Genomic DNA, 60948 nt, shown 5'->3' with positions numbered 1-60948 from the left:
GGTAATAGAAAATACAAAAAGAGGCCAGAGTAAGCCCCGCACAGGGGGTATCCAAATTTACATACATTAGAACCAGGAGAAAGGAAAAAAAACACAAAATAAGAACATGCACCATGACTCAAAAGGTCAGGTGATTAATAGAGATGAGCGAGCGAGTAGTGCCTTATCCGAGTACCTGCCCGCTTGTCTCAAAAAATTCGGGTGCCGCGGGGGAGAGCGGTGAGTTGCGGGAGTGAGCAGGGAGGATCGGGGGGGAGAGAGAGATCTCTCCCCCCCCCCCCCCCCGTTCCTGCCCGCTCTCCCCGCCGGCACCCGAATCTTTTGAGATGAGCAGGAAGGTACTCGGAAAAGGCAATACTCGCTCGAGTATTTGCCCATAGCGAGTACGCTTGCTCATCTCTAGTGATTAATTAAGAAAAAAGGGCAGCGGAAGATAAAGTTTCCAGCTGGGGCATGACCGCTATCTTACAGATTACATGTGGTGCAGATGAGGAAGCCCCAGTATATCAAGGTATGTGGAACAAGGGGTCCAGGTTTTCAGAGACTCCATCTTATCCTCATAGTGGAGAGTTTCTCATAGACCATCATACTGGAGACCCATGCTGTGACCCCCCGTAACAAGGGAGTTGGAGTAAGCCACTGGGAAGCAACGTGTGTTTTGGCTGCCATACCTATAATTTGTGCTCTTGGTTATTGAGGACAACCCCCTTTTAAGGTATATATTATCACTGGAAATTAAATGTCTCTGATAGGAATAAGAAGTTAAATAATCCAAAAACTTTCCCTCTCTATTATGGAATTAATTCAGGCTAGAGGTGGCCATACACCTTAAGTAGCTGTTGGCCGTACACCTTATCCTTTTGGGTGAGGACTATTCCTCCTGATCCACCCATACACAGGTTCTCTTTAAGGAAAGGTGGATAAACATTGGCAACTTGTCCAATCCCTTTTCTCGAGACGCGGGACACCGCCATATACATTACATTGTCAACTCATCCTGCCAAAATCAGTGGGTTTAGCCAATGTTCATCTAATGTGCTTAATGTCCCGAAACATTATCAAATCAAGAGTCAACAATGGCATTGTTCATGTACAAAAGGCCAGAATTTATCATTATGCATCTCTGTTAAAGGGTACCTCCAATGTTGTCGCATTCTCATCCCCTTCCGGAAGTTTACATCTGGCAGCCAGAGACATAGCCAGCAGATTGGTATGAATACCAAGGTATCTGTAAATGACTTCAAAGTCTCTTATACAGAAGACGTCTTATTGTTGTCTCAGCAATCTACAGGTTGTGACTCCCACTGTCATTTAATCGGACCTTGGTATGAGGTTGGGGTTCCCAACCTGCAGGTTTGGTCCAAAGGCAAGAGGTAGCAGACACCACTTCAGCTTGTGGCAGGGATGCCGGATAAGATGTACTTTTAGGTCTGGCACTAAGATCTGGTACCTTAGCCTGAGACAATTGCACTTCTCCCCCATCCTTCTTTCCTCCAACCCAGGGGGAAGGTAGATAAGCATTGTCACATCCATATATTTGGTTGCAGAAAAGTAACTTTACCTCAACTTGAACGCAGGAAAATTCAACACAAAAATCAAAGGAATTCGTAGCCAATTGTTTGTGGTCAACAGTCTCTAAGTATGTCGCCCATGGATTAGGCGGACCAGAGGTTGCGATGGCTGTCTCTTAGTGGTAAGTAGTGGAGTATCAGCAGACCCTCTATACTTCAACGCACAACTGTGACTGGACCAGAGCAGGCTCACACTTTCTGCTTGTAGGGCTGCTTTACGCTCACTCGGAGAGAGCTGGAGACAGCGCACAAGACTCTCTGTCCTCTTCTTCTGGCGTTGTACAATACACCCAAGATCACTTCTGCTCTCGCAAGATGGTGCAGCGCAACCTCTGACCCATAAAGGAACTTAGACCTAGTTATATGAATAGGGAGGAAAAAGAACAAAACAATAAAACAAAGTCGGGGGATTCCCTTCATAGTCAGACGAGAACACCAGCAAAACTGGAGGGAACCTTATTGTCCAATAAAGGATATGCTAGCTATGATGCGTAAACCCCTTACACAAGAGCCACAATTAGAGCAGAGAACGCACTGCAAGCTACGGTAAATTCTGCATCAAGATCTGCAGGCTGCCTGCAAACTCTGATACAGAATTGAAAATGGCTTAAAACATGCCAGGAAATACGCATCAAAATCTGCAGCTAGGTATGTTGATTTGGACATGGAATGTTATGGACAAGCTAATAAAAGACGGACCTTGCTTCTATAAATGCCCAAGTTTATGAGCTATAATTAGAGATGAGCGAGCATACTCGCTAAGGGCAATTGCTCGAGCGAGCATTGCCCTTAGCGAGTACCTGCCCGCTCGAGAGAAAAGGTTCGGGTGCCGGCGCGGGGGAGTGGTAAGTTGTGGCAGTCAGCAGGGGGGTGCGGGGGGGGGGGGGGAGAGAGGGAGAGAGAGATCTCCCCTCCTTTCCTCCCCGCTCTCCCCCGCAGCTCCCTGCCCGTCGCCGGCACCCGAACCTTTTCTCTTGAGCGGGCAGGTACTCGCTAAGGGCAATGCTCGCTCGAGCAATTGCCCTTAGCGAGTATGCTCGCTCATCACTAGCTATAATACAAATCTAGCATAAATGCCACTTCAAAATGATCAACAAAAATGCCATAGACACAGATTTGCCTGAGATCAGATGATCATGCGTGTAAATGTACCTGCAATTCCATTTTTAACGACGTTTCAGATAAATGTTCTAGTTTTTAGGTATTTCATGTCAGCGCCTTCATAGACACATGTGAGCTTTGTGAGGGTAACTATCATCTGACCCAGTACAAAGCACCAGTCCTTGTTAACTGGAACCCATCAGAATTGGGGATATAGCTTTACATGCGAATGGTGAAGAAAGTATGACGGCTAGTAAAATAGAAATGATCAGAATACTACTTAATGGCTACGGACAACTTTACACTGAAATGTTTTATTGTTCATTTGCTTCCTATATGCAAAAAATAATTAAACTTTCCAAACAGTCTTCATAAAAAAAAATTCCTGTCATTTTGCTCCTGTGAAGTCCATGCCAGGGCGGGTTCACATCTGCGTTGGAATCTCTGGTCAGAGGTTATGTTTCAGATACCAAACAAAATACTGCTTAAAACCCAGGCAGCTTATAGTCCATGAGGTGCTTCAGCGCTGTTTGGTTCCATCCTAAGACAGATCAGAGAGTTCCATAGTCTCTCTGCTTTTACAGTAAAGAACCCCCTTCTATCCGCAAATCAAGCTACCCACAGGGAAGCATTGGGCGTCCGCACTTCATTTAACACCTGTGGATTTATTTTTGATTTGCGGATGCCACGCGCAGATAATAAATCACAGCATACTCCATTTTACCACAGATCATGAGCGTATGTGTTCCATTCATCTCTATAGGAGCTTACGATTCGCAGTGCATCCGCAAATATATTTGCGGATTCACTGCGGACTTGAAGGTTAAAATCAATTAGGGAGGTGGGGACAAGGCTGGGAGGTGGGGTTACAGATGTTTTCTGTGCTGATGATTCGCAGTGCATCCGAACGGGAAAAAACGTAGTCCACGATCTCCCGCAAGCAATAAAAAAATTGATTTAATGATGACTCACAGTGTATCCGCTGCGGAAATCTGCATGAAAAATCCATGCGTGCCGTGGACGTGAGGCCTTACCCAGTGGTTTCCGATTTAGTCTGTAATGGTGATTTGTATTTCATCTGCCCATGTGCAGAACCTTACATTTATCAGTGTTAATTCTGCCTTCTGTGGTACCCCACTAGTAACGGTGACCCCTCCAATACTGCCCCCTGTGGTACCCCACTAGTAATGGTTACCCAATCAGGGTCTGTACCATTAATAACCACCCTCTGCTTTCTATCACTGAGCCAGTTACTTACCCACATTCTCACCCAGACCAATCATTCTCATTTTATATACCAACCTTTTATGCAGCACATTATCAAACACTTTGGAAAAGTCCAGATACACAAGATCCAATGACTCTCTCTGGTCCAGTGTAGAATTTACCTCCTCGTAGAAGCTGATCAGGTTGGTCTGACAGGAGTGACCCCTCATAAACCCATGCTGATATGGAGTTATACAGCCATTTTCCTTTAGGTACTCCAGGATAACATCTCTTAGAAACCCTATAAGCATTTTACCCACAAATGAAGTAAGACTTAACGAACTGTAGTTTCCAGGTTTGCTTTTTGACCGCTTTTTGAATATCTGCACCACATTGGCTATCCACCAATCCAGTGGAACAGATCCCATCACTATAGAGTCCTTAAATATAAGATACAACAGTCTGTTTATCACATTATTTAATTGCCTTAGCATCCAGGGGTGTTTGCCACTAGGACCAGGTGATTTGTCTATTTTATTCTTTATAAGGCGGCTACGCACTTTTTTGTTGTTTATTGCCCCCTTTACATCTTTATTGAGTCACATTCATTTTCTCCTATTACTAACCATTTTATTCCTGTAAGGTATGACCTGCTCATAGTGTCTATTTAAGATGGTTTTAAAAATGTCTCCGACCTGCACCTATTATTCTGTCAAGTCTATTAGTTAATATTAAGTCCAAATGGTCGTTCCCAAGGGCAAATGTTGTCTCTATCTTCAAAAAAGGTAAAAAGGTGGATCCAGGAAACTACAGGCCTGTGAGCCTGACTTCTATACTGGGAAAGATCTTTGAATACATTATTAACCAGTATGTATGCAAGTACTTGGATAAAAATGAAGTAATGAACCAGAGCCAGCATGGGTTTGTAAGAAACAAGTCATACCAGGCTAATCTAATTTCCATCTATGACAGAATAACCAACTGGGTTAATCAGGAAAATGTGGTGGATATAGTATATCTTGACCTTAGTAAAGCATTTGACAAAGTATCTCATACCATCCTTATTGAAAAAAAACGACCAAATATGGGATTGACAAGGCAACTGTTAGGTGGATTCACAACTGGCTGAGTGATCGTACTCAAAGAGTGGCCATAAATGGCTGCACATCTAAGTGAAAGAATGTATCAAGTGGGGTACCACAAGGCTCTGTCCTAGGCCCAGTGTTGTTCAACATTTTTATAAATGATTTGAAGGGAACTGATGGGAAACTGATCAAATTGTCAATGACACAAAGCTAGGAGCGATGGCAAACAGTGGAGAAGAGAGAGGGAAGATTCAAAAAGATCGAGAAAAGCTTGAACAGTTGGCAGCGACTAACAGAATGGTATTTAACAAGGAGAAATGCAAAGTCCTACATCTGGGCAAGAACAATGAAAAAAGCACATACAGAATGGGGCTATTGGGCTAAGCACATGTGAAAAAGACTTGGGTATAATAATAGATCATAGACTGAACATGAGTCAATAATGTGATGCAGCAGGCAAAAAGCAAAACACAATTCTGGGATGTATTAAGAGAAGCATAGAGTCTAGATCACGTGAGGTAATTATCCCCCTCTACTCTTCCTTAGTCAGAGCTAATCTGGCATAGTGTGTCCAGTTCTGGGCACCCCACTTTAAAAAAGATATGGACAAACTGGAGCAAGTTCAGAGAAGAGTTACGAAGATGGTGAGCGGTCTGCAAATCATGTCCTATGAGGAACAGTTAAAGGATCTGGGAATGTTTAGCTTGCAAAACAGAAGGCTGAGAGGAGACTTAAAGGGGTTGTCCTGCGCTGAAACAGGTTTTTTTTTAATTCAATAGGCCCCCCGTTCGGTGCGAGACAAACCCAATGCATGTGTTAAAAAAAAAAAACGTTTAGTACTTACCCGAATCCCCGCGCTGCGGCGACTTCTTCCTTACCTTAGTAAGATGGCCGCCGGGATCTTCACCCACGATGCACCGCGGGTCTTCTCCCATTGTGCACCGTGGGCTCTGTGCGGTCCATTGCTGATTCCAGCCTCCTGATTGGCTGGAATCGGCACACGTGACGGGGCGGAGCTACGAGGACCAGCTCTCCGGCACGAGCGGCCCCATTCACCAGGGAGAAGACCGGACTGCGCAAGCGCGTCTAATCGGGCGATTAGACGCTGAAATTAGACGGCACCATGGAGACGAGGACGCTAGCAACGGAACAGGTAAGTGAATAACTTCTGTATGGCTCATAATTAATGCACGATGTATATTACAAAGTGCATTAATACCATACAGAAGTGTATAACCCCACTTGCTTTCGCGGGACAACCCCTTTAATAGCGGTCTACAAATATCTGAAGGGCTATCACGTGCAGAGGGATCAGCCCAATTCTCATTTGTACAAGGAAAGACTAGAAGCAATGGGATGAAACTGAAAGGGAGGAGACACAAGTTAGATATTAGAAAAATCTTTTTGACAGTGAGGGTGATCAATGATTGGAACAAGTTACCACAGGGGGTAGTGAGTTCTCCTTCAATGGAAGTGTTTAAACAAAGGCTGGACAAATATCTGTCTGGGATGATTTAGTGATCCTGCACTGAGCAGGGGGTTGGACCCGATGACCCTGGAGGTCCCTTCCAACTCTACCATTGCATGATACTATGAGATTGTGAGGTGCCATTCTGTTGCCATGCAGCATTCTGAAGGACCCCAGGGCTGCCATAGCTAATTGCCAACTAAGCGACTCCTGTTCCGTGGCTTCATAGACTGCCTGTCAGAACACGGTATACTATGATATTGCATTATACTCTATGAGCGATTAAATAATTGCAGGTTCAAGTCCCCTATGGAAACTAAAAATTGGGAAAATTAATTTTAAAAAGTTTTATTTGAAAAAAATAGAAAAAAATCAAAGGTATTAAAAGTTTAACCCCACCCCCCTTTCTCCCATATTTATCATAAAACAAAACCCCAGACATATTTGGTATCGCTGCGTCAGTAAGTCAGATATATCAATGTAACGCACTATATATCTTACACAGGGCTTATTTACAAGAGCATATATCGGCCGCCGTTTTCACGGCCGGCCAATATACACTACCATCTGATGCATTGGTTTCCAATGCATCAGATCACATGGACGTATCCCCACAGTGTAAAAGCGTTCGGCCGGGTGCTTTTATGCCGGGCAGGTTAGTCCTGGAACTATCTTTCCAGGCCGGAATACAAACGCTGCCATAGATTCTTATGGGTGCCAATGACAGCTGCCGGAGAAGGGAAGTGGAAGGAGTTTAGCAGTGTGCCTGCTAAACTCCTTCCCTGTTCTCTCCCCCTCTGCGCCTCTTGCCAGCTGTTTGCAATGGGAGGCGGCTGAGCTCCGCCCTGTCCTATTGCTGGCTGTCGACAAGGGGCGGAGAGGGGGAGGGAATGGGGAGAAAAGCTTAGCAGAGCTAAACTGTCTCCCCCCGCCCAACAGCATTTCAGGCTCGGCATATATGTGTCGGGCCCGTGCCTTCTGAATGGGTGCACAAATGTTAGATTTGCGTTTTTACGTTGCCAGTGGGTGAACGTAAAAATCCATACGCCCATGTGAATCCAGCCTTGGGGCTTATTCACAAGACTGTACATCAGCCGTCGTTTTCACGGCCGGCCGATATACGCTGCCATCTAAGCTGTCTTCCCCTTCCCTTCCCCTTCCCAACTCTTTGCCGCTCTCCTCCCCTCCGGCTGTTTGCAAAGGGAGGGGAGCTAGTCTCCACCTCCTCCCATTGCTGGCTGCGGACAAGTGGCAAGGAGGGGACTGGATCTTAGCTCCGCCCCCTCCTATTGCAAACAGCCGGGGGGGGGGGGGGGGGCAGAGAAGAAAAAGAAAAACACAAGATCAAAATTGCATGCGACCCTGAATTCAAGGAAAAATGTAATAAAAAGCGATCGGAAAGTTGTTTGTATTCCAAAATGATACTAATAACAACTACAAGATGTCCGGCAAAAATGGAGCCCTCGTACAACTATGTCAGTGGAGAGATAAAAAGTTCTGGCTGTCAGAAGAGTATTTGATTTCCTTCCAGAATAGAAACCTTTAAACTTGGCATCTTAGTAATCGTACTGACACATAGAATAAACTTATCGGGTCATTGTAGTTGCAGAGTGCGCACTGTAAAAACAAGACCCCCCCCCCCCCACCCCCAAGATGGCGGAATTTTGTTTTTTTCAATTTCCCTCCACTTAGAATTTTTTTACAGTTTTTCCGTACATTATACGGTACATTAAATTTGCGTCCCCCAAAATAATAATCCCTCAAGCAGCTACATGGACATCAAAGTGATGATTTTTTGAAGGTAGGTAGGAAAAACTGAAAATTAGAAAAACTACCTTTATCTATTAAACTATCACAAGGACCAGACACAAAATAATCAGATCCCGGTCAGACCAGAACAGGAACGTAATGACGACCATTTTGGTTGTCACCTAGTCCAGAAACAGAAATATATATTAGCTCCTTTGTAGGAGTATCAGTTATAACACAGCAGCTTTCGGTGCAATGTTTGTCACTACCCGACTGGAAGTACCAGGAATCGTCCGCTGAAGCGCCAGACGCGTTCTCACATCCGTCCACTAGATGCCGCTGTTGTCAGCCTTTGGCAGTAAGGTCGTGTGTGTTTCCTCCCTACGGATAGCGCGGTGGTCCATTCTAAAGATGGCGGCGCCCATGTGCAGCGCAGTGAACCGCCTGCAGGTAACGTGAACATTGGGGTCACTGGAGGGGAGGCGGTAGGGGGCGCTGCTGCTGTGCGGGGTGGCAGTTTTACACGCGTTTGACCCTGCAGAGGGTGAATATTGGGCACATTTATTACCTGTTTCATGCCTAAACCCTACTCCCAAATACAGACCTGGCCTCCAAAGTGGCTGGCCAGCAGGGCGCCTCCCTATGGACAACCGTAAAATTACAACATTGGGGTACTGGGTGGTACGGCGGTGGTGGCGGCGGCCACATGCTGCCTGGTGGGAACCGTTACACAATAGCCTATAGGCTTCATCAGAAAATCTGCGTATACGCAGCACTAATGCATGCGCCGTGGGGTTTTGCGCAGCGGATTTGCTTGCAGAAAGTGCTCTGCGTATTATAGGAGAGCCACACGGATGGGAGTATAAGAAATATCATCCACAATCTGCAGAAAATACCTTATTGCCCCGCAGCGCGGATATGTCATACGCAACGCGTCGCTTTATATCGCATTACGGCTTTGCATTTGTTGTGGATTTTCCCCAATTGGAAAGTTAAAATCTGCAATAAATCATATTTTTAGGTTTTTCTACAATAAAAAGCCCTTTTTGGTAAATAAATAATTTTTGGCATCGTTCAAAGACCCATAACTTGTTATTGTTCCACGAATGGCGCAGCGTCAGGACTTGGTTTTTTTAAATATTTTTGTGTGATGATGTAGTTTTATCGGTACCACTTTGGTGTACATATAACTTTTTAAAAATGCTTTTATTACATTTTTGGGGGAGGAGAATATTTTTGCTCAAATTTTTTTTAATAGCGCCTGCAGTGCTGGATAAAAAGTGCGTTCAATTTATCGTATGGGCTGCTATGGATGCTGGGAAACCAAGCATATCATTTTCTTTTCTTTTCTTTTTTTTTTTCCTGTGAGCCTCTGATCACTCTGGTAATACACTGCAATACTTTTATGCTGCAATGTATTATTTCTTATCTTTGCTGTCACAAGCTAAGGCAGATCTGGAGGCCGCTGTCGGACATCCTTGGCCCGCTGGGATCGGGCAGGAGGGATAATAATGTTACAGATGGAGCTCACTCACTTTATTAACCACTTACATGCTGATATCAACATTGATTACAGCATGTGACGGGTCAATTGGTGAGAATCTAATTTCTCTACAATCCCCCTGCCATTGCAGTGGAACCCTGGCTGTTTTTTGGGCCAGCCACACTTACATGATGGGGCGGGAAAGGGTTAAGCATAACACAGTTTATCAGGTTTTGCCAGGGGGCTTCCAAGAATACTTTCCTATCTGCAGAGACACAACTGCACACTAGGTGGTGCAGTTCTTGAAGCAGCTACAAGATGCCCGGCAGGTACTATGCTGGGGCCCTACTGTAACTACTAGGCTCCATGCACAATACTCGCTGGATGTGCACTCTGCAGACTCGCCCCGTGACCCCCTCGTTTTCTACTCTACAAGACGGGCGGTAAAACTGATGGGAGTCGGACTTCTAGGACATCCACTGCTACTCAGAGGGTCCTCGAGCCGTCCAGCTGGGGTTGGGTTCACTCTCTGTAGACGTGAAGGGGATCGTTGGAAACTTTCGAGAGCTCACACAATATCCCGCCTCAGCAGTGCCCATCCTACCAGGAGCCGAGCAGTTGGCAGCGCCACATATTCATCATCCACTTCTTCCTATCAGGTTTTGCTCCGAGGACTAGAAGGCTCTTTCCCGCGACATTCTCAGATCTGCTGTATCCAGACGAGCTCCGTGTGTTTAAAGGTGAGCAGAGACTTTATACCGTCCTTCTATCTCCGGACTGCAGTGACCTAATGGATTGTATGTAAAGTCTGTTGCAGATCAAAACAGGTGGGACGTTATCACATTAACCCATAAAGCCTGGTTTAGACACAACGATAATCGCTGTGTTCCTTTTACAGCGCAGGGTGATCGCTCAAATGTTGGGCAATCACCTTGCGCTCCGAGCGAGCAATGCTGAAAAAAAGCGGGGCCGCTTGTCTTCTGCATCCAGCTGTTCTCTGCTCGGAGCGCCCGGATGTTATACAGCTGAGGGCTCCGAGCAGGAGATGCAGAAGACAAGCGGGGTGTAATTAGATAATAAGTGTATGAGTGCTGAGGTGTGTGTTTCTGTTCCTGTGTTTGTCGCAGCCATGACTTACATGCACCTTCACGTTTATGTGTTGGCACTGCTGACTTGCATGTGTGTTGGTGCAGGTATGTTTGCCTTCACTTTTGTCCATTCACTTATCTGTCCCAGGTGTTTCCGTGAGCGTACATAGCCGGGTATCCAGCCTCCCCTGATTCCATTGGAGGCCTTTGGGCCAAAGAGAGGTGTCTATAGAATTAGGAACCCGTCCAATAAGGTTCGCCTGGATGATGCAGATGAGCCCTCATGTTTTGATCACATTTTTATGTGGTTGTGCACTCTTATTCTGATATTAGATGCAGGTGTTTCTGTTACTGCATATGTTGCAGCCATAGCATTTATTTGTTGGATGTGCTGACTTTATTTGTCCCACAGGGGTCAGGCGACCCCCTTCTCTGCCAGTATATGATGTCTTGAAGATAGCCACACAGTGCAGCATTAGTACTTGCCCTGCCCTGCTCCCAGACTACATGCTGTGCTTCCTATTTCTGACACGGAAATTGCCACCGGGCACAAATAAGCGTGTCTGACCAGATGGTTGGAGGTTGTACAGAATGGCATCGTAGGTTGTGCACCCCTGACTGAAGCAATGTCCTTGACCGATGTAAACATTGAAAAGTCTGCAGCGCTCCCCCCCCCACCCTATGAGCGATGACGTGGAGTGTATTACATTCCGTATCCTGGCCCCAAGCCCATTTGATTTTCTGGCCTGTGTAATAGCTGGAATCGCTTTACAGGTATGTACAAGAGGATTTAGGCAGTAGAATGAGCTACTGAGCATATGTGAGAATCAGGACTGGACTCTAGGTGGACGTTCAGAAAGGACATGAAAAGTGCAGCAGGGGGCGCTGTAACAGTATCTAACCGCAATATTTAGACACAGAAGCAGTTCCTAAAAGTCTAAAAAGTGTTGTTTTGTTTGATGTAACAGAGAAATGCAATTGTTTGTCGGATAGGACCTTTCAGAGCTGCCTTTTTTCCTCCCTAGACCCGAGCTGCTCGTGTACGTGTGGGTAAAGGAGATAAGCCAGTGTCCTATGAAGAGGCTCATCCCCCTCATTACATCGCTCATAGGAAAGGCTTCCTTTCTCAACATACAGGTAAGATCTTCAGAAGTACACCATATACAGTACATAGGCTGACATCCTAGTAGGTGACAAGACACTAATCATCATTCACGGGGAAATATTGGGGAGCCGGAACTCTTCATGATGACAGAATGGACCTCCACTTAAAGGGGTTGCCTGGGACTTTTCCCATTGATGACCTGTGCCAGGATCGGTCATCGGGGGGGCTGCTGCTTGGGTTCCCCGCCGATGAGATGATTCACAGCACTGCTACATGTCTCCCAGAGTCATTTCAGCCATCCTGTGTAGGAGCTGTGACTCAGAAAAGCAGTTCCTAGAGGCGAGCCGTAGTTGGCTTTATCAAAGTGTTTTGGGGAAGCTGGGGATACTTGCTGCAGTAAATGCTGTCATCCATAGACATAGCACAGTGCCAGCTTCTGGGCAAACAAGTAGAACTCTTAGCGGTTCTGGTTCTCCTATACTGACAGGCTGGTGGGCACCATTCTTATGCATGTCAATGTTTGATTAGGATTTTTGAAAACCTAATTTGATTTTCATTAATTGATGCCCCCCCTGGTCTAAATGCATCAACCGTTTTTTTTTTTTGGACCGAGGGCCACAATATCTGATTAAACCACTCCAAGAGCTGCAATAAAACGTAAAGGCTTTGGGCACTTTTGGTGGCCAACTTTTTTTTTTATTTCCCCCCATTTAAATGCTTGTATCTGGGCTGACAAATCATTTTTGCAGTAGGGTTTAACTGAAAAATTGGCGCTGCCGTCTAGGTCTCAATAGGAGGTCTGTCCATGAGGCTGGACTGCCAGCCTAGTGTCCCTCTGTTCTCTCCTCTCCTGTACATTCTTAATTTATCTCCACAAGACAATTGATCTTTGTTGTGGCCATAAATTAGCTAATAAGAAGTGCACAAGAGAAGAGATGGGGCGGAAAACCCAACCTCTCACTGACAGATCTCCTACTTAAGGGCTGTTTACACGGGATGATTATCGTCAAACGAACGGAATTGAGCGATAACCGCTCAGTGTAAATGGAAAAAAGTTGTTTAGTATTCGTTATCGCTGGATCACTGGCTTCTCGTTGCGTGTAAACAGAATTTCCGCTGTTGCATGCTGCCATAGGATTGCATTAGTTTATGCAATCCCATGCATACAGCCGCAATTTGACCACGTGAAAACTCGCGCGGTAACAAAATCTCGGCATGTCCTATTTCTGTGCGAGTTTCGCACAGGAACGTCACTGCTGACGCAGCTGTGCACCAGCTGGCACGTCGCAGAGCAGAGAGAAGGCGTCAGAGGAGGTGAGCCGCGGGTCACTACAAGGACACGGAGTCGCTTCCCGCTGCGAGAATTCTCGCAGTCGGAATCTGACCCTGCTGTCTGCATTCACCCTAAGGCAGGTGATATTCAGTGGGGAGTTCATTTTATTACCTTGCAGCTGATGTGACATTTCTTTTTGTCTCGTGAATATACTTGAGAAAAAACTGTTTAATAGATCCCCCCCCCCCCCCCGCGCCCCCCATCGTCTTCTATGATTTCTTCTTAAAGGGCCAGTGCTCTCGGTGCAGATCCTTTTACTGTTTATATAATTGATAAATAGTTTAGGATTGAATGTTATATATGGGTTACCCCTACTGTAAGCTATAGACGTTATTGGGGTCATTAGACATATAAAGGCACAAGGCTGCAGATCAAGGTAGTTTAAACATTCATCACTTGCACACACTGGCTGCTGCAGAGCTTTCGCAATGTTCCGCTGTATGGAAGCCCAGTCCTTTATTCACAGAAAGCTGCCCCTTCGCAGCAGTCGGGTGTATTATGAAGGTCTGCGGTAGCAGGTTCTGCGTACCAAGAGAACCTCTTCAGCGCTGATTGACATGAATATGGTTAAAGGGGTTGTCCCGCAAAATAAAGTTCAACACTTCTGTATGGCCATATTAATGCACTTTGTAATATACATCGTGCATGAAATATTGGCCATACAGAAGTTATATACCTACCAACAGGGGGTCCCCCCCCCCCCCTCCCCCTGTGCTGGCGTCCCCGTCTCCATGGCGCCGACCGAATCCTTCCCCTGTAGGTAAGTGTATAACTTCTGTATGGCCAATATTTCATGCACGATGTATATCACAAAGTGCATTATGGCCATACAGAAGTGTTTAACTTTATTTTGCCGGACAACCCCTTTAAGCAAACCCAAACAGTAGATCACTATTCTAGGTCGAAGTTTGCTAAAAGTTCGGTTCGCCCTGAACCCAAACCCACTTTGATTACTTCTCCTTCATAGTCCTTATCCTTCTACTTTTGGAGGAAGAAGCAGCATTGTGGCTCAGTGGTTAGCACTGTTGTCTTGTAGCACTGGGTTCATATCTGACCAAGAACAACATCGGCATGGAGTTTATATCTTCTCTGTGTTTGTCCATCTCAATACATGTATATGCTACATATAGAAGGTGATTATTAGGAAGAAGAAACCCACAAAACATTGTGGAAACCATGCTAGCTCCGTGCAGAGGTTGTTCTTGGTCAGATTTGAACCCAGCGCTGCAAGGCAACAGTGCTAACCACTGAGCCACCATGCTTTTTCCAGGAGGAGGAGAAAAAGAAAGGAGAAGGAAAAGATCCTTTTTCTCCTCTGAAGGATGGAGTTTGTAGAAGCCCATATAAACATCCATACAGATGTTGTCCTTGGTCAGATTTAGAAGTTGTTGGTTTATGGCTCAGGCCGTCTTATACACCAGTTTTAGGGGTTCTGGTGAAGGTTTCGTCAAAATAATGGTGACCATAAGTTCGCTCATCTCTAGCCGTGAAGCATTGTGTTTTCTTCTCAAGGCGAGGACCCTACAGTACCTTGTGGCCGTACACTATAAGGTCCCAATGTCATGTTGTTACATGGCTAATAGTAGTGAATGGGGTCGCTCTGCGATACAAGCGGGCAGAGAACCACCCCTGCTGGACTTTAGTGTGACCACATTCACTATCAGTTGGTGTAACTTTAGCAGTGTGATATTACGGCCACCGTTCACCACACAGTCGTAGGCCTCTGGCCCACTTGTGTCGTTCCAAGGACAGCACACAGCCCCATTATAGCCTATGAGGCTATACACATGGAGCCATGCTGGAAAACCTCATGGCACATCCTATCATGTCTCTCGGCTGTAGCTCACACTTATGGTGCATTGTGTGAATGAAGCGGGAAGCTAATGGATACACTGAAGTCACAGCCTGGGCCTTGGTGCAGTGTGAGAACATGGCCATTGACATTTAATGTAAAGGTGGTCTTTCTACTTGCTCTTCCGTAGGTAACCTGGATGCTGAAGAAGGTACTGCAGAGCGGACCATAGAAGACGTCTACATCCGCAAGTTTATGAATGGCACATTCCATGGCTGTCTAGCCAATGAAATTGTAATAAAGCGCCGTGCCAACCTCATTGTGATTTGCGCCATACTACTCCGCAGGTTGCCTGCGGCGAAGCTCTATTTCTTGATCGGCTACACTGAAGAATTGCTGTCCTACCTCTACAAGAGTCCGGTGAGGTTGGAAGTGCAAACTGTGGAAGAGAAGGTAGTGTATAAATACCTGTGAGGCCGCCAACATCTATGCATGAACTGCCCAGCGTCGTGTTCTGTTCTTCATGCCGTTGTATGTAATAAAATGCTCTCTAAACTGGATCTCAAGCTCAGTCCGTGTGGGGATAGGGGCGATGTCTTGTAAGGTCATCTGCACACGTGGCAGGCGCTGTGGAAGTTCCACATTAGTGGACAAGAAGACTTCTGCAGCGGAAGACCCACAGCAAGTATGCTGGAATTCCAGGGACCGAATAGTATCTAAATGGGGCTGGGGATTTTAACCCTTGTAGTTGTAGGGGCGAGAACAAAACTGGGAAAGGTTTGGCTTCAGTCTTGCAATAAGTTCTGTCTAAGACCCGACGTGCGTATTGTAACACGGACCGGTTACAGGTGATAATACTGGGTCATCAGGATTTGTCTGTTTATGTCTACTGGGAAACCACTAATCCATATCTGTCCAATAGAAAAGAGCAAGATGGAGGCAAAAAAGTGAGTATAGATATACATCAGCTCTGGCTTACGGCCACAAAACAGACCAAAAAGGGAGTTAAAAATGCATTCGTCTGAAAGCGGACTTAGGCCGGCTTCACATAGACGTATTTGGGCACGCAATATGCAGAGAATATAACCCATTGATATCATTGGGTCCGTACACATTTTTTTTGTACATTAAAATGGAAATAGGACCTGCTGTATTTTTTTGTGTATTTGCGCACCAAGGGTCACCGTAGGGAGGTGCAGAAATACGAAGGGATACGCAATTCTGTGAAGGAAAAAAAACCACACACATCTAGAACTCAATAGGCTACATAGCTATTTGAATCACGGGTGTGGTAGTATCCTGTGTGCAGGACGTACAGCAAAATACGCCAATATGCGCGCAAAAGAAAGCCTTGTAGGTTGCACAAATACGTTGTGCTGAGGCTCGTGCAAGCTCATACGCCTGTGTGAATCCGCCCTTGAGCAGGGTTTCTCATCATTACTAATGCAAGTGTCCTTTCTCCCCATCCCCACCCTAGGGGAACCTAAAGTGTAACCTTTATAAAGAATCGCAACCACCAACGCTCAGGCGTCAGCAATACTCGTCTTTTACAGCATTAGCCAGGATACTGATGTTTATTCCAGCAGCTAGCCCAGTGCAGGGGTCACTACAATAGAAAGGAGCTACTCTGAGCAGTGCAACTAAACTAAAAGACGCGCTGATCTCCGGCAGGCTTCCGTGTAGTCCTCAACGCTAAAGGAGCATCTCTTACTGGTAACGGGCCTTAAATACTCCAGCAAGGGAGTGATCTGATTGGCTGAGGAAGCACTCTTGAACCAATCACAGCCAGTCATTGAAAGAAAAAAAAAAGAAAAAAATTGAAACTACATGCTTTTCAATGCTAATGTTTTGCTTTGGAAAGTCTGTGCAGGCTGCTATTGCGAATTCTGCGTTTAAAATCCATTCATGCGAGCCCCCAAACTACCTGCAGACTACTTCTCAAGGAGTAAAGCCCCTTATCTTAATACTCCTGGAATATGCAGATTAGAGAAGTTACAGCTCATTAGACTCCTTCAGCACGTATAAGATACGGCTGTGTGGACACACCATCCCTGCTCCGACCACCAATGTCTCTGCACTACTAGAGTTTAATGTCTGGAAACGTTGTACAGTAGATACAATAACTTCAGAGTCGGTACTATTGTACCTTGTCACCACCGGAAGCTAGGGGTTTGACAGGGCTTGCATAGAGGAACACCCCTAGCTCCCCATTGGCTGAATTCTTCAACCCCATACAATCCAGCAGGGACCGCAGAAAACTTTCTCCAGTCTCCTCTCCACACCACACTAACAATGTGAGCTCCCGTTCCCCAACGTACTCTCCACAACAGCGGTCTGAAGCCGGGACCACTGTCACGTAGCTCACCACTGCCAACTGGCACCTCCACTTCTGTCCCCGCCGGTCGGCCACTGCAAATCTTCTCCAGCCTCCTCTCCACGCCGCCGTAATAGGGTGGGCTCCCATTCACCCAGCGCACGCTACACTGTCACTGGGGTCCCAGCTGCTCTCTCCACCGTAGTGTCCTCTCCGGTACTGGTCCCCCTGCGGTGGTCAGCTGCCCTGCCACTAGGTACGGGGAGATGCAAGGGGGACGCTTGCTTCGGGGAGAGTGTTGGACCTAGCAGTGTCTGCATTCATTTTTGCCTGTGCTGGAGGATTAGGGTTAGTTTTCCTGTTAGGCTTAGATTTGCTGTAAATGCTTCCATGTTACAGCTGTAGGAGAAGAGACCCCCCCCACCCCACCCCCACCCTGCAGAGTATTACACCTGTGACATGGAAGCATTTACAGCTAATGTAAGCCCAACATGAAAACTACCCCTAAACCTCCAATACTGCCAAAAATCAATGCAAACGCTGCTAGGACCTTCAAGAATTCATCCAATTGGGAGCTAGGGGCGTTCCTCCATGCAAGCCCTGTCAAACCCCTAGCTTACAGTGGTCACAAAGTACAACAGTACCTTGGAAGTCTGCATAGGAGCTGTGTACTCAAAACCTACATGTAAGGAAAGCCTACATCACTTCAGAAGTTGCAGCTTTGTGTCCCATTTATATTTGTAGTGGCCCAGTACATGCTTTCCTGGCCCCCTCCATAATATCATATGTCATGTCGGCTGTAGATGCTCTGGGTATTATTGTATCTTGACGCCACCGGAAGCTAGGGGTTTGACGGGAGGAATGCCCCTCTCATACCCCTAGCTCCCGATAGAATCAAGGCAGGAAGGGCCTGGCTGCAGCGTGTGCATTGATTACTGCATGCCCAGCAGCATTAGACTAACGGTCAGTTCTCTTCTTACACTTACATTATGAGCTGTAAATGCTGCCATGTTACCGCTGTAACATGGCAACATTAACCTCTAATAATGTAAGCGTAAGAAGAGAACTAACAGTCAATGCTGCAGAGCATGCAGTAATCAATGCACACGCTGCAGCAATCACTGTCAGCGGACCCGCTGTCCCCATCTGGCCCCACCCTGTGCTCCCCCGCTCAGCGCTCCCAATCTTGCCGCTCTTGCACAGGGACAGGTGGTCCCTGCCTCACTGCTGCGTCCTGAAACCCGCCGCAGCCTCTCTGCTCCTCGATTGGCACTCCCAGTCATGCCACTGGCTGCACATGTGCTCCGGGATAGGTGACCAGCTGCCACCTCCGTTCTGCTGGCCGCCTCTGTGATGATGGTTGCTCACGGCTCCTAAGGCTGCGGCACTCTGCACTTGTGGTCCGGAGCTGGAAATCCTTAGTGGCCTTCCAGGACCTACAGGCCAAGCAGCTGTGCAGCCAATCACGCCCCTGTCAATCTTGGCTCCACCAGGTCTTCCTGGTGGCATCTAGATACAATACCGATGCTCTGTGCCAAACTGTCCTGTCATTCTGTTATGTGTATTGCACAGCTGCAGCAAATAATGGGTTAATGTCTAAAGTGTGAGCTGACTGTAAATGTATCAATTCATGAGCTGACTGTAAATGTATCAATTCATGTCCTGTCACATGGTATGAGAGGCCATAATGCCAATGGTCTTGTTAAGATTTACTCCAATATGAAATTTTTAAAGAATGGACTATTTCTTATTCAGCTATCTCCCCCAGTATGTAGAAGTGGTACCGCGATTAGTCCTTTCGTTGGCTGAAGCACCCAGCCCCCCCCCCCCCCCCCCCCAGCTGGTTATGGCATCTCAATGCAGACCACCTCAGATCTACATGGAAGTAGGAGGTCTAAGACTAGTCCGTTTGTGTGATGCTGTTGAGTGTACCCCAACACAGAATCCTCTCAGATACTGACAGCGCCTGGCACACAGTTATAATAGAGGCCACAGGTCATAAGTAGAGTCAGGAGAATGATCTGTGGTCTCCTATCTACTCTGTACAAGATTAGAGTCATGATCACTTGTTTTCAGCTTCTCATCCATGTCCTCATTCAGATGTGTACTGTCAGTAAAGTGGACTTTCCCATTGCAAAACCTTGGAATACAGGAGAGAAAATGGGATCACTGGGAGTTCAAGCATTTGGATTCCCAATGATAAGACAAACAGCTGAATACCCCACGTGAATGAAGCAGGAGTGCGTGTGCTCGACTGCCGCTCCATTTACTTCTATGTGACAGCTTGCAACATCCCATAGAACAGACTGGTGTGATGGACAAGCATATGGACACCATGGCTTAGTTTACACAGGGCCGCTGTATTCTCAGTCACCGGAGTCTGAGCGGCTGGACCTCCCGTGATCAAACCTTTGTTTTCCCATACCGTAAAGACTTAGCAGAATTGCAATAATTGATTAGATCACAACAAATAGCGATCGTTGAATCAGTGCTGTTTTATTTGACTTCACCAGTAACAAAAAAAAACAAAAACCAGTGAGATGGACACTTATGCAAGACATGATTCTCCATTCTCCAGAACTCTACAGTTACTGGAACTGCACTTCCACCGGTGGTCTACAACCCCCCACATCTCACAGACCACACAGCCGCTAAGTAATTTTGGATTCTTTATTAAAGAAAAAATTAATAGTTGCTCAGATTTGCTTGAAACATGAGAAAAAAGAAAAAAAGTCCGCTAAATCTAGTCATGGTTTGAAGAGGTAAATCCTGAACCTCCTCACCCATTCTACTGCCACGCTGCTACACAATGATTTGCAAGCCTAGAAGGCAGTGAAGTAAAGAGAACCCCACATCCTGTGTGATAAAACAAGATGCACAAACCTTTACAGTGGAAGAGAGCGAGCGGCGGACGTCCACACAGGTCTATATACAGAGCACATTAATACTGAGGAATGACTGATGTGTGTGCAGGTAGATTGGGTTGATTTGTAATAGTCTAGCGCATTTAAAGCAGTTTTACAGCACGAGGGGAGGATCCTGTTGAAATCCACTTTCTGCTCCTCAAAAGGACATTTTTTTTTGTTGTTTACCCCCATCTCTGCTAAGAGTGACACATTGCATATTCCAGGCCTGTTAGGTCAAGCCCCTCGGGCAGGGAGCGGGAGGGAGCAGAGGACAGTCTCTTGCATCATGTTGCTAGTTGCATTGCACTGATGAGATATGTGCAGCGATTTGTGGTCCTGAGTGCAGATTTCAGATAGCAGGCGATTCAGCATCAAAAAAATCATACTTTGAGGATTGCGTACTTGAAGAGTGCCATGATAGCAGCGCTGATGAGGCCAGAGATTGGCACGGTGACAAACCAAGCCAGGAAAATATTTCTAAACAGACGCCAGTCCACAGACTTTTTGGATCTAAGCCATCCAACCGATACAACAGACCCAACCTGCAGAGAGAGAAGGTGGTCAATCGGACTGCACCGTTACCCCAGTGATTGCCATAGGAAGCCACCAGTGAGGGTAAGGGAGGTATCCCCAACTACATGCTCACTCACCTTACAGTGCGTCGTACTGATGGGGAGACCGACATTAGAGGCAATCACAACTGTCAGGGCAGACGCCAACTCAATGCTGAAGCCACTGAAACATAAAAACCACACAGGTTACCGCACAACGCAAGGTTTCACCAGTCTGTGCTGGGAGGCAAAGCAAGCATTGCAACGGCTCACATAGATATGCTACCCTGGAGAAGCAGGACTACCTGCGCAAACTTATCGGGGTGCATGTAGCAGGAGTGACAAAGGACCGCAGCCTTCCCAACTCTTCTCTAGTTTTACTAAAGAGAAGAGTGGTCTCAATTCCCTATTTGGTTGGGGGTCTTGTTATCTCTCTAGATGTCAATATTTGCCTGCTTTTGGTGCACTTCTGACAGGCGCCTCTATGTAGGCATTGAAGTTATTGCGAGGATTTATGCCAAGCGAGTGTTTTCTGGGGTGCGACTTTTTTTTTTACTAAAGCCGTTGCACCTGGTAGTGTGAAAGGACGAGAAAATGCCAATTAAGCACAGGACTTGATCGTGGAAAACAGTCCATTCATGCGAGTTTACGGTGTGGATGAAAGAATGCACAAAAGCGTACGCTCGTGTGAAAGAGCCCCAAGATTGGGACAGTCATTAGCTGCAGGCTAATGGAGGACAAACCGTGAAATTTGCCACCAACGTGAAGGACATATTTACTTCCTAACTGCATGGTGCATGAAAAGTTAGGACATATCACACAGATGGTGATGCAAAGGGACTGAGTTACACGGTGATAATTAACTGGCCTTTAATTTTTTGAGCAGCGTTTATAAACCACACGCTAAAAAGATGTAAATTGCTAAATACGGTTCCTTAAGAGAGATCAGCACTTCGCCAATTCCCTTGTAACTCCTAATTGGACAACTAAAAACTCATGCATCAGCGTAGATGGGGTGCTGGTACAAGAGCCCAGGTGATTTAGTGATAACTGGCAGGCTGAACTCACAAGTCCAAGTGCAGCATAGCAATTAGAGCCAAATCAAGCATAAGGCCGTATTTACAAGGGCGAGTGCAATATCACGCTTGTAAAAGTGTGATTTTTCTATGAAAGCACAATGCAGTTTGTGAGAAAATTGTACTACTAAACATAGGATTTTTACAATAGGACCGGAGGGGAAAAAAAGGCAATGTTTTCTGCAAGAAATTAGAACATGCAGTTTTTCCATCTTGCAGCATTAGGGCCCTTTCCCACGAGCGTATATCGGCTGGCTGTGGAATCCAATGCATCAGATCACATGGCTGTATTCCCAAGACGTAAAAACGCCCGGCGAATATAGTGCCGGGCGTTTTTACATCGGGCCCAAAAGATAGTTCCATCTATCTTTTGGGCCAGAATGTTGTCCGCTGCATGGCAGCGGCTGGAGAAAGTTTAGCAGCGTGGCTGCTGAATTCCCTCCCTTTGCTCTCCTCCCCGCTGGCTCCTTGCAATAGGAAGGAATGGGGCAGAGCCAAGTGCCAGCCCATCCCACCACCTCCCATTGATGGCTGTGGAGAAGGGATGAAGACAAGCTCCCGCCCTCTCCCCACCCCTTGTGCATAGCAATCAATGGGAGGCGCCGGGATGGCGCTTTGCAATGGGAGGGGGCGGAGCTAAGAACAAGCGGAGAGGAGAGCATAGATGAGCCTGCGATGGCATGGTAGTCTCTGCGTATGAGCCGGAACCAGTGCCGTCTAAACGGGGTGCACAAACATTTGATTTGTGCGTCCGTTCACCAGTTTTCTCCTCTCCCAATGTAGCGTATATCAGCTGACAGTGAAAACAGACGGCTGATTTACGCTTGTAGGAAATTGCCCTAACTATGAGGGAGAAAAAAAAAATTAAATAAATAAGTGCACGTAGACATACACAGAACTGAAAACAATGGGTTCTATTTCTGTGCATATCTCACAAGGAAGTTGCCCATGTAGATGAAGGCCCTTTTACACATGCAGACAGTCGTCTTGACTGACATCACCTCTAAGGCAGCCGGCGCCTACGCAGAACATTCAAACGGAAAGTCCTGCCAGCGGCTCGCGGGCTCCCCGATCGCTTCATCTTCTATGGGAAGCGCAGTTTGGAGAAGCCTTTAAACGGGACTTCAAGCCAGCGAGGTTTTTTCAGCTGACAAAGCTTAAAACAAGCAAGCGATTTTTTTTTTTTGCTTCACACACAATTATCGCTCACATTCACTTGTTTGAATGAATTTTGAGCGATTTAAGGGGGGGGGGGGGGTAAATAGACTTTAAGCCCATAGCGGTACTCATAACAGCATCCATTGTCTTGTTGCCAAACCTTTGCATAAAATTACCTTGATGGGGTGATTGGAGTCAGATCTTTACCCATTGTCTGGATAACTCTTCGTCCCCAAACCCAGAGACCAGTGCAGATACCAATTCCTCCATACAGCAGCAGCCAGATAGGTGTAGCAGCCTTGCTGGTTACATCCGTAGTGTCATAAACCAGCCAAAGAGCAACCAGTGGACCAATCGCATTGCTGCCGGGGACAAAATAAATGCGTTACTTTAAGCAGGAAATATTAGGATAAACAATTAATGCAGCACTTGTAATGGGTGGGATGGGAAAGTACACAGCTGAACTAGACACAACCCCCCACTATTTTAATTATATTAACACTACTATTGTAACCACTATGGGGCGCTCATGGTGTACTACAACACTCAGAGTCTAGTCGTTATTTGACTACACAATGGTGCACAGTGACAACATTCCCAGCAACACAAATTTAGCTATTCTTAAAAGAGGAATATTTATCCCATTTACTGGATTGTTACATAATGCAGTTTATTCCAAGCTGTTCACCAAGAGTTTGACATCCAATTGTGTCGCTATAAATCACAATGTGTCACTCCTCATTTTGCTGCACCCAAGTATTGCGGAGGGCACAGAAACCGTGTGACAAGAACGCCGATCTGTGTGCGGCCGGCGAGTGCCGTACCCGGTGGATTTTTCAAAACTAAAAAACAGGTGTATTTTACATATCTATTGTGACAGATAGATGTCAGCTTGATGGGACTCTCAGTAAACAGCTTCCCATGGACTATTATGTAACAATCCAGAAGACTAGTTATAATTGGAGGAATATTTTAAGAATACATTTTATTTGGGTTCATGTGTCTTATCACTGTGTACTATTGTATAGTCAAACAAGGATTAGACACTGGGTGTGGTGGTGTAACACAAGGGCCCCATGGTGGTGTAACACGAGGGCCCCATGGTGGTTGTGACTAGTGTTAAAATGTAACTAATTTAAAACCAAAACTACACTGTTCAATAAAAAAAATAAATAATTAAAGCCACTTGTAACAATACAGGCAGGTAGGAACTATTAGGGGTTGATCCAGGGAACAGTCTGATTGCCATTAGGGAGTCGGGAATTTTTTTCCCCCAAAAGCGCTAATTGGCTTCTGCTCTTGGGTTTTTTTGCCTTCCTCTGGATCAACAAAACAGGAGGCTAAACAGGCTGGACTAGATGGACATTGTCTTCATTCGGCCTTACGAACTATGTTACTAATGTATACAGCACTAATAGAACCTATACAGAATTGTATCCACGAGACACCACTGCCTTCAGCTTCTTCCCAGTCCAATAACTGCTAACACTTACAGTGCCATTTGATAAAAGTGTAATTTTTTTTTCTGTCTGCTCCATCAAATTACCTGACATCATTTCCACCATGTGCAAAAGAGCCAAAGCAGGCAGTGAGAATCTGCAAGAACTGGAAGAGATGAGACACCTCGGGCTTGTCTTTGTCATGCCATTCTTCTAGTGACGAGTTACTGCTTTTCCTGTCAGCAGCCTCTTCTTCTGCCCCGCCATCTTCCCGCTCCTCTGCAGCAACATCCCGGTGTGTGTCTGCCACAGCGTTACAGTAACTGGTGTAGCTATCCATGCGAGCCCTCTTCTTCCCATCGCCTGCGTGCCAGGTTAGTTTTTCAGCCTCCTCCGGGCGTGCCTCAGCTTCCCTGTTGCGGAAGGAATCTAGAGGCATCCCGCAGATCGCCATGGTGTAGGAGGTGTAACTGTTGTTGCGGCGGAGCGGCTTCTCACCAGAATCACCCATGCAGTCTCCCACTTTAGCCAAATGCAGTTTGTGCAGTAGCTCTTTGTAGAGACCAGAATCTTTGTGCACGGTGTGATAGTGATACTGCCCGTTCGAAGACATCTGGTTGCTAACAGTCTGGTTGAATTGTACATGGTTTCCATTTGGCAACTGCACGGCTCCTGACAGGAGAAGGAAAAAAGAAAAAAAAAAAAAAAAAAAAAGTGCGTCAAACTGCAGTCGTTACCCTTTATAGGTGATCAATTTTTTTTTAATTTTAAACACTGGCCAGCAGGTGGCACCAGAGGGCAACAAGTTAAATTTTTACAACAGTACAAAAACCAACTCCCATGCAAAAAAAACTATGCTAAACTTCTGGGGGCTAGTTAACATAAGGCCGGTCTCACATAGAACGGTCACACCTCACATGGAAGCTGTTCTTGTGGAAAAAGGTAAACAACTAGTAAAAGGGACTCGTTTAATTGCAAAAAGTAGGTGAAAAGATGTCAGCTTGCTATGAATCTATTCTAGGTCATGTTCAAAATGAATGTTTAGAGGGAGGAATATGATCACAAGTCACCACTTAGGCATAAGGCAATTGTTGCACCATAGGACCACATCTGGGACTGTAACTGTGATTCTAAGTCTATTACCATGCAGGGTGCAACGTGTTGTGGCATAGACACAGCAGATCCACAGCGCAAAATCCATACCGTGTCAATTTCCACAAAGCTTTGAGTCATTGAAGGAAATTTTGAAAATCTCATCCATATTGTTGCTACTGTAAAAACTGCAGATTTTCTGTGCAGACAGTCTCTCCCCCCCCCCTCCCCCCCCCCCCCAAAAAAAAAAAGAAAAAAAAAAAAAAGACTGTACACCTGGTATTTAACATTTAATTTTTACCAGACAAGGTGTGTAAAAGGCAAATCCCTAAATCCCTTGCAAAAAAAAAAAAAAAAAGTTGTACCCCATACAGATCCTGACTGCAGCCATGTCCATGTTATCCTGCCACATCACTTACCATTTACTGGCTGGTCTATGTTGGTCTCCATGCTCTGACACTTTCTTTCTGGCATCTCATCAACATCACCCATTTTGAAGGTTACTGTTCGCTCCTCTAAGGACCGTGATGGTACAGATACCATGTCCAAGATGGGCACCTTGGTCTCTGCAGTTACACTACACTCAATGGGCAACTTGACATCTGGTTCTGGCTTCAGGATATGGCATTGGTCTATGTTCTTCTTGTCCATCAAGGGAGATTCTGATGGACTGGATTTTTTCTCACCTGAGAAATGGAAGGCCAGGAAGTGTTATTAGAGGCTTTAAAGTAGGAGGATTTAGTTAGTAGTACCACCACCCTAATAATGGTTGAGCTGTACAAAAGATTGTAAGCACAAGACTGCAAAAGGGCAATGTTTTTCCACTGTGCAATCAATGAAAATGGACAGATAGTTACAGAGCGGCCACAAATCAGAGAAAGGTGCGGTTTTATCACAAAATGGCATGCTTCCAAATGTTAACAAGTGTGCAGGTAAGACTGTTTACCAGCAAAGACATGCAGCCATTACAAATATGAAAACTCAGATTGGCGATATCCTGAATCACTGTGATTTATGGAGCCTTTGTATGGCCGTACCGACAGCATCTGCTTACATGAAAGCACTGCACCGGACAGGTTATCAGAACCTCCCAGTAGTACAGTTTGGAGCATTGGGCCCATCAAGGGCTGGGAGGGCAGAATAGCATTTTATTTCCTGGTAGGTCTCTTTACTAATGCTGTAATGAACCTCATAATACCACTAAGCATCTGCTATAAAGGCTACATGCACACAGACTTAAAAAGTTGCACCAGAGTCTCTCAGGCACAACTTGGATCAGACACCACACTGACCTGAAAAAAAAAAAAGCTATGCGAATACACCTATTCAAATACATGGGTGTCATTCCCATTTGAGTTTTGGACTAGTTTTTCAGCACTTTACATGCATGCGGACATGTTTTCCCATCTTGATTAGCCAGAGACTGCAGGCGACATAACAGCACAGAGAGGAATCACTTACGTTCTATCTTCTTCTTCATTCTGGGACAGATGACGAACCACACAAACAGGGCGCAAGTCACGGAACATCCCACCGAGATAAGGATGATGCCCCACAGGGGAATCTTGTCAAATCCAAGCACTAGAATAAAAAATAAGGACATATGAAGACCATCCTTCACTGCAGAGCCAGGAGGTGGGAGAAAAACAAAAAAAAAAAAAGGAGTTGTCCAGCCCTGGAATCCATAGCTTTTTCCAGGACAAGAACTTACTGTAGCAATGTTATATGGGCGCCATTAATGGTTTTACAGCCTTCCTGTCTGAGTTTATAAAGTGTGGAAAGTTAGGTGAGAGTCGCCTGATGTCTACGGCTCAGTCCCAAGTCTCCCTGAAAACAGCATCAAGGCGGAACTACAGGCTGTTATTACTGAACAAGAGACCAAAGCTACAAACTTTGTCACCACTTCAGGTTTCTGTTTACTCAAATTCTGCTATTTCAGCCAGACAGAAGTTTGGGACGGAGCCAAAAATGCTAAGTGAATGGAGTCCTACTGAAAAATTTGTGTATTTCCATTGCAATGACCTTTAAAATGGGGTTGTCCCACTTCTATTTTCTGTAGAAAGCAGACAGCTCTCTATATTACACAGCAGCTTAGGCCTATTAAAGTGAATGAGACGTATGTTTGCAGTACCAACTCTGGCCACTGTGCAATGTATAGAGCAGTGCGCTTCCTGCAGCAAAATGGCTAGAAGTGGGACAATCTCTTTAAGGTCCTCACACTGCACAAAACAAAAATACAACATGCAGTAAAGTGAATTTACTTGTTGCAGGTAAAGACTCAATTCCCTGTACCGTTCAAAGGTACCAATGAAAGTTTTTCTATGACTGCTGCCCAATTTTATTCCCTCAAAAAAGTATAGACAAGCCGCACTGGCAGGTCAAGGAGGGCTTCTTCTTTCAAGTGTGATATGAAAACCTTACTACCTCCCACCTACTCCAGCTGCGTACTACGGCGAACGTATGCGACACATTCCCACACTTGTCCGATACGGATTCGCGTTAGGAATCGGTCACAATATTATGACTGCTTTAAAGCAAATCAGTCAGTCAGCTTAAAGGGGTTTTTGTAGAACATAGGTCAATAGTATTTTCCACAGAAAATCCCTTTAACATGCTGTCTTGTATAACAGCAGAATGTCAGAGCTACAGGCCCGTACTCCTAGTAGCCAAAGTGGCTGAGAAATGTTTTGTGCCATTTAGCCAATAGGATTGCTGAAAGAACAGGGGATTAGATTAGGAGACCCGTATATTCATTAAGAGGGTGCTCTGCCGCTCCTTGGGGTGTTGGATCAATTGGCTACTATGTATATACATAGTAGCCAATCACCACCCAAGGAGCTGGAGAGACTATGTGTAGGGTAACTCGCTCTGCATGAATACACTGGAATCAGCCTAGTCTGAACACTTTCAGCTCCATTAGTGGAATACTTGTGCCTTTTGGCTGCTAGGAGTACAGACCTGTAACTAATAAGCTGCCCTTTCAAAGTGGATCTGTCAGCTTAACGCACTTCTCTACGCAAGACTTGTTTATAGGATCATCAACTGCAAGCCAGAAGAAAAGACACACGAGATCAAGAGTATTAAGTTAACGAAGAAAGTTTCTGTATAAACCCAAGCATATGATGTATTACAGGATAACGGCCGAATCACGAGGCTGAACATTAGTCATCTCAAGTGTTGTAATAGACTGCTGCACTGAAAAAGGTGAGAAAAAAAAAAGGGCTGTGCGATCCATCATCAGCACCCGACAGGATGCATCCAAAGCTTCGCCACCTATATATATTGTCACGGATTTTAGCAGCGTCCACCGCCAGTTACCTTAACAGAAAGCAGGTGACTTAAAAATAAACCTCACTAAACCAAAAAAAAGGGCATTTAACAAAAAAAAACAAAAAAAAAAAACGACTTCTCTGTATGGAAGTTGCCCGTAGACCGGACATCTATAATTGGAACCAGCCAATTGAGTACAGCACTGCTTATTCTCAAATATTGCAAATATGCACGAAGGGCACCAATACTCAATGACCTCAGATTATTAATGTGACTAATTGTTAGCTGCCAAGTTTGGCCTAGTACATACACAAAGGTAGAAAGAAAGGAAAAAAAAAAAGTTGGAAAAAACTTTGAGGCATTGTGATTAATGCATCAGATACAAGTTTTTAGCACGTGGGTCTGTCACAATACCCCTTGACAGAAACGGGAGCCTGAGCCTTCAAAGTTCTGCTGCAGATGTGAATGCAGATTAAGCCCTAGCCAGTAATGGACCTTTTACATGGGATAAGCTGACCGTCAAACGATGCCAGGCAGCTCATGCCAGTGATTGTCGCTCCCGTGCTGTTGCACAGGAGTAAGTATCATTAGCATAGCTCACAGCGCTACCGGAAAGTAGGCAGAGCGGCCAGGGAGTTTTTCCCACCTGCCTGCCTCTATTCACAGCAAGTTGACAGTTGTGCAAAAGTGAATGACTGCCTTTTTATAAGCTGTTTGAGAGACATTCGTCTCGTGTAAAAGAGTCATAAAGCCGACTGTGGCTGGCTGAGAAGTTTCCACATGGGAATGAATAAAAAAAATCTACACTTTATGAACTATGACGTGGGGTCTTCATCGTATTCAACTGAAAGCTAAAATGGCAGATTCAGAGTTCGAATCCACATAGAAAGTTATAGTGTGAGGCTTTAGGTCCCTTCTATTTAAGGCCATGAATTGCACACTTTTGTACAGATGTCTTTCTTTCCCAAGCAGTGTTCATTTAAATGTGTCTGCAGGAAGAAAACACACCTACAGCGTGCCACCATTGGTGATGTAACGCTTATGGCTTCACCCCCACCCCCCAATGTTGTACCAACTGGTAAAAGAGCAATAGACTAGTCACATCACTTCTAAAAACAGCAGATTGTACTGGAATTGCCGACACCGTAAAGCAATCCTCCAGTTTTGAAATAAAAGGTTGTCCCAGGGAAGTATTGCCTGCAGTTCTTCGCTGCTGTCCCTGTGATCCGCTGCCTACAGATGGCTGATGTAATGGTCTACCTAGCTAATGCACACTATGCAGGCAGCACTGATCACATGAGCAGCACCGACCAGTTAGAGAGCAGCTATTGTGCATTGGTAGGTTACCTAATCCTCCACACTGCATTGGTAATGTTAAAGCCCTTTTATATGCAACGATTATCGCTCAAAATTCATCGAAACAGCTGAAAATGAGCAATAATCATTACATGTAAACACGGGCACCGTGCATTTTCGTTTGAACAATGGATTTTAGTTCACAAACTCCATCGTTCAGCCCTGAAAGACTGAGCAAATACATTCCATGTATTTTGCTCATCTTTCAATAGCCTGCAGGATGTTCTCCCTGTAGCATGCATACATTAGCCATGAGGAGAACAATGCAATCTGTCGGCATCAGCGAGAACTATGCAGCGGTTTGCACAGTTGTGTGTGTGTGTTTAAACACATGCTGGGCTCTGCAGACAACTCCTAGAAGTCCTTTTACACGCAAATGCAGGTGATAAAGTGTTAATGGCCATTAACACTTTATGCAAATAGATTACCAAATCTTTCAGTCATTTGAAAGATAGTCTGTGTGTAAAAGGACCTCTAGGCTTCTTTCCTACGAGCGTACATTGGCACGCCGTTTTCACGGGCGGCTGATATACGTTGTGATCTGATGCATTGGATTCCAATGAATCAGATCACATCGCTGTATTCGCGACGTAAAAGCGCCCGGCCGGGCCAATACAGCACTGGGCGTTAACATCGGGCCCAAAAGATATAGTCCTGGAACCATCCTATGGAAGCCCATGACAGCGGCTGGAGAGAGTTTAGCAGCATGGCTGCTAAATTCCCCCCTCTGCTTTCCTCCCCACTTGCTCTTTGCAATGGGAGGAGGCGGAATGGGGTGGCGCTTAGCTCCGCCTCCTCCCATTGCAAAGAGCGAGCGGGGAGGAAAGCAGAGGTGAGCCTGCAAGAGGGAGGGAGGGGAAAGGGGTGACAGCATGGTAGCCTCAGTGTATATGCGCCGGGGCCCATGCCATCTGAATGGGCGCACAAACGTTTGATTTGCGCGCCTGTTCGCCATTGTTATCTCTCCCATTGGAGCATACATCGGCCGACCGTGAAAACGGCGACCGATATACGCTTGTGGAAACAAAGCCTTAGTCTGAAGAATGTGTCAGGCCTTTAATGCGCTAAGAAACCCTTTTCGCCCTAAAACCAGAGACTTGTTTTAACAGCTTTTCTACTTGCATTGTAAACTGGTAAAAGCACCTAGTAGAAGCCATCCACTACATTTACAAGTGATTTAACTGACAGTATCGAATGGTAATCCATGTACAACGTTATTAGAGGTTGTCCAGCCTTGGGTTAAAAAGATAAATAAATAGCTTAATGATTGCATCATGAAAACTTGTGACTGTGCATTTAACCTCCTGCTGTTTTTGAGATCTGTTTTCAGTGTGCCGATTGCATCTAGTGGTATAAAACCAGCGTAGACCCCAGAAGTGTTCTCAGCTGAGTATTTCTACAATCGTTACATTAAAACACACTATTTGGGGATGTTACATTTGCATCAGGCCTACAGAGATTTGTGCTAGTGTATTTACACAGGAGTGTCCAGGCTAGTTAGAGATGTAGCCGTTGTTAACTGCAACAATGTAAGGCGAGTTATCGCGATGCAGCGGTTCTGTTAAGTCATCATAATGTGTTAATGTAAAGTTGGCGTTTGCTAGATCTGTATATAAATTCTCAGTTGTGAGAAGTATTGGATTTGTATATCATTTTTTCATCTTTGTATATAAAACAAGACCGTCAAAACCAGCAGGCAGAAATCTCGTAAATGGCGAAGGATTGAGACAAAGCATCAGGAAGTTGCACAGCTTCAGAATACAATCATTAAACTTTATCTAAACGGGTATTGCCATCTTGGCCTTTCATGGACAAAAAAAGGAAAACCTGGAAGTTGTGTTCTGCCCACCTGGTGGAGGGAGACGAGCGCTTACACCGCGCCATTTCTGTAGCATTACAAGAACAGCACAGTGCGCTGCGCTATAGTTTCTGTAGCTCCCATTCATTTCAATAAGAACTATAGGAACAGAGGTGTGCGACGTATTCGGCTCTTTCCACATGCTCTGACCAGTAGCCATGGCAAAGGTTTCCCATCTTGTCTATGAAAAGCAGAGACGGGAATAGCTCTTTAAAGACTAGACCATCCCTTCTAATAAACGTGCAACGCCATCTCTTTACTTCTATTTTCTCATGGACTCTGCAGGCGCCTGTCCCACAATGTCCCCTTTTACAAGAATCACCGAGGATTAGCAGTTGTAGGAAGGAGAAGAAAAATGTAAAAAAGGTCAGGGAGGGTGTAAGTGTGAAATTCTTCTGCAGGATCTTCATAGTCATCACCGCTGCTGAAGGGAAGATGAAGGGGGGGGGGGGGGGGGGTATTTGCACTGCTGAAGGAGCTGAGGGGAAATGGCTGTAGTGATGCAGCCAAGTTGGTTAACTAGTTAAGCTAGCAATGTCAGCATACACTAGCCTGCAGCCTTCTGTAATGGGCACAGGCCAGCAGACTTCTAGAAGATTTCAGTCCTGCAAAGTAAAAGTAGTAAATTGTGGATTTAATAGGAGGCTCAAAAAACAAATGCCAGAGGCAAAAGACCTAGTGCTTAGTAAAATGTACTCACTAGGTGCGCCGGTGAACATGATGGAAAACAGGTTTATGCCGATCGTACAGGCGTAGAACACGGGCAGGGCACGCAATCCATTGGGTACAGGGTCAGCCTGCAATAAGAGAATGATAATCAGCACAGGTACCTGAACGAGAGGTAAACAGTCTGCCCTTTTTAACATAATGAAACTCATGAAAACGCTGCAAAATATTGTACAACGCCAGCTTAAAGGGTCCGGATACAAAACCCGATGTACAGTACTTTTATGTAAAGGCCTGCTAACACACAAAAGCTCGTCTTTTCAGGTATAATTACTGGCAAGATGGGGCCGGCTATGCGAGTCATGCACAGATGCAGCGCTTGTGAGTCTGGTCTATGCCCTCTCATGGTCATTGAGGACTGTGCACCATCAGCAGTGCTGAGGATGTAGATGGTTTGGAAAGTAGGGCAGTCTGCACACAGCACCATATAAAGCACCAAGATGTCAGAAGACTAATGGCCTTACACAGTTTCAATTCACAAGGGAAACAAACCATACGGATTCTTGGACAATTCAGGACAGCCCCCCTCCCCCATGATTTATAAAAATATATAAAAAGATCATAAAAAAAAAAAACACAGCCAGCCGTTAGCTTTTAATACCATATACAACCAATTTAACTCTAGCCATCACCTGTAGGTAATGAAGAAAAAAAGGGGACATTTAGGGAAACATTTTTTTTTTTTTACTTTACAAAAGACCACTGCAGCACATTACATAACTTATCCTGCACACTATTTTACTATACTGGTGCTCATTCCAGGCTTTATGAAGCCTTTGCTCACTTAGGCTGCATTTCCCACTTTAAAAAAATAAAAATTATATATAAAGGAATGCTAGCATTAAAAGGCACTCACCATGTCAAAGTGATGCCATAAGGCAGAATGTGCCAAAATTTAGGATTGAGGTCCACTAATCTAGAACCCACTCAATAGTTAGAATGAAGAGTCCACAGCATCAATTCAGCATACAATCAACAATTATACCACTGTGCAGGGATGAAAAGAAGAAAAAACAAAAACAAAAAAAAGGCCTAATTGAGGAATCAGCACAGTGGCCCTTACATTCTTAAAATGGGTGAGGGCCCCAGAGATCAGGCCTTCATCGACCATAGTAGGTTAGGCTGAAGGAAGACAATGTCCATCTAGTTCAGCCTGTTTCCACCCCTCCTTGTTGATCCAGAGGGAGGAACGAACGAACAAACGAACGCACACGGTAGGAGCCATTTAGCCCATTTGGGGGGGGGGGGGGGGGGGGGGGATTTGTTTCCCGGCTTCATTGATCATAACTCGGTTGCATATCCTAGCAATAATTCCTCCCTTTACAAAATAGGAGTTAAAATTCACAAGTATTTTGAAAAAAAGGAAAAAATAAAAAATAAAGTTAGAAGAAGTTTGATTAAACCCCATGTCACTTACACTGCATATTACATGCTAGGTCAACGGAACAAAGACACTAAATATAGATAGTACTGAAATATTAGACTTGTAATACTTGTATCAGTTTCATGAAATGTCAATACGTTGTATATACTCCTGCCCGACGTGCCACTATGCCAACTCCCCAGCCTCCATACTCCCCTCTCATCTGGACTTTCCATGTGACTTGCATTTTAGGTGATTTGTCTACAAGTTGCCTTGAAGTGTATATAAAGCCAGTGTAGTGCACATGCATTCTTACTACATAGCATAATATGTTATGCCACCCTTCAAACTGCATTTTTTTTTTCTAAAAGGCAGTCCCCCCCTTAAGGCTATCCAGCACCCTTACACATAAGAGCAACATCGTATTCTTGAAGAGAGTTCAAAGCTGTAACAAGAAGGGTGTGTAAACACTGAATTCTTACCTTGCGAAGGATGAACATTCTTACAAGGAAAAATAGAAGAGCAGACATGATTCCAGACAACAGCGGTGAGATAAACCAGGACAACACTAGAAGGAGAAAGAAATAAGTTTACTATATGCACAAAGCAAATGTTAATCACCAAAACTGCAGAAAACCATTGCTGAACACAACCTCAGAGCCGTTCCAAAATCCGGAGAGATACAATACAATGTTGCTTTACCCTCAGTGAAGATTCTTTTTGAAGCTCACAGAATACAATTAAAATCAGACATGAAAGCACAGGCCTATGAAGACGTAAAGGTCATGTACAGATTGAGGTTAGGCCATGAGGAGAGCCTGAAATAATTAGTAAGATTAGTGCACACAATTATTTTCCCATGGAAGTCAGGTGTCACCTGATTAAATGTGTGAATCTACCATAAAGTTAATTCTTGACATGCGATGCCACAGTAAAAGCATCAACTTTACAACCCAGCATAAATCACAGGAGGAGCCGTGTCTTTATGGCATTGTTGTGAAGAGTGCCAGACACTTACCGATGCGAAGCAGCTCCGTCCACTTGACTCCCTCCTGTCCTTTCGCCACCAGAGAGAAGCCGATAGTAGCCCCAACAATGCAGTGGGTTCCAGAGATTGGCAGTTTCAGGAAGGAAGCCGCTAGTTGCCACACAGCAGAACCTGCAATTCAACAGGGAAAAGAATGCTTAATGCATGAAATCACAGAAAAACTTACTGCTCTTCAAAAAAAAAAAAAAAAATAAATCTATATAGGTTTGATATTTCATATCATGTCAAGGTTTGATGATTCGGGTCCAGGTTCTGAGACCCCAACTGATCACCGAAATGGGCACCATCAACATTACTTGTTGGCTCATCTCAGCGGCTGAAGACAGTCACATAGAAGGCAATGCGTCTGTCTTCAGCTGCGATCATTACTTGTCCGCTCTTTTCCACAGCTGACAGTCTCTTTAAGCGACCTTGGTAACATTAAGGTTGGGCAGAGTGACAACGAAACTAAATTTTTGGGAATCAGAATAAAAATAAAATAAAAGCATCATTTATGCTGCCCTCAATATTCCAGCAGTCTAGCGGGCAGTAGTTTTTCAGAGCCTACATGAATATCCAACCAAACAGCCAGAGAGGAGTCGTGCTTATTCATGAGCGGTCACTAACCCAACTGTGATTGACAGTTTTCTAGCTGTGCTCTGCAATAGTGAGGAAACTGTCAGTACGTGCGACTCTTCTGTGGCCATGCGCTGCTGGACAAACATACAAGTTCCGAAAACTACAGCACATTATCCAATAAGTCACAAATCTATTGAAAAAAAATCAGCATGTTCGTCACTACTCTGACTATTGCAAGGAGGGGGGGGGGGGGGGGGGGGGGGGAGAAAAAAAACAAAGCCTAAATTACTCTCTGCCAGCAAGAATATGCAAAATACAGAAATGGCACATTAGATTCGGGTATGAAGTAAGAGAAGCCATCGAGTTTGCTAAAAGCACCAGATTAAATGCATCTTCTGTAATTCTACTAGGAGCGGCGCTACATTCTGCAATACATAGCAACTGGCAAAAAAAAGAGGCAGTTTTCTCTGCAGTTTCCTTTAGTCCACACGGATACAGTCAGCAAGCGTTATTTTTCGTGAGGCCACCTGATCTAGACATAATCTAATTCCTGCAGACACTAGCAGGGAGAAGGTAATTAATTGCTCCCCTTCGCCATACCCTACAAAGCGCACGTGCAAATCTGCTGTGGCAGCAGGATGAAAGTGCTCTTGGCATAGACGATAAAGCTCTGTGCATCGGCTCCTTACTAAGTGCTACAAAACCCATGGATACTCACCAAACATGGCACTGATGGAACCAGCCATTAGCAGCTCCTGTGTCGAGTTGTACATCGTGACGTCGATCAGTCCTTTCCGAATGGTTTCACTCACTTTTGCGCCCAAAAGAACAGATCCCACGGTTTCAAAGATGGACGCCAGAATGCAAGCTTGTCTTAAGGTCACCACACCAGAGCCCACAGCTGTGCCAAAAGAGTTTGCTACATCATTGGCACCAACCGAGAAAGCAAGCACAAAGGCTATGATAAAACCGACCACCAGCATCCAAAGGGAGTTAGGCATTACAGCCCCTGCAACTCCCTCCTGCAAGGTGCTGGTAATTACGCTCAAAACTGTTGTTGTCGATTCCATTTTTTATTTTTTTTTGGCTCAAATATGGAAATAGATTAAAAAAATAAAATACTTAATATGTAAACAAAAATGTGAGGTATGAAAAGAATTCAATAAATTACTATAAAATTAAATATGCAGTAAACTGAGTAGGGCCGAGAGTCTCGGTCGAAAGTCTTTGCTATTTGCTCTGTATGGAAATTGGCTTTTTACAGTTCCTTTGGCTCTGGTGGGTTATAGGTGAAGAAAATTCCATGGTGCCAAACACAAGAAATCAAGCAGACTCTTCATTCTGGAAGGAGACAAGAAACAAGGCTTTAAAAGACAGGTATAAGACAGGTGCGCTGCCAACTAGCCCTTTTGCCAAAATAAGGCGATGCCACAAGCAGCGCCTTTTTATAGGCATTTTGGGAATACTTTGGCGTAATGATTCTAGGTGTGTACATCATTTGGCACTGTTTCAGTATAGGAAATTACTGAAATTGACCAACAGGTTAATTGGTTTTCAACTCGGCTGGGGCTGTAAAACAGCCATTGACCCTTATAAAAGAGATAAGGAGTTACAATTAAGAGCTAATCATTGAATATTTGACAGAAAAATAACAGGCGGCGGGATAACATTCCGCCACTCACAAGGGAACGAACATCCTGTAACTAAACCAGTGTCATAAAAGTCGGAAGAAAGTATCCGCTAGAACCAGAGATAAGTGGATGGGTGCCCAATGAGCCGGGAATGGCTAGACACTTAGGAGCAGCGCTGTTAAAGTTCACCAGAGGAGGCGCTTTACTGCTTGTGATTGTGAGTTCATCAAGACCCCCACTTATCAAAGCCTGACTTGTCAGAAGTTTTTCTAAGAAGTCCAGATACCCTTTTACTTTGACACCTCTTCAGACAGCGGTGCATCACACAGCTTGAACCACCATGATGCAATGTGGCACATCTTTACATACTTTTGTTCAGCCACCCATTGTTTGGCCTAGTTTACACCCAACTTTTGGTGCATGTTAATTGCATTCGGCATCATACCCTAAACTGGTGTCAAACTTGCTCTGATGTTCTGTATAGGCCAAGGCGCAGTGACATTAGTACATCTGCCCCACTGCTTTAGAGGGTTATGTCTGGCGTAGAGCCTTCCAAGCTACAGATACATCTTGATACGTGAACTTCCTGCACACAGACTATAATAACCTGCAGGATTTACGCTGTAATCTCTTAATCCCATCTTGATTTTTTTTTTAAACAAATGAATTCCAACAGTTGCCGAGTGATTAAGAACATTTCAATTAAAGTTCATGAGATCGTTCTGTCTCCTGCAGCCCTCCCCAGTAAGCCGGACCAGTGGATACTTGCCTGCAGCAACCACATGACTATGTCATGGCTATGGAGGAGGAGGCACGGAGCGCCTGACAGGCCGCAGCAACATGGAAAGGGACTTCAGGAGCAACATGGAAATTTACTGGCTTAGGGTGCTTCACAAGTCGCAGTTCCACTACAGAATTGCCACAATTGTTACAGCAGAAGATCCGCAGCATTTCACCCCAACATCTCTAACATTAGGATTTGCGTTAACCCTTTCCAATCCAAATTTGTATCCTGGTTTTCCTAGGGGGGGGGGGGGCTTACTCTTTTTCTGCCGTTATACAACGGCGCTATATGCTGGCTAGAGCCAGTACTGCATGAGGTGACACGTTGGATAGGCTCCGACAGCAGAGAGGCTGGCAATATACAGTAAGAGAACCCCAACACCGGAGCTGTACAGCCTTAAATCATAATGTCTTCAAAGGGTCAGACAGTGGATTGGAAAGGGTTAATACCATTCACTTTAAGGCTGAAGACACACAGGACCGAAATCCTGCGGAAATCTCGCGGAATGACTGCACGGAAATACAGCGAGATTGCTGCGGCAGAAGTGCAGCTTCACAGCCTGCATTCCGCTGTGGCCATCTCTGCCCATAGAGACGAGAGCAGCGGCCGCCACCTAAACGGGAAAAAGAATTGACATGCCGCATCTTTGAATTCCGCGTGGCATGTCAATCTCAGCGCGGCTTGGCCACAGCATGTAAATCTCGTCCCCTTTGCTGCTTTCTCCTGGGATAAAAAGACGCGGGTGGAATTTCCGTGCAGAAAGGCCACACGGAAATTCTGCAGCGATTGCCCCCAGCCTTAGAGTAAACCTGCCCGTCCACGGGCGTTGCGAATTCCCGCGGCGAATCTCTGATGCAGGAGCCACCGCCCGGGAGCAGGAGCCTGCAGACAAATCTCTGCGATGTTCCTATCTGACAGATAGGCTCACCACGGAGAATCGCGGCAATTCGCAGCGAATTGTCGGCCGCAAGCGGAGAATCACAATGATTCTCCGCTCGCAGACAGGGGGGCTGCGCATTCCATTAAGCGTTCACTGCGTTCCCCACGGACGGATTATCGCCACGGGGAACGCAGTGAAAATCCCCCCACCCCCCCACCAGTGTAAACGCAACCTTTAAGTGGAGTTTCAGGCTGTAAAAACGGATTGGAAAACCACGGCACACAAATATCAAGTCAAGAGAATGCAAACCCCCCCCAATGTAAGCTACATGTGGGCCGGCCACATTAAAGGGCTCACAATTGCCCCTATACATAGTTTCTGCACTTTCCAGCACACAGACACGTGAGGCAGATAGGCGGTTCTGAATCACATCATCTTGGGGCAGTAATTAAAGGGGTTGATGGGGAGGAGTCCAGACCACCCATCAGATCGCTCAACAGCAAGTTTGCATACAGGAAAAAAAAAAAAATTAAACCACACAGAAAGGCTTCAGTTTGTTTTCACCCCCCCCCCCCCCCCAATCATTAAAAAGAAAAAAAATAAAACACAATTTGAATACCTGATGCTGCAAACTGGGTCGTTCTTTCACAAAAAAAAAACAAAACAAAAAAAAACAAAAGGGTCGTCCCCCCCCCAAAAAAACAAACAAACAAACAAAAACAGATGGAGCAGAGACCGGACCCCTGATCTGACCCCAACGAGGGTGTGAAGGCAGCCCGGGATTAGTTTACTGTACTAGCTATAGAGAACTAACAGTTGACCTTTAATATGCAGAACTACAAGTCTCAGGATGACCGGATCTGTGGAGGAGGCACAGAGGTCAGGTTTAGGTTTCTAAACCCTGCACAGCGGCTCCATGGCAGGTGGCGGCATATAATGGGCATTATGCATTTACACCTTCAGTGAAAGTGCCCTTCTTGCCCAGGTTAAGTAGACAGTGTGACTTAGTGCCAGCCTGGCATCACTGACTCCCATACAACGTTCTGCTGTGGTCCGGCACAAGGCGCCGGTTACTTCTGTCGCCCGGTAATACAGCCCGGCCGCGGAGCTTGGCGCGGTCACACACTGTACAGACACGATGCGGTGCGGCACCGAGAACTTCCCTCTAACACCCCCAGAAGACGCGGCGTCTGTACTGCAGCTGCTCTGACCTTGCCGCCGTCTCCTGCAGCGACTACGGCTCGTTCCACCTGTCCCCACATAACCGAGCTGCTTACCGACTACCGGAGAGCTGACCGCTGTCCTGCTGTCTCACTTCCCGCTCGATTTGGCACAAAGGCGCAAAAAAGCCGCGGGGACCAGAAGGGGGAGGGGCGCGGAGTGGGCGCCAAAACGGCTCTGTTCGAACAAACCAGTGATAAGACTGATGGAGGAGGGAGCCGGCTCCCTCTTACCCGACCGCACAGCCCAATATACAGCGAGAACCACAGCCCGGCATATACCCCCCACAGAGCACAACAGCCTGCCTAGACTATATGTAACATGTCAGTGCAGCCTATCCCTCCTATAAACACTCTGCCTCCATGTATATACCTCAGCCCATACACTCTGTATATACACTCTGCCTCCCTGTATATACCTCAGCCCATACTGCACCGTGTGTACTGTATATACCGCTCCCCGTTACCTCAGCCCATACTGCCCCAAGTGTACTGTATATACCACTCCCTGTTACCTCAGCCCATACTGCCCCAAGTGTACTGTATATACCGCACCCCTTTACCTCAGCCCATACTGCCCCCAAGTGTACTGTATTTACCGCTCCTCATTACCCCAGATCATACTGCCCCGAGTGTACTGTATATACCGCTCCCGGTTACCTCAGCCCATACTGCCCCCAAGTGTACTGTATTTACCGCTCCTCATTACCCCAGATCATACCGCCCCGAGTGTACTGTATATACCACTCCCCGTTACCTCAGCCCATACTGCCCCAAGTGTACTGTATATACCGCTCCCCGTTACCTCAGCCCATACTGCCCCAAGTGTACTGTATATACCGCTCCCCGTTACCTCAGCCCATACTGCCCCATGTGTACTGTATATACCGCTCCCCGTTACCTCAGCCCATACTGCCCCGAGTGTACTGTATATACCGCTCCCCGTTACCTCAGCCCATACTGCCCCGAGTGTACTGTATATACCGCTCCCCGTTACCTCAGCCCATACTCCCCCGAGTGTACTGTATATACCACTCCCCATTACCTCAGACAATACTGTCCTGTATATACCGCTCCCCGTTACCTCAGCCCATACTGCCCCGAGTGTACTGTATATACCGCTCCCCATTACCTCAGCCCATACTGCACCGTGTGTACTGTATATACCGCTCCCCATTACCTCAGCCCATACTGCCCCAAGTGTACTGTATATACCACTCCCCGTTACCTCAGCCCATACTGCCCCGAGTGTACTGTATATACCATTCCCCAGTACCTCAGCCCATACTGCCCCGAGTGTACTGTATATACCACTCCGTTACCTCAGCCCATACTGCCCCGAGTGTACTGTATATACCGCTCCCCGTTACCTCAGCCCATACTGCCCCGAGTGTACTGTATATGCCGCTCCCCGTTACCTCAGCCCATACTGCCCCGAGTGTACTGTATATACCATTCCCCAGTACCTCAGCCCATACTGTCCCGAGTGTACTGTATATACCACTCCGTTACCTCAGCCCATACTGCCCCATGTGTACTGTATATACTGCTCCCCGTTACCTCAGCCCATACTGCCCCGAGTGTATTGTATATACCATTCCCCAGTACCTCAGCCCATACTGCCCCGAGTGTACTGTATATACCGCTCCCCGTTACCTCAGCCCATACTGCCCCATGTGTACTGTATATACCACTCCCCAGTACCTCAGCCCATACTGCCCCGAGTGTACTGTATATACCATTCCCCAGTACCTCAGCCCATACTGCCCCGAGTGTACGGTATATACCGCTCCCCGTTACCTCAGCCCATACTGCCCCAAGTGTACTGTATATACCACTCCCCGTTACCTCAGCCCATACTGCCCCAAGTGTACTGTATATACCGCTCCCCGTTACCTCAGCCCATACTGCCCCATGTGTACTGTATATACCACTCCCCGTTACCTCAGCCCATACTGCCCCGAGTGTACTGTATATACCATTCCCCAGTACCTCAGCCCATACTGCCCCATGTGTACTGTATATACCGCTCCCCGTTACCTCAGCCGATACTGCCCCGTGTGTACTGTATATACCGCTCCCCGTTACCTCAGCCGATACTGCCCCGTGTGTACTGTATATACCGCTCCCCGTTACCTCAGCCGATACTGCCCCGTGTGTACTGTATATACCGCTCCCCGTTACCTCAGCCGATACTGCCCCGTGTGTACTGTATATACCGCTCCCCGTTACCTCAGCCGATACTGCCCCGTGTGTACTGTATATACCGCTTCCCGTTACCTCAGCCGATACTGCCCCAAGTGTACTGTATATACCGCTCCCCGTTACCTCAGCCCATACTGCCCCAAGTGTACTGTATATACCGCTCCCCGTTACCTCAGCCCATACTGCCCCGAGTGTACTGTATATACCGCTCCCCGTTACCTCAGCCCATACTGCCCCAAGTGTACTGTATATACCACTCCCCGTTACCTCAGCCCATACTGCCCCAAGTGTACTGTATATACCGCTCCCCGTTACCTCAGCCCATACTGCCCCATGTGTACTGTATATACCACTCCCCGTTACCTCAGCCCATACTGCCCCGAGTGTACTGTATATACCATTCCCCAGTACCTCAGCCCATACTGCCCCGAGTGTACTGTATATACCGCTCCCCGTTACCTCAGCCCATACTGCCCCAAGTGTACTGTATATACCGCTCCCCGTTACCTCAGCCCATACTGCACCGTGTGTACTGTATATACCGCTCCCCGTTACCTTAGCCTATAGGTTTAAGTAATGAGGAGATTATAAAAACACACACACACACACACACACAACCCCCAATTACCTCAGCCTATATGGTATAATTGTATAATGACGCCACCAGAAGCTATGGGTTTGACAGGGCTTTGATGCAGGAACACCCATTCCACACCCCTACCTCCGGATTGGGTCAATACTGCAAGGTCCTGGAAGCTGCGCGTCAAGATACAACAACATCCAGCCATACACCCCACCGCCGCTCGCAATGCCATCCTCCCCCATGCTGTGGGTCAGAGCGGTGTGCGCACCCCACGGACACAGCTAGCTGTCTGTACTGCCAGACCGCTGCCGGACGAGCCGGACCGCTGACAACGGGGCAGCTACAGGGAGTGAAGGTGGGACGCTACAGCCGCCAGGGAAGAACAAGGAGCAGCGGGGAGGCCGGGGAGCGGGGCCGGGAGCCGGGACTGCAGATCTATACTCTGCTGCCAGCGGGAATCACAAACAGCTGCGGCAAACTGCAGCATCGGCAACCAAATTGAATGGCTGGGGAGCCTGGCAGACTGACGCCAGCAGCAAGCAGCTTCAAGCAGGGCTGGGTGCCAGAACATGAGAATGATAGTGGCCTGCCAGGACCTGCAGGGGAGCCTTCTCTGCAGCCAATCAGGCACAGGGGGTGTCACCGAGCTGTCACTCTTGTCTCCACCAGGACTTCCTGGTGGCATCAAGATACAATAATACCAGCCTATACTGCCATAGACTACTGTATACACCGTACCACACAACCACATCCTATACCGATTACTTTAGCCTATACTGCTCTGGATGCTTGGTACATATTGCCCTCAAAAACCTTAGCCCAGTGATCTCAAAATAATTTTCACCAAGAGCCACATCAGCCTTAGGGCTCCTGTCCATGGACGATATTGCATTGCGTTACTCGCGGCGGTAATCCGGCCGCGAGTAATGCAGTGCATGCTTTTCATAGATTCTCCGCTCGTGGGACTCAAATGGCGGCATGCTGCGATTTGCCACGATTCTCCGCGGTGAGCCCATCTGTTGGATAGGCTCACCACAGAGAACGGTCAGCTGTCCCCTGCGGCAGAATATCGCTAGCGATGTTCCGCCTCGCCCATGGACAGGGGCCCTTTGGTTGCACTCAAAGGGCTGATTGTAATACTGTATAGAAAGAGTGACCCCTATAGGGGTCCTGGTAGTAATAGCAACCCCTCAATTGGCCTCAACCCTACAAGCATTGCACGTACCCAGCCTGTAGCTCCAGTCCTGCAGAATCTGACCTGACCTGCCCCCACCCACCCTCCCCGCAGGCCTAGTGTTTGACACATGTACACACACACACCTTTGGAGACAGACGTATAGATATAGTGATACTACGACTGCTACAACCTAAAAATTCTATAAAGGAAGGCGGGGCGTTGTGCACCAGGAAAAGTCATATAAAGACAGGTGTATATGCCATTCTTAATCCCCCCACCCCATGTCTTCTTGGTGGGTCCAGTCAGAGAAGATAAGCAATATACACAACATATGGGCATCATGGTCAGGATAAAGGTTTTTTGTTTCGAGCACTTGTAGCAGTCCCTTGTATTACGTGTTGAGGGTCCATGACCGGAATAGTGTTGACACACCAATGATTATCTTATGTTTATGGGGACAGTCCATGTGGGAGATAGTAGGACAAGCCTAGTGACCCCACGCCTTCTATGATAATGGCTTGTCCAGTTTAGATTGCCCCCATCATGGCCGGCCCCATCCCTAGAATCTCAGAATGAAAACAAGGCATTGTCAAGATGAGACACCCATGAAATAGATGGCCATCCAATGATGTCAGACGTGTGGTCCCTCAGAGCTGCATGGATCTGGGGGTGGGGGTTTGTTATATCAAAATAAGTTAAAGGGGTTGTCTTGCGCCGAAACGTTTTTTTTTTTCCCCCATTAGGCCCCCCGTTCGGCGCAGGACAACCCCAAAGGATGTGTTAAAAAAAAAAAAAATTTCATTACTTACCCGAATCCCCGCTCTGCGACGTCTTCCTTCTTCCTTCACCAAGATGGCCGCCGGGATCTTCACCCACGATGCACCGCGGGTCTTCTCCCATGGTGCACCGTGGGCTCTGTGCGGTCCATTGCCGATTCCAGCCTCCTGATTGGCTGGAATCGGCACACGTGACTGGGCGGAGCTACGAGGACCCGCTTTCTGGCACGAGCGGCCCCATTCACCAGGGAGAAGACCGGACTGCGCAAGCGCGTCTAAAAACGCCAGAAGACAGCGAATTTAGACGGATCCATGGCGACGGGGACGCCAGCAACGGAGCAGGTAAGTGAATAACTTCTGTATGGCTCATAATTAATGCACGATGTACATTACAAAGTGCATTAATATGGCCATACAGAAGTGTATAGACCCACTTGCTGCCGCAGGACAACCCCTTGAATGGTCTAGCAATGCCACATAGTTTAATGGAGATCTGTTGCCTTTACAGGTCTAAAACACGCTACTATTAATAATGGGTCATTAGCAAGTTACAACACTGGCACTCTTGTGACGACATTGGGTAGCCAAGGCTACATACCAGAACAACAGTCCCATGATGTGTGGTCAGCACGAGTTATTACTACATTTATAACAAGTAACTTCCCGTTGCTACTTTTACAGGAGTCATAAATGGTAACTGCAATAAACAGATGCCACATTGTTGCAAAATTGTCATAAACAACATAGCCCCTGGCATCTCACTGCTTTCATTACTGGTATGGTACAGCCCTAGAATATGTAATATTGTAATAAACGCATGCTAAAAGCTGAGCCCATCCTTGCCAATTTATGAGAGCATTAAAAAGGTGATGCCACTCTGCCAAGGAGATAAAAGTCATTTATACGGATTATTTCTGTGATATTCACAGCTCATCAGATAAGACATTTCAAGCAGAGATCATTGACACCCAAGATTACGAAAAACACTGCTGGTGTGACTAAACCAAATGCCATGCCGTCCTGAAGTAGGTTATACATTCATGTTCAATGACGGGCATACTTATTTTACATTCCCAATTATCTGTGGACAGATCTACATTTTTCCCCAGGGATGATCATTATTCATCTACTTTCGGGTGTATGACCAGTGGAAGTTAGAGGCTGTAGTGTCACCACCTGGACTCCTGGCAGCATATTAGCACTTTCTGCTTAGCTTAAGCAGCGCTGCTGATTAGAGCCACCTGATTGGCTCTTCGGCACCACGTGACTACACAGCGTGCACGCGGATTGCCTTCAGCAGCCGTGCACTACACACTACAGTTAAGCAGCACAGGGTTAGGTTTAGGGTTAGGTTTACCTAAACCTAAACCCAACCCTAAACCCCAACCCCAAACCCCAACCCCGTGCTGCTTAAGTGTAGTGTGTAGTGCACGGCTGCTGAAGGCAATCCGCGTGCACGCTGTGTAGTCACGTGGTGCCGAAGAGCCAATCAGGTGGCTCTAATCAGCAGCGCTGCTTAAGCTAAGCAGAAAGTGCTAATATGCCTCCTGGCATCAGCACACACGCCCTAAGCAAGATGTTGCCAGGAGTTTGGGATTGTAACGCTGCTGCGGTCATCTGATGTCCGCTGTCCATACACCTAAGAGGCCAGGGCTTCCAAGGGGCATTTTCCAGCAGGATTATGCTCGGCCGCACACACAAGGGGGTCACAGGGATGTCTCCACAACGTTGTCACACTTCTGTGGCTGCCCATTCGCCAGATTTATCACCAATAAAACATGTATGTTACCATCTGGGACGCCAACTTCAACAGTCTACGAGTTTACACAATCTAGAGGCTCAATTACAGGAAATGTGAACCAACCTGTATGCCCAATTACCCGCCCATATCACATCTTACATCCAAGCTAGAGGCGGCCCAACAGGGTACTAGAGCCTCCATGCCCACCTATATTACATCTTGAATCCAAGCTAGAGGCAGCCCAACAGGATACTAGAGCCTCCATGCCCACCTATATTACATCTTGAATCCAAGCTAGAGGCAGCCCAACAGGGTACTAGAGCCTCCATGCCCACTAGTATCAAAGCTAGAGGCAGCCAATCAGGGTACTAGAGCCTCCATACCATCCCACATCACATCTTGTACCCAAGCTAGAGGCAATACAACAGGGTACTAGAGCCTCCCTTCGGGACCTAGACCAACAACTGGACAGTATGTGGAAACCAGATGCAACTGGCATACTGTTACATAAGTTTTGGCAGATAGCTGCCACTACAGGCACCACTAGCCCCATGATTCTGAGAAAGGTATATAATCTTAGCCAATGCACAGTCAAGCTAGGCGTGACAGTCTATAGCAACCCACAATACGGGCCGTCCTGCGTACGGCTAGAACTCTCCCTGTACAGGCTGCCATGTGTTATTCTGCACCAGGCAGACCTGCAGCATGCATTATAGAGGATATGTGCTGCTGGGTGGGCATGGAGAGGCTGACTCACTCAAGGTGACGACATTTCCTCTATTACAGAATCCCTCCTCCATTACACAAAGCAGCAACCGGCTGAGTCTGGATGCCCCATTGCTCAGAAAGCAGCACCCCCTCCCAACACAGACTGGTGCCTCTCCCAAAACCACATGACAAAAGGGGACAGCAGGGAAACTACAGCCTGAATTAATCACATATCTGTGCACAGCAGGACGGTGAAAGTGCCCTTCAGTAAAGGGGAAGTCTGCTGCAGTAGTTCTTATAGACTTATTGAAGTCTCTAGCCAAGGACACCAGCCATGTGCACACATCCATGACCAGAGAAGATGAAAAGAAAGTGCCAGAATGAACTTGACCCAGCGCTCATTACAGAAAGGGATTTTAGTCACTCTACGACTACATAATGAGACTTTAAAAGCAACACTATACGAAGGGGCTTCCACCTGCAGATACACAAGATGCTGAAAACTGCAGGTAGTCACGTCTACCTTCTACATAACAGGGGTTAATTGTAGACATGTTTCCGACTCACAAGTTGCCGATTAACATATAACTACAATCACAGGGTGGAACAATGAAATACCAGCAGTTATCGGATGCTAGATAACACCATATTGGCAACAACTACTAAAAAGTTATTAACCAATGACAGATGCTTCCTTATATCCCTGCTGTAAATTTAACACATATCATCCAAGGTAATGGAGATAAAGATGGGCCCAAGGTCCTGTGTGCGAGTTGCTTAACGTCTGCCCCACTCACTGCCAAGAAGTCAGATATGTAACTCATTAAAGCCAACTACGGTATATATATCTCCCACACAGCAGGGACAGAATGTAGTGTGTGGACTACTAGCCAAGAGGTACGTACGATCCCTCCACCATATAGATAGCAGATAATTCAGCACACCTACCACGTGGTCTAGGGCCCAAGTAATAATGTACAGGGCCCTTGGCCTTCAAAATTTCAAAGGGGGGCAACCGAAACTTAAACAGAAACTCTAATCTGTTTCTTTCATCCAAAAGGTTGGGTGGAAAGTGAACCCCATTATAGTCAATGGGGTCAGTTCGGTACTGTTCGGAGACAGAGCTGCAGGGATTCCCCTTTTCTGCTCCCTGAACACTGCAGGAAAGCGGAATCCCCAACAAAGGTGTAAAACCATCCTGATATGCATCTGTGCAGTAGTTTTGGAGACACTTGCATTTTTATTAGTAGCAGTTAGGCCACTCTCGCATGTACCGCTTTCTACTGCCATTAGCACAGGGTCCTAAGCACCAGGATAACTGCGGTGCAACGCTCTGATTTCAATGGGGCCTCACAGACCTGTGCTGGAACGCGGTGTTTATAAACGCTGCTTATTCCATTTTCGCACTTATTAACGCATCCCATCACAATGATGGGGTACGTTAAAAAGCGCTGCGACATGCATTCAAAAACGACGCTCAAGATCACTGTAAAAATGCCATGATTTTGAGCTACATTTTCTGAACGCATGTGTGAGTGTGGCTTTATACACGGAACTAGTCATACATACTCATGAGCTGCAGGATATCCACACCCCCTCCGCCTTCCAGCCAGTGATTGGTAGCTCTCTCACTATGCATGGTAATAGGCAGACAGCAGTCAATGGCTGGACGGTGGGTGTAGCTAACCTGCAGCTCATGAATATCCCGACTACTTCTTGTAGTCCTCTAAGCATTCGCTGCTACTGATAAAACGCAAGTTTCTCCTAAACTACTGCACAGATCCACACAGCAGACATCACTAGTCAGCATAGCTGTCACTACCTTGTGTTGCTCTCAGAGGGCTGCAAAAAGATGCTGACAGTCTCTTATTCCCGACCAATGCCCTGTGTAAACATACCCAGTCGACATGGGCAAATGCTTGTTTGTCGGCTGATCAGTTCTTTTATACGGGCATACATAAAAGTCATCATTTGTCAGCTGCACATCTCGCCGAGTAGACAGATGTGCTGCCGACATATGCAAACTATATTGGGACAAATGATCGTGCCAACGATCGCACAGCCTCATACAGTATGGGGACTACGCATGTAAATGGCAGTCAGTGAGCGCCAATCAACTTGCGAGATCATCAATTGCTGCAAACAGAAAGTCAGCCCATCAAAATAGGACCTTAGGGTTCAATCAGGCAACTGATCACAATTAGGGCCTCATATGGGTACCCTACTTTTATTTAAGCGGGTTCCCCCACCGCATTAAAAAAAAAAAAAAAAAACTAAATAAATACCGCATATAGATCAGTTGACCCCCTTCCTGCAAATTTCAACAAGACCATCCAAATTACATGATATATACGGAAGCCTCCCAACTCTCCTACAACAGCAGATGTTGTGTTGGATATCAACTACCTGATCCTTTTGTATATGGGAGATAAGCTGCCGCTAGAGGTGCAGCTTTCTTCCTCACTAGATACAAAACACATACCCACTTGTGCCCGGCCAGAAGAGATAGACGGCTATCTAAATGTGTAGAGCGATAACAGACAAAAAACACGATTATGTAATCTCCATGCACGCTGGTTCCGTATGTTCAGGATCAACAACAGATCCTGATTGACCTGTACGAACCCAACAAAGTTACTAACACGAAGAACCCTAAAGAGTTTTTGTAGAACCAACACGCCCTTATTATACCTGGCAAGTCATTTTGTTACACTTATGAGTCAGAGACCCACTTTATGGCCTAATTAGAAGTATAGACACTCAAAATAAAACATGGGCACTGACGGCAAAAAGTAGAAGAAGGGGGGGAAAAAATCCAAGTTGTCCCTCTAATACAGGATGTATTGCAGGCTTTAGCCTGGAGCAGGCCTTCCATTAATCCCTTCTCCGGAGCACACCACGTGTTCCGACAGCTGGCAGATCATACAGGAAGACGGAGAGAGCACTACTGACAGCCTTCAGGCCAGCGGGTACACCGCCAGCACCCACATGGTGGAAAGCTACCGGCACTTTACGTTAAAGGGGGCATAAAAGGGGGAAAACTTTCAACAAGCCAAAAGATACTGTAATGCGCACCCTTGAATGTACACCAGCTATACATCAAGGTAGTGGGGTCCGATCCCTTTTAGTACATGTTGATTCTAAGGGGATCAATAAACAAAAGTCATATAATAATAGACCTAACATACTGTATACATCTCTATAGGGTACAACAGTCAGGTGTGCAGTGATCACAGCTACTGTACAACCATAGACTGATTTGGTCATGGTTTTCGAGCCGGGGTCTATGGGGTTAAGGCGATAGAACGTTCACAGCGCTACAGGAAGCTCCGAACGTTCAGGCTCTTTAAATAAAATCAATCATATTTTTGAATGTATCCAATAAATAACGGCCGGCAACGACCGTTACAAACCATCCCGATGCGTCTGTAGGCCGTAGATTCTAAAGGCTGAGCCCCGATCGCGCTACTCACCACTGGATGCCCGCTAGGTCGTAGCTGCTCGTCCTGACAGTCGGTGCGAAGCCGGTTGTCAGATCTTCCTCATCGCCATATTAACACATGAGACCTCGTGTGCACAATATAAAAGCCAGCCCGGGGGAGGAGCCAGCGCCCCGCCCAGTGCTCATACATTCACCTCCAGCGCCCCCACACTACTCGCAACGGGATTACCGGCTGTACTCATCATACGGAGCGCTACTGCTGATCACAGTGAGATAATGTAACGGTCAGTGGAGGCTGGAGGAGGCGGGGAACACCGACAACCGGGGAGAGGGTGGGGGAGACATATTAACTTTTTCCACCCCACTTCTGCCCTAATCAGGAATTCCAGCAACCTGATTGGTTGTTTGGGCTGGCTGGATGTGCACGAGGATAGAGTTCCGGAGATGTGCCCGTGAAGCCCGTGCTGAGCTGTCAGTGATCGGAGCTCGGGGCTCATGTTTATGCAATACATGTGGTGTGCTGTGTGAATATGGTGCATATTAGTGTGTGGCTATGTGTGTATGCAGGTATGTGTGGTGCTGTGCTAGCATGTGGCCATGGGTGTATGTAGTTAGCGTGTATGTGTTGTCTTAGTGTTTTTATACAGTACTTGTAGTGTGGTCATGTGTATGCGGTATATATTAGTGTGTAGGCTGTGTGTGGTATAGCCAGAGCATATAAGCGTGTGGTCGTGTGTATGCGGTATGTGTGGTGTACTGGCATGTGGTCGTGTGTATTCAGTACGTTGCAGCATGTGTAGCTGTGTATGTGTTGTGCAAGTGTGTGGTCCTGTATATGCAGTACATGTGGTGTGTGAATATGGCACATATTTGTGTGCGCGCGGTGCATCTTAGCACATGTGTGCGTGCACTGCATATCAGGGCGTGAGCGTGCGATGCATATTAGCGCGTGTTCAAGCGCATATTAGCGTGTGTGTGTGTGTGGTACCTGTTACCATGTGATTGTGTGTGGCGTGTCTATTACCCCACACACACAACCACACGCTAACAGGCACCACACACACACACAACCACACGCTAATAGGCACTCCACGCGCGCACACACCCCAATATGCACCGTGCGCGCAAACACGCACGCTAAAGTTCGTGCACAAACGCACTAATATGCATCACACGCACTGAGGCTGGGTTCACACAGGGTGTATTCCCGTCGGAAATCTCGCGGTTTGGCCGCAGCAAAAACCGCGAGATGACTGCCGGGGGAACCGCCGCGAAACCGCGGCGGCTTTGAAGCGGCCCGGCCACTTGCTTTTCCGTTGCGACCAGTGCTCCCATAGAGGAGAGCGCGGCAGCGACGAAAATAAACAAAAAAGGAAAGGTAAATAGACATACTGCATCTTCGGAAACCGCGGCTGCGGCAGCCGCGGTTTCAGCCGGACTTCCAACAGCGGATTGGCCATCCCGTGTGGATGAGGTTTCTGAGAAATCTCGTCCACATGGCTGGCTAATCCCGAGATTAGCGGCCGCGGGCGGATTTGCCGCTGCCAATCTGCCCTGTGTGAACCCAGCCTGATATGTACCACACATGCTAATAAGCAGTGCGTGTTTGCCTAAACACATGCGCTAATTTGTGTGCGTGCGCCATGCATATATGTGGCATATTCACACAACACACACCACACGTACTGCATATACAGGACCACGCACCTGCACAACACATACACAGCTACACATGCTTCAACGTACTGAACACACACAACCACATGCCAGTACACCACACATACCGCATACACACAACTACACGCTTATGTGCTCTGGCTATACCACACACAGCCTACACACTCTAATATATACCACATACACACGATCACACTACATGTACTGTATGAAAACACTGACCCAACACATACACGCAAACTACATACACCCATGGCCACATGCTAGCACACCACCACGCAGTAGCCTGACACACATACCTGCATACACACATATCAACATACTAAGGCTGGGTTCACACGGGACGGAATTTCGCCGCGCAAATCTGCCTGCGGCCGCTAATTCCGAAGTTAGCCAACCATGTGGACGAGATTTCTCAGACATCTCATCCACACGGGACGGCAAAACCGCCGCTGCGGCACAGCATGCTCATTCTTTTTCATCCTCCGCTGCGGCCGCGCTCTCTTCTATGGGAGCACTGTCCGCAGCGGAAGAGCGAGCGGCCGGGCCGCTTCAAAACCCACGGGTTTTGAAGCAGCGCTTCTCCCGGCAGAAATCTTGCGGTTTTTCGCTGTGGCCAAACCACGAGATTTCCGCTGGGATTCCGCTGTGTGGGAACCCAGGTTAATATGCACCATATTCACACAGCACACCACATGTATTGCATAAACATGAGCCCCGAGCTCCGATCACCGCCACTGACGGCTCAGCACGGGCTTCACGGGCACATCTCCGGAACTCTAGCCTCGTGCACATCCAGCCAACCCAAACAACCAATCAGGTTGCTGGAATTCCTGATTAGGGCAGAAATGGGGTGGAAAAAGTTAATATGCCAATCAGGGAGAGGGTGAGGGAGGGCAGAAAGCAACACAAGACCAAACCACACCCTTGGAGAATGCTGATTGGTGAGCTGTAGGGGTGGTGGTTGACGTCATTAGTGACGTGTTCAGGGGGGGGGAAGATGAGAGGTAGTGATGGAGGGGGAAAGGAATGTGCGGGTCTCCGGGATCATGATAGTACTTTCGTCTCCTGGTGGTCTAGACTCTGTGACCGTTGCTCAGTGCCGCCCTCCATGGAGCAATATCACTGCTGGAGAGGAGCGGATCTCACCAGTCTGGACTGACAGTGGGTCATGCACTCCTTGCCAAACACCGCCCAACCCCCATTAGAAGGAGTTGTCGGGAGGGAATGAAATGTTTATATGTGTGATTGTAATGGTGGGGTAAGTAAGTGATTGGGTGGCCTACTAGGGGTGACCAACTGCCGTGTATGATGGCCCCCCAGACCATAGTAGGGGCAGTATGCCGCTCCACAGCAAAGGCAGGATTGAGGCGCTTACCCCAAGGTCCCCAGACACGAACACGGCTATCATCAGTGCCCAAACTAAACCTGGATTTATTGCTGAAGACACCCCGGTTCCACCCTGTAGCAGTATAGCTTCGTCATACACGACACCACTGCAAATGGAGGCACCAGTGGGTGTCAAAGACAGAACCGGTAATGATCAAATGTCCTTCAGACAAGTTCCTGGAAATGGTTCCGACAGACACAGAGGTGTAACGATGGTGTCACCTGTTGGAGCTGTTTGGGCTTGTCAGACGCTCCTCTCTACTGGTGGTCTGTGGAGGGCATCCTGAGCCTGGTCACCTTGTGTGCCTTCACACATCCACTGGTCCCAACACCTCCTAACAGTCTGGTCACAACGGTCCAGGGGTATGGGGGCAGTTCGTCCAGCGTCTCGCATTTCAATAATATGCTCCCTCTCAAACTCTGATGTCTTTTCACGCAGGCTACAAAATCATGAGATTTTGATGCGACATCGCTACAAAATGCATGTATGTGAAGCTCATGGTTTCCAATGGGTTCTTTCAGGCTACAAAACATCTCATGTGAAACAACCCATTGGAAATCATGGGCTTCACATGCATGCGTTTTGCAGCATTGTTGCATCGCTACAAAATCTTGCAATTTTGTAGCCCGTGTGAAAGAGGCCAGTATTGTAGTTTGACACCACCAGAAGCTAGGGGTTTGACAGGAGGAATGCCCCTTTCACACCCATAGCTCCTGTTTGGCTCAAACAGCGAAGGTCCTGGAAGGAGGTAAACTGCATTGGGGAAGCGCCTTGGTAAGTCCGTGAGGAGGGCTCGGTGTCTGTTAGCTGCCGCTCACCTGCAGGGCTATTACAGCAGCTAAGCGTCTCTCCTCCTCCTTCTGATGCTGTCTGCGGGCCGGTGGCTATAACGGTGACTTCCCCGCCGCTGTTGTCTGCCTGCTCTCCTAATGAAGTGTGCGGGGGGTGCATGTCAGAAACTCGCCCTCCGCTGCTGCCTCCATGCTGTAGTGCTGTTGCGGGTGCACGGGTCGGCACTGTGTCCTGGCTGTCCTGAGGGAGGGGGGGGGGGGTGGAAGCGCCTTCAGCAGCGCCGCCGGCAAAGCTGCTTCATGGCCCTGTGGCTTCCCTCATGCCACCCCGCTCTGCGCTGTAACACAGAGCGGGGTCTGTAATTCTGGCCTGCCAGCGGAGAGGGGGTTTCACCTGCGGCAATCCGCGCCTCCTGCTGGGAAGGAACGGAGGTGCAGCCCTCCCTGGATTTCAGAGTGGTGCCGCCTTCTGCCTGGCGGGGAGGGTGTTTCAGCTGCCCTGAATTGCAGCGGGGTGCCTTCTTCTGCCCGCCGGGAAGGGAGTTTCACCTGGCCCAATGCGTGCCTCGGGAAGGAACGGAGGTGAAGGCCTCCCTGGATTGCAGCATCAGCTTACTGGGCTGCCAGGACTTGCAGCACAGCCAACTCTTCCAGCCAATCACGTTAAGAGGGCGTCACCCTCCTTGTCAATCTTGACTCCACCAGTTTTTCCTGGTGGCGTCAAGATACAATAATACCAAAGAGGCCTATGCTGGGTGTAATCTCTTCTCTGCATCGTAGAGACGTCTAGTGGTTGTCAAACTCTACACAAGTGGAAGAATTCACTACACACAAGGAGCCTCTGTTCACTACTGGTCACATACTTATTTATCTTGCCATGTAAAGTTTCCTTAGGATAGGTGCACACTAGTTTTAAAAAAAAAAAAAAAAACCTTGTCCCTGTTGCATCCTCCAAAAATCAGATAGTGTGCCATCCGTATGCAGTGCGTGTTCCTTTTTTTTAACACATGTCAACTTTTTTACACATTTGAGAAACAATGGAAAAATGGACAGAAATGGCATGGAAAAAAAATCAATTTTTTGAGTGAGTTAATTTACACAACCAATTCTTCTCTCCAACCAACAGTCCAAGATTGAACAGTCACCACATACCCTATTTTTGTGCAAATCTTGTTCAAGAATTGCCCATTTTTTTCAATGGTATCATTAAATGCATCTCAATCGCATGCCATACCAGTGCTAGCGTGGCATGTATGTCTGCACTCTTATTTTTCACACATCCATTGACTTCAACTGGGCCCCCTTGCTTTTTATTTGGAAATGGGTCTCCTACATAAATACTATTAATAGGTCCTCAATAGTTGATCGGCTGGGATCTGACGCTCAGGACCCTGATCGGCCACCCACTGTATGAGGCTGGGTTCTCCTAAAAATCAATGACATCATCACCTGCAACTACGAGTGCTGGCCACTACACAAGGGTCGGAGTTAACTGCTTCCGCTACAACCTCTGAGTATTACGGCTGAAAGCAGGCGGACGATCAGCTGATTGGCCGGGGTCTCAAGCGGTAGAGCCCAGCTGATCGACTATTGATGACCTATTTCCATGGAATACCCTTGGATAGTATTTGCACATTAAAAACTCAAAACCGCATGTAAAACACACCAACACACAGGAAAATTTGGTCAGATACTCCGTAACCAAAAGCGCACTCATCCATGTGAATAAGACCCTATGGGTGCAGTATGTCTCTATAGAACATGGACCCTCCCATTCATGTCTCCACATAACGTGTTCCTGATCGCTGGCCCTTGGATTTTGGCATTGTTTAGAAACAGAAGCCAAGAGTTGAGTGTTCTCTGCCAAAATGAACTGACTCTTCGGTTCATTATCCAGCATCCTGTTGCTCCTGGATCACAGATTTGGTCGGATGTTTTCGAGTAAACAGGATGTGCTGCTGACAACTGAACTGTATGGGGACAGTTAACAATTAACGATTATTAACAATTCTTAATGCAGTTTGTGTCTGTGTAAGAGGCACTTATTCAAGCAGGAAATCCACCCCGGTAAATGTACCCTCAGCTTTACTTTCACCTGCGTTAAGGCTAATTTCAGGGTTTCTGTCTTTGTTCCATTTTTGGAGGAGAGAAACAGAAAACTCATCCATATTTTTTTTCCCCCATTGATTTAAAAAATGGAAAGGCTTCTATTTTGTTAGGTTTGGAGTGTGATGCAGAGTGTAAATGCAGCAGTATGCAGTCCTAACCTGAAGGTTGCAGGTTCAATCCCTGCATGGTTCAGGTAACTGGCTCAAGGTTGACTCCAATCCTTCCCAGCTTGGTGTGGGAATAAATTACCTGAAAGCGCTGCGGAATAAGTTGGCGCTATACAAATAACAAGTCCCTTTCCTTTCCAAAAAAGAAAAACTGGAAACCTGACGGAAGCCTTTGCATTCCATGTTTTTTAACCACATTGAAATCAATGGAGAAAAAAACAGATTCATTTTTATCTGCTTTATTTAAAAAACCGAGCAGAGACACAAACACTAAAATTAGCTCTAACGCTGGTCTGAAAGCAGTTTAGGGCTCCTACCCTCTTGCTTTTTTTAACATTGCGATATCGCCGCGTTTTGTTTTTTTTAACGCAAATGTGAATGGGACTTTCTAATGTAAAAAGCGCATCGCACAAAAATCACAAAGCACAAACCTGCGATGTATTTGTAACATTAGAAAGTCCCATTGACATTTGCGTTAAAAAAACACAAGTGGGTAGGAGCCCTTACCCAGTTGCAACAACAATCTTTTGTCTTGACATGTGACCACTGCAGCCAATATATGGCAATAGCAGTGATACCAGTATGGTGGACACATCACCGCTATAGTTGATACATATCGCATTCATCACTACGGAAGCCTTCTGTAAAGAGTAAGGGTGGTTTTACATATGCGTCAGGGATTTCGGTTTCCTGCTCCACCTTAGAATTGAACCAAACAACGCCGAACTTACCCCATTGACTATATTTGGGTCCGTTCGCATTCTGCTCAGCTACCCGGCTTTTGCAGGAAGAAAATGCATGCAGTGCTTTATCTTCTAGTATTTTGTGCCGGGTCTGTGATGGAACGTCCGACCGGAGGTTCCAATGCAGATGTGAAACCACCCTAAATTACTAGCTGTGCAAGCACTGACGTTGGTGGACATCGGGGGAGCGGGTGAGTATAAAAAGAGGCTCCCCAGACTCCACATCACCTAAACTATAAGCAACATAACTTAGTTCCATCTGGCTGGGCAGAGTATTCATTTGTACGGGGAGGTCAGGAGGAATAGCCGTCAGCCCGCCGCTATTTGAAGTGTATGGCCAGCTTTACGTATTATAGGATAATAATCGGAGTATTACATTCTAATGATCACATCGGTTACTTGTTATAACTCACTCTACCTGAGTGAGACGTGGCCCTTCAGAGGTTGTACGTTGGAACACAGTGGAAATCATGAGATTACATGAGTCCTGGATGAGACGGCCAGTGTTTGCTTATTTGGCCCGATAGTGCACTTCTCTCTTGTAGTCATAATGGAAACCTTTCATTATAATCTAATCTCACTGATTGATTTATCTTCTGGGTTTTTTCTGGATTTTTTTAAACTGACCTTTGTCTTTATTCTACTCTTCCAATAGTTTATCTTGTTTCGAATTTTATTAACTTTCCACTGATAATGGAATGGAATTTTCTTACACATGATCTAGCCGATGAAGGTGTAATTAATATACGGAAATGCATCATAAATTTTGTGACAGTTCCCTTTTTTCTGTGCAAGAAAGACGTTTCTGCATTTGCTCATTCACCGGCCAGTCATGGGCATACACAGGCCGATGGCCAGGCAAACAAACTTTTAGACCCAATTATCGGACATGAGTAAATGGGCCTTTAGGCTATGTCCACACCCAGACTTTGCTAAGTTGGGGTGCCCGTACAGGCTGCCATTGATCAGTGCCTATTGCTGGGCAGCACCTGGAACAATAAGAAATCCATCAGCAAGTCCAGGTGTCAGCCAACATTCAGGGGTGATCCACGTGCAGTTAGACTGGATCAAATGCATACGTATCTCCCAGCACTGTACCACATTTGATGTTCCCTTTTGAGGCTCACAGTCTTAAGTTCACCTGTTAGTATGTTTTTGGAGTGTGGAAGGAAACCCATACAAGCACAGGGAGAATATAGAAACTGCATTCGGAAGTTGTTCTTGGTGGGATTTGAACCTAGGACCCCAGCACTAAAAGGGGATTGTGCTAGCCATTAGTGTTCAGCGAATCGAAGTAGCCTAACCCTGTTTTGGGTCGAATTATGCTAAAAGTTCTTTTGATCTTGGCCGAACCCACTAAAGTTTCTTCTCCTTTTCCTTCTACTCCTCCTTAATAAATGTATGCACTATATAAATAAAGGTGATTTCCTATGAAGAAGAAACTCACACAAACTCCATGCAGATGTTGTCCTTGATCAGATTTGAACCTGGGATCCCAGTACTGTAAGGCAACAGTGCTAACCACTGAGCCACCATGCTTTGGAGGAAGAAGAAGCATGGTGGCTCAGTGGTTACTGACAATTAACCACTGAGCCACCATGCTGCCCCTATGTGTCCCTCAACCTTGTGCTACAGAGTAATTTAAACCTTGATGAGCGATTGCAAGAGATTTCCAAGTGTTTTTTTACCCTACGGAGAATTATAAAGTGTATGCTACTTTTTAAAATTTCTCTGAAATCCCAGCATGTAGCGATTAAAAAATCACTAGCCCATCGCATGACTGGAGCAATTCTGAAGAGGTTTTCAAACTCCTCAATGCTTGGGCCGTGATGTCACCACAATTTGTTTTTCCTGTAGTGAGACAAGAAGTCCAGGTGTTGCCCTAGTGCTGGAGAACGGAGGCAGAGGAAAGAGAGAGGCATTTTACACAGTCCAAATGAACGATCATTCCAGAACATTGTCCAATGTAAGCATTCCAGCAATCTGCCAACAATCAGATGTTTGTTTTTTGGCTGATCGCTTCTATTAAAAATAAGTAAATAAATCTTGGTATTTGTATAGCGCCAACTTATTCCGCAGCGCTTTCAGGTAATTATTACCTATTACCCCCCACCAAGCTGAGTTCTCGTTTTACCGACCTCGGAAGGATGAGTCAACCTTGAGCCGGCTACCTGAATAAGCCGGGGATCGAACTTGCAACCTTCAGGTCGTAGGCGAGAGCTTACACTCTGCGTCACATGAGGCTCATTCTATTGTGTAATATGCTATTATGGGGACAATGAAGTTGGTCACATATAATGACAATGATTGCCCCATGTATATGAAACTAATGAGTGCCGATTGCCTTGCTAACCTCATCGATCAGCGTCGCACATACACTGATCTTTGTATCCGCTCCCTATAGAGCTTATTGAGATGCATCTAAGTAAACCTTGGTTCCCAAGATCAGCTTTAACAATAAAGCGTAACAAGCTGTTCTTTTCTTGCAAGAATCTGATTTTATTTGTTGCAGTTTTTTTTTTTTAAATAAATCCATTTTTCTCATGTGCGTGAGCCAGGTTGTGGTCATGATAACCTGATAAGGCATGTGAAAGCTGGCCACACACATTATGACCCTGAAATTTAGTTTGTGTGCTGTTCTTTGTGTAGTTAATGCGCTTAGGTATTTTATACTACCGAGTAGCATAATGAATACAAAGAATAACAACAACCGTATAGATTGCATGGCAACGAATGCAAGAAGTCTGATCAGTAAAGTGGGTGAGCTTAAAGCAAGAAGTGCTGAAGAAAATTCAGACATATTAGGAATAACAGAAACCTGGCTAGATGATGAGTGTGAGTGAGCGGTTAATTTATAGGCTTACAATCTCTTCAGAAGAGACTGTAGGAAACAGAAAGGGGAAGGGGTATGTTTGTACATTAAAACCTACTTAATACCGAAACTATGGGAAGATATAGGTGTAGAAGATGAACATGTGAAATCCCTGTGAGTAGAAATAAAGAGAGGGAAAAATAACAAAATTCTGATAGGGGATCTTTTCTATAAGCCACAAAAAATAAAAGAAGAAACTGAAAACTTAGTAATAAGGGTTCTTTTCCACGAGCGCATATCGGCACGGCCAGACGATATGCGCTGTGATCTGATGCATTGGATTCCAGTGCATCAGATCACATGGGTGTATTTCTGAGACGTAAAAACGCCTAGACAAGCCAATATAGCGCCTGGCG

At 46.5% G+C, this 60948-nt stretch overlaps 2 protein-coding genes across 3 annotated transcripts; one reads left to right on the top strand and one right to left on the bottom strand.

Moving 5' to 3' along the window:
* Positions 1–8513: 8513 nt before the first annotated feature.
* Positions 8514–15541, top strand: MRPS24 (mitochondrial ribosomal protein S24). The gene is made up of 4 exons (XM_066590013.1): positions 8514–8630; positions 10323–10403; positions 11777–11888; positions 15172–15541. The coding sequence occupies exons 1-4, from the start codon at positions 8514–8516 to the stop codon at positions 15453–15455; spliced, it is 594 nt and encodes a 197-aa protein (XP_066446110.1). The 3' UTR covers positions 15456–15541.
* Positions 15542–19770: 4229 nt separating this feature from the next.
* SLC20A1 (solute carrier family 20 member 1) lies at positions 19771–51103 on the bottom strand. 2 transcript variants are annotated; one of them, XM_066593133.1, is made up of 11 exons: positions 50875–51103; positions 36415–37037; positions 35109–35249; positions 34573–34658; positions 32702–32798; positions 26979–27098; positions 25937–26203; positions 24533–25097; positions 23163–23348; positions 20852–20936; positions 19771–20743 (listed from the first exon to the last, which is right to left on the bottom strand). In XM_066593133.1, the coding sequence occupies exons 2-11, from the start codon at positions 36764–36766 to the stop codon at positions 20582–20584; spliced, it is 2061 nt and encodes a 686-aa protein (XP_066449230.1). In that variant the 5' UTR covers positions 36767–37037; positions 50875–51103; the 3' UTR covers positions 19771–20581. The 2 variants fall into 2 exon arrangements, with proteins under 2 accessions (XP_066449230.1, XP_066449231.1); XM_066593134.1 differs by lacking the exon at positions 50875–51103 and adding an exon at positions 40269–40360.
* Between the last annotated feature and the right edge of the window lie 9845 nt (positions 51104–60948).

The sequence above is a fragment of the Eleutherodactylus coqui genome, chromosome 2 (genome assembly GCF_035609145.1).
Source record: "Eleutherodactylus coqui strain aEleCoq1 chromosome 2, aEleCoq1.hap1, whole genome shotgun sequence".
Taxonomy (NCBI): Eukaryota; Metazoa; Chordata; class Amphibia; order Anura; family Eleutherodactylidae; genus Eleutherodactylus; species Eleutherodactylus coqui.
The sequence above is the reverse complement of the archived record's forward strand: the minus strand, read 5'-3'. Positions and strand labels throughout refer to the sequence as shown.

Coding starts and splice junctions, on each gene's coding strand:
- SLC20A1 (XM_066593133.1), bottom strand. CDS start 36,766: ATGGAATCGACAACAACAGTTTTGAGCGTAATTACCAGCACCTTGCAG. Junction 25,098..25,936: donor CATAGACCAGCCAGTAAATG/GTAAGTGATGTG, acceptor TTCTCCTGTCAG/GAGCCGTGCAGTTGCCAAAT. Junction 20,937..23,162: donor ACTCCAATCACCCCATCAAG/GTAATTTTATGC, acceptor TTTATGTTTCAG/TGGCTTCAGCATTGAGTTGG.
- MRPS24 (XM_066590013.1), top strand. CDS start 8,514: ATGCCGCTGTTGTCAGCCTTTGGCAGTAAGGTCGTGTGTGTTTCCTCC. Junction 8,631..10,322: donor GCGCAGTGAACCGCCTGCAG/GTAACGTGAACA, acceptor TCTTCCTATCAG/GTTTTGCTCCGAGGACTAGA. Junction 11,889..15,171: donor CTTCCTTTCTCAACATACAG/GTAAGATCTTCA, acceptor GCTCTTCCGTAG/GTAACCTGGATGCTGAAGAA.